We start from the raw sequence: 72,089 nt of genomic DNA, 5'->3' as shown, positions 1-72,089 counted from the left end.
TTTTTTTTTTTCTACTTCTTTTTCCTTGATCTTCCTCTAATTTGTCTTTATTAGTAAAATTAATGCAGGACTAAACCTTTAATTCTTTATGTACCTATTGCCTACAGTACTGCTGTCCATGGAGGAATTATGGCAGGGTTAGGATAGAGCCATGGAGCTCAGAAATGACTGACTAATGTAGCAGTGGAAGATAGCAGAGTTCATTTTGGCCTGCACTTTGTTGAAGAAGGGCCAAAGTATTTTGGCAGTAATATGCAATGGGATGTGGGATGGTCAGGAGGACCAGCCTCATGGAAGCTCTGTGATGTACTGATGGTCCCTGTACATTTATGTCAGGCTGTAAATACCATTTTCAGCCAAGGTTTTCTTGTGAATAGTTATAAGACTTGGAAAATCTTCTGTTCAGACTAAGACTGTCTTAGCCAATGACAAAATGCCCTGAAAATGCCTCCTGGCACTCTGCATAGTGCTGGTGGGATGTGGGATCTGGGGGATCCAGGCAGCGGGCACCTCACAGGGACAGTGCAGGTTGATAGTATTTTACCTCTTCCCCTCCTCCTGTCACTCCTGCCTGCCACCTCCCAGCACTAATGTCTGTGTGGCGTTGCAGTGCCATCGGTCTCACAGAAGACCAACCAGGGGAAGTATTTGTAAAGCTACAAAAGTTGAGTTAAGCAAAATTGCCCTGTTAAAACAATGTCTCCTTAAACATTATCTGCTGGTGGTGTCTAAAAAAGAAAAAAGATGAATCACTCTTTACAGTGGAAAGAAAGAAAGAAAGATTTGCTAAAATTTATGCTAGGCTTGCACATAAAATCTGTAGATTTTTCATGCTGGCAAACACCTAGACTGGGTATAGCAACAAAGCTGTTCAAAGTTGAGTTACTCAGCACCAAAAATAAAGGTCCCTGACTGTACAGCAGGGCTCAGCCCTTCCTGCATTAGCTTGAGACTCTACAGTTGCCTGTTTGCTACAAATGCTTGTCCAGGTTTCAAGTACCTTTGCTCTTCAAAAAAAGAAATTACCTCTGGGACTAGTGTTTTTACAAAGTTTGAAGTAGTGCCTTTGCGTTCACCCATGAGCTCGAAATAGCCATGGGCTTTCTGACCAATTTGCTTCATTTATTTGGATGCTGTTTTCTCCAAGTCCAGATTTACTGGAGTAAGGGCACTGCTTATTTGCACAAGGTGACGTACTTGGACCACAGTAAAGGTGGCCTCTCTCGTGGCCTTCAGTTACTAGTGTTTGGCAATGCTGGGCTGCCTTCTTGGAGTAAAGTGTGTACCTTCCCCCCCCACCCCCCCCCACCCCCCGTGTGTCCCCCGCCTCACCATCAAGGCTTAGGAATCCAGGGAGAAGCAACAAGTTTTCCCTCATGTTTAGAACAACCTGTAGCAAACCTATAGTTATCCTGCAGGTCTATGGACGCCGAGCCAGTAAAACTGCCATCTGGCTGGTCTATGCTACATTTTAGCCTCACTTTTTGCCATGTCTTCAATTATTGGTTCCCTCAGAATTTTACAGCTTTGTAAACAGATGAGGTTGGATTAATGAGCGTGTAAACAGCTTGGATCACTCCCTCCCTCCCATTTCTCACACTAGCTAGATTCCCATGTTACGGTATCTATCTCTGATTTGATAGATCAGAAATATTTACTATCAGGCCAGCAATTTCATGGGCCAGTTCCCTCAGCACTGGGGATGGAGATTATCTGATCTTTCTAGCTGGAATATAAGTTTAGCTTCAATCTGTAGTGGGGTAATTTCCATTTCTCTGAACATTTCCATTATTCATCTGGCTCTGACCCTGAAGTCTAGATAATTATTCTTACTGAGCTGCAGAGGCAAGCTAGCCTCTTATTTTTTGAGACCTAAATTAATTGTTACTCCTGTTAACCTGAGTAGGAAGCTGAATGTCAGGATCTCACAGATAATTTCATTTAGGAGGGTAAATCAACAGGAGAAATTGAGAGGCTCTGAAGCAGTTTTGTTTACTTGCTTGCAGGGATGTGCAAAGTCCAGAACAAAAGGCTCTGATGGGTTCCCAGCTACCTGGCCCACATCCACAGGTGGATGGTGCTGGAGCTGCCACATGCAGGCAAGGCTTCCCACAGAGCTGGGTGCTACTGTCACTGTGGGCACCCCACCAGCAGCCAACCAGCAGTGCCTCCAGCCCCAAGCATTCGAGCTCCCACAAAATGTTTTGTTTGTCTTTGAGAAATGTCACTTATTAGCATCTTCTTTCAAGCCCCTTAATTGAAATGTTAAGCTGCTGATTTCAACATGGGTTAATCTGATAACCTTCAGTTTTGTCTGATCCCTCCCTCGCTGCTAGAGTAGGGCACTTCCAGCTCCAGATGTAGGCAATATTTTCACATTATTAAACAATTTTAGGAGGATGTTTTGCTATCTTTCCATGAATTTAAACAAAATCTGCTCATGTCCACTTGGTTCAAGGTCATCTTCTACAATGAGTTCTTCTGTAGCCAGCTGTATGGCTAACAAAATAGGTTAAGGTGATGTAACCCTTGGCTGGCTCAATGACAAGTGAGCTGCTGCATCCAAGAATACCTGGGGCTGCTGAATATTAGTAGGACTATTTGTCAGTTAGTAACTGTGAACTTTGTGAAGTCTTTGCAATGATGTGATTCCCAAGAGCACCCATTCTGACGAAATGGCAAAGCTTTCTCCCACTTCTAAGTCGAGTACTAGGAGTATGTGGCACAGGACACCAATCCCTAGCTCCTTAATCATGTCTTGCAAAATTAGCAGGTAATACCACACTCCTTTTTTTTACTTTGATCTCTCTGTTTCTTCAACAGCTCACGGATTGGTCACTTGTTCTTTCCGTCTATCTGTCTGTCTGCCCACCCACCCATCCACCCACCCATCCATCCATCCATCCATCCATCCATCCATCCATCCATCCATCCATCCATCCATCCATCCATCCATCCATCCATCCATCCATCCATCCATTACCTTCTATCTACCTGTCATGGCTGTCACTGTTGCTCCTCTGTTGTCCTTACAACATCCACATGCTCTTCCCTCCATTCACTTGCTCACCAGCTCCCTAACAAGTGTGCACAATGCAGTTGTGTCTTCCTGATTTTGTCCACATTCTGACCTGTAGCAGGCCCAGTCCTTCACCCTATGCATTTCTGGCTGTGTGAAAGCTTTTTCCAACAGTAGGATTTTCCTTCTGTCCTTCCTTTTCTCATTCCTTTGTCCATTCATATGTCTGCTTTTAAATTACTTTGCTCAGTAGTAAAACCAAGCACATGGCTTCCCTCCTCCTCTGATTTTTTTCCCTCCTCACATCACCTCCTCCTCTGATTTATTTTGAAAACTTCTGTTCCTAGGCTTGCCAGCATTCATCCCACCAGACTGGTATCTTAGGCATTCAGGTGAAGTCCTTTTGCCAAGAGGAGTCCTGTTCCTGGAAATGTCTACTATTGCAGCAAGAATGTGATGATGTTCAGTTCATGCCCTGCTGCCATGAGGGTGACACATGAATTTTCTTTGTTCTGAATCCCTGAGAAAGTGTAACTACTCCTTTTCAACATTAAAATCAATAACTTGGAAGAATTTGCTGATTATTTGGTGTGAGTTAATCAAGTGGAAAAGTAGATAACCGCATTAATTCACTTTCATTTAGCTTTTATTGGAGTTTACTTCTTCAGCAGTTATTTGCTCAACTTGAAGACTGATTACTTCATCCTATAAGCAAACTGCTGTGTATTATCCACCGTTGTAGGTGCCCATGGCTCTCCTGGCTTAAGGCTATCAAGGCAGGTGTAGACGTACATGGGACAACATCTTAACTGATCTGCCCTGGCCCCTGCTGTGGCTGGAAGTGTTGAGATAACAGTGCCACTGACTCTTGTTGGGATCGCATGGACAGTTGCACTCTTGGGTTGGCCAGAAATAACCCTGGCAGGAAACAAATGATCCAAGGAGAGTAGGAGCAAACCTGGTTGGTGTGATGATGTGAAAAGAAGTCTTCAGGCCAAAATGTTTTTTTGCAGACATAGACTGAGCTGTTAGAGTAGTCATAGCCCCTGGTAGCTGACTGTTCCCCTCACTTGCTGGGGTTGTCACCATGACAGTGGGACCCCATCATGAGTCATGCGAACACTTGTCACATCAGCGTGACATCTCTTCATTATGCTAAAATCCCTGGGCATGTTACACTGAAACGGAGTGGGTGCGCTCACGCAATCCTTTATGAGGCTGCCTGTGTGGTTGCCCATCAAGGGGCAACAATGGACATCTGTGGTGAGATTTCCCCCTTGAAAGTGGTCACCTAAATATGCACGTCTAAATACAGGTGACTAAAGACAAACCAGGTGTCTACACCCCACTGTGGTTAACGGAGCCTGAAGAATGATTCAAATGACCAGATGTGGGTGTCCACTGGAAGGTAAGAAGAAAAAAATTAGGAGTCTGCCAACTGGAGCTGAATCTTGCATTTGACGACTGATAAACCCTTCATCATCTCCAAGGGGTTTCTAAATGACTGTGCCTACTGTAAGATGACTGTAAAACTAGGCACTTTATGAACAGGTGGAGCCTTTTCTGCAAGGTCAATCACAGACCCAGCCAAAGCTAACAGTTACCCCACCCACATGTGCTTTCTCCATCCTTCCTTGAAGCGCAGAAGCTACTGCTGCCCAGCCCCACCGCCCACCCCGCGCCTCTCATGCTGGAAGGAGACCAGCAACAGCTCCTCTCGTGCCCCACATACCGTGCCGCAGCTGGGGCAGGTCAGCACAGTGGCTGCGTGGCAGACACAGTGGCTGGGGAATATTCGCTATTTCCTTTCTATTACTTGTGCCCTTCAGCATCTGGGGAGAGAGCATGTGTTGGCTTGGGGATGGCACCTATGTAAACGTGTGGCCCTGTCCCTCCCTCTGTCAGCCAGGGAAGAATGACTTAGTGCTGCTTCTTTTGTCCAGCTAAGCCGCAAGGGAGATGCGTTTTCCTTGCCATTACTGCTGTCTCTGATTTCTGTTTCAAAACCAGCTTTCCGAAACTTGGGAGGAAGCACACTTCCCTCCCTTCTGAGCACAGGTAGGTTTTGCTTGTTGAGGCAGAGGGTTGCAGTGCCTGTCTTTCTGCACTGCAGCGCCCACAAATACATCTCATAGGAATATTTATCCCTGATACAGACATTCAGGCATTTATTTGCTCCAAGATACAAACACAGAGACCTTTATTTCCACAATTTAACCTGTTTAACCTTGTTCGTCTACTGACAAATCCCAGTTAAGTGCTGTTCTTTTTATTTTGGTTGCTGTTGCACAGGAAAAAAAAAGTTCATCAGGAGAGAAGGCTCTCTGCTTGTGCCAGGGCTTGCTGAAGAAAAAAAGTAGGCTTGGGGATGGGTTTAATTTTTTTCATTGCAAATAGGTCCAAACCAGTCACAGGTCTCCTCATTTCTGTCACTGAGCCTGCAGATGATGCCCTCTGGGTGATGTTGGCTGGGAGCATGGGGCTTCCCTGTCCATTTCCTGACCACCTGGCAGGGGTGCAGCAGCAGTGCTGAGGAGGGGTGGCAGTGGGGAGCAGGTTGGTGTCCCCGGGCACGTTCATTCATTTGGCAGGTTGTCCTGAGGCCACATGGGGACAAGGGTAGGCAGGAGTGGCCGTGCACCGGCCAGCTCAGGCTGCTGCACTGAGTGCCGACCAGGACCACGTGCCATGCATACTCTTGGGAGACATCCATCCTGAGGGGAAGTATGTGACTGGCACGTTACCATTTTCATGTGTACGTTAAACAGCACTGATTGCAAATTAACAATCTTTTAGCCTGCATTAGTGTATTGTCATTAAATAACTGTGCACAGCATGAAAATTGCCATTGATGTCAGGGCAATTTAAGGATGAAAGTAAGTGCCCTTTGAAGCGGGTTATGCACAGCTGCATCTACCGCAAGCTGATGGCTTTTCCAGAGTAGCCCAACCTGGGCAGATAACCACATTGAACAAACACAAGTCAAAATGGTTTCATCAGACTCTGAAGAAAACAAATGCATGCTCAGGACTGCTTAACCAAGCAGCAGACTCTTGGCAGCATGCTCCAAGCACTGACATGGCTGGGTCTGGAGCCGTGCTGCACCAAGATGAAGTGTCCCGATAGCAGAACCTGGGATTTGCCCCTGGGTGAGGGAGGCAGATGAATAAGTCATGGTGCTTTGGCCAGCTTTGTGCCATGAAACCAGCCCTAGCTGGTGCTTGTGCTTCTGGAGGGGTGTGATGGGCTGGGACCAAGAGCCGGTCTGTACCCCGCATGGGCACCAAGTATTACAGGAGGACCTGTGGTTCTGTGCAGAGCACCTTAGGCAAAGGGGTTTGGGTGCCGTACGTCCCTCAGACTGCACATTGTGCACATGCAAGGCAAAAAAAGGGGGTGGAGGGTGGAGGCAAGGGAGAAAGGAAACAGCTGCCTCATGTATGGAAAGATTTGCCAAGCTCCCATGGTTAGATTTAATAGCTGGGTGCTGCGAGCCCAGGAGAGCAATGTAATTTATGTCACTATTGCTAAAAGGCTGGTTTGATGGCAAGGGCTTCATTTGAGTTGCCTAAAACGTTTAACAAAGGCGAAAGTGAAAACAAACATGAACGTTATAATAAAAATGATGAGGATTTTGGGGAGACTGCCAGGCACATTTTTCCAGTGGTATAAAGTTCTCCCCTGAAAAGCAGCTCATATTGTCTATTTTCATTCTAAGACATGAAGCTGGAGTTAGAGGTAGAAGGAAATAATTAGGGTTTGCTTTAACTACTCAAGTTGCTGGAACAGTAGTTAAGCCACCCTGTTGTGCTTGAATAGCAAAAGCAATAGTGTGCTTTTTTTCATTCAGAATTAATTTCCTCTTCTTGAAAAATGACCTCTTAAGCATCTTTTTAAAGTATTTTGGGGATGGGAATAGAAGGAGACAGAATGGGTCCAAAGGGAGGAGGTCAGGGTGCTTGTGCTAAACCCAGCTTTTCTCCCAGTACATTGAATACGACAATCCTGTCCTTGCAGGAGCAAAAGCAACGTGTGCAGCTAACCCTGTTGTTTCGCCTGTTTCTGTACACGGTGCTATTTTTAATACATCATCTCGTCCAGCATTGAGTGGAATGTGGCGGGAGCTCAAGTTAAAAAAATGCAATCAGCAAAGCTGCTGCTTCACAAAGGCACCACCGCACCACTGCCTCTTTAATGCTGGCTGGTATGAGGCCATACGGTGCTGGGTACTGCTGGTCCTCTCCTTGCGCCTTGACAAATGCCACTGTATGCTGCAGGGAGAAGCACAGCACACAGGTGGTAAATTCACCACTTATTGCAGCCACCTGTTGAAGCTGAGTCAGGGTGCCTTCCTTGACTGCCTGCTCATCCTCTGCCAGCAAAACACACCGAAGGACTCATGTAGTCTCACGGTGAAAACGGAGGCAGCGTCAGCCTCTGATTTACTGTTTGGGCTGAAGCACTTCTCTGAGGCATTTTTTGCCCTGAGCAGCAGCTGGTTGGTGTCAGCTGCCATCCCCACCAGTGTCCTCCTGCAGCATCACTTAGGGTGGTAGTGCTTAAATTACTGGTATCAGGAATTCACTGCAAAGCTCCCCATCCTGCAAAGAGGGCTGCGCCTGTATTTGCCCACCTTTTGGCACTGGTAGGATGAGTGGGAACAGGCCAGGTGCTGCCAATCCCTTCCCCACAGGGACACCTACTCCTTACGCCACTTCCCACTCCCACCACAAAGCCCTTCTGCCTCCCACAGACAACTGCCCAGGGGAAATTTGAGATGACAGTCAGCCCACCTTCATCCAGCCAGGCTGATCTTTGCTTGCTGTTAATCGCAGCCAACTGGGTAGCAATGATTTTGCAATTGAATTGCTACCAGGCCATTCAGATTATCTGCTCCAGTGCTTTGAGGGACAGCTGGTAAAGCAAACAGTAACAATCTAGAGAAATTATCTTTATTTGCCTGTAACCACAGCATTGTAATGTGAGGCTCAAATGAACCTCTTTTTTTGGCACAGAAGGTCAGCATTGCCTTTTGCATATGGCATACATTAGAATATATCCCAGCCAGGGACAGCGTCTCTTTACCAAGAAGCTGCATTTAAAACTTAGATGCATTTTGCTGCTTTTGTCAGAGACCAGCTTACAGAATGGGCTGGCAGAGAGCTTTCCGGTTTCATGTCTGCAAATACTTGAACATTTTTAGATGAGTTTTAAGGATACATTATTTTACTGTTTCTTGGTCCTAGACTTGTTGTTACACACAGGAGATGGTCACCAATTTCCCGTCAGCTTTAATGGCACAAAACGAGGGATATTCACCCCACAGAATCCTATCTGGTTATCATGATACTGGACATGCCATTGTCTCTCCCTTCCCCTCTTATTCAGTTAATGTTACATGGCAGTTTCTTATAGTGAGAAATATGCCTTTTGTTGAGCAAGCCAGACCCACAGACTGAATAGGTCTGTAATTTGCACTGGTGTGTGCTTTGCTGTGCCATTCTCCTCTGACACCCAGAGAAACACTGCAGCCAGAGAAATGCTGCAGGCAGGACGTGTAGGCAGCAATGCAGCTGCTGGGGCATAAGCATCTCAGGCTTTTTGCAATGTGCCATTACACAAAGACCTCCACAGTGGTTGGACATTTGTGTCAGGGGCCCCCCAGGAAATCTCTGCCCTCTGCCTCAGCTGCCACTACCGATGGGCTCCCATGCGAGCGTTGCTGAGGGCACTGCCCAGCTGTGAGGGCTGTGTGAGAACAGGCATGGTGCAGGCAGCCAGCACTGCGCCAATCTGCTCACGAGAAACTTCTCTTTTAGTTAGTGGACCTGCAGTCTGTCCTCTGGCTGGCTCCTCTGTGGAGGTTTCCAACAAGGAGATGGCTTCAGTGCTGGAGCCAGCTTGGAGCGGGAGCTGCACGGAGATCTGACTCAGACATGCAGGTTGCCAGATACCCACCAGCTGGCAGAGTATTTCAATCATTAATAATTGCAGGATTAAATGGGAAGCATCAGTCACATTTCCAGAATGAGCCAGGGCTCTCAGCCTTACTGCCTCTGAAAACAAGTTGCTTTTCCTTAAAAGATCCAGATTCAGCACGTATAGTGCTCCTGGAAGGACCTTCACTCTCCTTCAGGTTCTGCTCATTATATTTGTACCATACCTGCGCTGTTGCTGCCACTGTCACTGGCTGAGGAGGTCACCAGAAAGGGTCAGGCTCTATTCCTGGCATCAACACGTGAAGTACATTTGACTGACTCCACTGGATCATCCCACCTGTGGCAGACCATTCCATGTACTTTCTCCTGTTTCCAGCAGTGGCTACTGAAATTTCAAGACATTGGTTTGGGCAGCTCTGGAGTTTTAGGACTGTCGCTCTGCTTTTATTCCTTCCCATCACTATGCATTTAAATGTTGTATCCATTTCAGCGTTATCAAATTTCTTGACTGTGGTTATCACATGCAATAAGCTCCACTGCCTTGTATTTATGCTGTCTTCAGACATTTTCCCTTCTGGGGTTGCTGTGAGAAGGTGCATGAGCTCTGCTGGATCTACATTCGCTGTATGGCTCACTGATCATCACATCTTCACCTCGCAGTGTCATCGTATTAGTCTCATCTCTTAACTTGAGCAGTTCTCATTTTCCTACTGCTGACTGCAGAAGTTTTGTGTATCGCTAATCCTTCTCGTTTTTGTCTCTGGCTTGTTTTGCCGTTTCTGATGCATGCTGTGAAATGGCACGCTAATAATGCTCTACAATATTTCAAGTGGGGGTACCACAGATTCATAAAAAGCTCAAAAGTTTGTCAATTTTCAGATTTGCTGTCTTTTTTGAGGCCAGGTTATTGAACACAATAAGGCGCAGTGATGCCTGGATCAAAGTGACTTGAATTAGTCTAGGACATACGGTCTGTATATGATGAAAACTTTCAAACCATTCCTTCCATGTGCCTCTCAAAAAGGATTTCCACCCACCGTTGTGCTATGCATCCAGTTTTCCCAGTTAGCAGCAAAGCCACCCAGCCTTCCCCAATATTGACGAAGCTAGCTGTATATTTTGCTAGCAGCCAGTTCTGCCCCCGCACTGCTGTTCCAGGTCATTAACAGCTCTATTAATCACTGTTGCCAGTTTGGAAGGAGAGTATACCCGCTTCCTCACCTCTCGCTGCATTAAAATGAATCATTTCGCCTCCTCCTTTGTCTCCTGCCTGTTTCAGTTGATAATCAGGAACATCTTTTGCCCACTCTTGCCATTTCAGAGCCTTGAGTACCTTTACTAAGTAAGTGGGAATGACAGGTTTGACAGTGCCTTCTGACACTGACAGCAAGCTCTTCTACTAGGTGGTTTTGCTGACCAAGTCCCAGCGTTGTCAGCGCTGAAGAGGGCCCTGGCAGAGCACGGCGCCTGGCTCCAAGCAGAGTGGGGAGCGGTGGGGAGATAAACTCTCTACCAGGTTTCTACTGTGTGGCGTTTCACTGAAGCACTTGAGTGTATTCCCCATGCAGCACTAACAGTGCTATTGCCTGCATTTGCAGCTGGGCAAACAGTCCAGCAGCCAGCCCTGAAGACTCAGCAATCACTTGATCCACGTTCACGAATGTCCAAGGTAGCTCCAGGTGGGAAACGCTCAATAACTCCTGCCCCATGGCCACAGAAGAGGCAGGCAGAGGGGAGGGCAGCCTGCGAAGTCAAACGGCATGTTTACTGCCCAGAGAGACAACCAGCAGGAGGGTTCACAAAACAGTGAATTTCAGATGACTGCAGAACAGGCACTGGAAGTGAATTTCCAATTCATCTCAAGCACCAGCAAGAGGAAGTTGTTTCCAAAAGCCACGCTCAGTCAGGGAATAGATACACCCTGTGACCTTGCATCCCATCAACACCGCCTCAGCGCTGTGCATCTCAATTAGCACCGGCAATGCTCACGGCAAACATTAAACGAGCATCTCCCAGGCTGGAATGACTCATTCGGAAGCCATTGAGTGGAGAAAGGGGAGAGCATGTTGTCACTAAAACTCGTCGCCTGTCTAAACAGGAGAGAGTGACAGAGTGAGTCTGTGAGGGCTTTGATGAAAGCTGCATTTCATTTGAAAGTATGAGGAGAACAGGAGCACCATGAAATACAAAGCCCAGCTCCTGTCACCCACCAGAGGACGTCCCTGCTGACTCCGTTTGAAGGGGGTCAGATGGGGAGGCCATGCTTTGCTGCTTCCAGTTGCTAATAATTATCACCTGTGTGATAATAGGTGTCAAGCACAGGTTTTGCATGCGGCCGAGAGGAGCTTGTGCCCACTCTCACCTGGAAAGCAAGCGAGAACATGCTGCCATGCTTTGCAAAACAACCAGGTAACTTGCTTGGGCCGCCGGTACAAGAGCCTCCCTGACCACAGCCTTCATTTAACAAGTTACAGACAAAACTGTACTTGGCGGACGAGGCTCCACCACAAGGCATGTGGGTGTGCGGCCCACGGAAGGGCTGAGCGTGGGTGCGGGTGGAGGGGCAGAGCCCCAATCGCCGGGCCTCTTCCGTGAGCAGGGAGAAGGGCCCCCGCCACTCCGGCTCAGCGGACAGGCTGTCATGGAGGAGGCCGGAGGCCTCCGTACGCTCACCGACTCCACCACAGTGCTTGCCTGCACCAGCCCACTGGGACCTCACAGCCCCTCTGGTGCCTCCTCCCCTTTACCTCTGTATCTCCCCCACTCAGGCTGGGGCCAAACCCTGCCTCAGGAGGGTCAGCTGCCTCGCGCCGGGTCAGCGCCAAAGCCTTTTGGTGGCTTCATCTGGGAAGATCCCTTTGCCTGCCTTCCTCCTCCCTGCCCAACTCAAAGGTGCACGGGTCTGAAAAAAGACTGAAATTCTCTCCCCCCCCCCCCCTCCCCCCCCCCGCCTTGGAGGCCATCTCAGGCAAACTGATGTTACTAGATGTCAGCTAGCCTCAGCCTGAACATGGTTTTTTTTGGAAAACTGTTTTTAGCAGCTCTAAGGAAGTGTTTCCCTATAGGTATGTGCCCGTGGAAGCTGCCTGCTTGAATCATTTCACAGGGACCCTTCAGAGCAGTTCTCAGACAGGAAATTTTGATGGTGAGAATAGGCGTTTTGGATATCGCTTTTGCTTTCCTCTTTAGAAAAGAAATAGCATTTAGAAGGTGTTTTTGGTGGATTTTGTTGGATTGCCAACATTCTGTGGGGGAAGTTCACACGCTGACTTCTCTCCTGGGGCCATTTTCTTACTGCTCCCTCTCCAGCTGCAAATTTCTCTATCAGTAAAAGCAGTTACTAGTATTGCAGACTTTTCTTCACATTTTTGGGGTTTTGCCTGACAACCATAGTCTGTTTGTGGAATCACTCTTTCCTTGGTTTGTTCAGGGCGTCCCATGCGCTCATAAGCCAGAGTGCACCACGCTTGTTGCTTACATAGTTGGCTGTAGGAAGATCTGCCTTCCTGGATAAGGGCTGGAGAATCCCCAGAGGGGCTCGCTATTCATCACCACGCTGCCAAACAGGCCGGTGAGCTTGCTTTTGTGTCTGTAGCCTCTGAGGTTCACAAAGCATTGCTCCATTTTTTCCTTCTCCCCCACCACTGGATGATCAGGAAAAGCATTCAGCGCCTAGAACAAGACATGTGCAAGAGACGAGTTCCCTCCTCACTTCCTTCTCTCCTATCCACTAAGGCAGAATGGAAAGACCCCCCTCAAAAGAGCATCGTGTATTCCCTCTCACCATTACAGTTGTGAGCAGAAACATACTGTCACACAAAAATGTACTCTTCTCAGTTTATAACAGCTCTTTTTAAATAATTTCTGCCAATTTACTAAGCCCGACCTCCTGTTCCCTGGCATCGCAAAGGCTGGTTCTATTCAGGCTACCCCTTTGCAGGAGATTCCTTATTTGAGTGCTTGAAAAGTTTTTTGTCTCTTTTGCCACATACATCACTAAAAGGGCTGGAGTAGAGTTTGTATTTACCCAGGCTATTTTTATAAGTTCAAGACCTACAGAGCTACTTCTGAGTTCATCAGTTTTATTAAACAAGGGAAGAAGAAAGATTGAAGTGTAATGTTTTTATAACAAGCAAAAATAATATAATTTCCTCCCTTGTTGCCTTACACTGTATATATGTTGTTGCACTTAGAAGCAGGGTGGTTCCAAAACCAATGTTTTTTTTCAAGTTCCTCTAGTTTCAGAGTTTAATTTTTATTTTCATTTATTGTTGCTACACAGTAGTAACTCTCAGAGACAGGAGTTCATGGATCTGCTGTGCCACGGAGCACTCCTTTGGGCAAATAACTGTCTCTACAATTTCCTTTCCATAAGCATGAAATGAAGTTATAATGCATCCATTTTACTCAAGAGTTTAAAGATCATTGCCTGAGATCATGACATAGACTATAGCAAACAGAAGACAAAAAATCATGTTTTTCTAAACAAGTTTCATGGCAAGAGACTGCTAGACCATTTAAAAAAAAAAGGTTGCTGATAAAGGTGATGTGTATGTAGATAAATTATCAGTAAAGGGTCTGCTAAGTATCACAGAGGAAAGGATTTCTTATTCCTAGACTTGAACATATCAGGTCTGCAAAGGCGTCTCCTTGCTGCAATAGGAAAAAGCTGGGAAGGACAGGTCATTTCAGATCCTCTGGCCCTGGGGTCCTGAGTTTAACTCACATTTGAAGCACTCAGTTGACAAAAAATCAAGTGCTCATCTTTTCCAATGTCTTATTTATGATAGTTGTGCAGAAGAAAGAAGTCGGAAAAATCAGTCTTAGCTGGAAATTAACTTTGCTTTAACTGACGATGAACTGTTACATTCTTCAGAACATTCAACAGACATTACTAGGTTATTTTATTTTTTACAGGCCCTTAAGATAGGCCTTCAAAAACCTGCTTTACCATCAGCACCTGAGCGGTCCTGGCAGAACTTTTTAAACGCTGTTGTATTGTAATCACTAGATGAGGAGCCTTGCCAGGTTTCACTCAATTTTGATTTGGCTCTTCTGTAGGAGCCTCAGAAACCCTCTCCATGATGGTTCGGTTAACTACAGGAAGAACTCCTGCCCCACACTCTCAGATGTTTATTTCAGTCACTGTTAGAATAGCCAATACTGAGTGTTTTGCCTTTGAGAAAGTTGTGTCAGTAGAGAGATGGGTAGGTAAGAAATACCCCATCCTTTGAAAAAACTCAGATGAGCTCGTAGAGAGACATTCAGAGAGAGGGAAAACATCTTACATGCTACCCCGACTCAAGGTGTCCTATCACCTCCCGTGCCTTCAGTGACTTGCAGGTGGCCATGTCCTCTTCTCACACCTGCAACATCTCTAAGAACTGACTTCTGCATCTTGCTTGATGTGTCTCTCTGGAGAGGGTCCCCCAGGACGGCCACATACCACTTCCAGCACCAAGACACTTCAGCTCTGGCTTGGACACGGGCAGGCCAAGGATAAGGGTCTGAGCCACCCTGAGAGGTAGCATGGTCTGCAGCTTAACCACAGGTAGCAGCACGCAGGTTTTGTCAAGGATGTTGTCAGAGTGGCGTGCAGGAGGCACATCCTGGAGAAAGCCAGCTAGAAATGTGCCTGCAGTGCAGCACTGCAGGCATTTCACAGTGCTAGAAACCCACACAGGCACGACATCGCACTCCAGGGCATCAAGCTGCTTTGCTGTTGGTGCAACTCAGCAAAATTAATGCATCCAAGCATCCTAACAAATCTGACAGCACGGATGCTGAATTACCCTGCTGATACACCTTTGGCAGCATGTTTATTGTGGCCAGTACACAGTTACTTCAGCGATCAGGCAATGGCCAGAGCTTTTATGGGGTCTGTCCACACAAGCTAGGGCAATAGGAGGTCTGCTCTAAGGGGATTAGAGGGGATCTCTGCTTAATTAGTCTAAGAGGGCTGATCTCAAAGATTATTTCTTACACAGAGCAGAAAAGCTACCAAGTGATCTTTGGGTCAGTCAGTTACTGCACATATTGGGCGGTACAACAGAAAACAGCACCAGTTGAGCCAGGAGAAATCCAGTAGCAGAGATATTTGGGACCACACCAACCTGCAGCCGGTCAGGAGGAAGCGCAGGCTATAGCCCTCTCACAGGGTGGCAGAGCAGCAACCTCTGAAACCACAGCAGCCAGTTTAGCCCAGCTTATCTGGAAGCATCCTCTGTGGCAGCTGCACAAGGCAGAGCAAGTATTCCGCATGCTCGAGTTGTGCAGTTCCTGACCAACAACTTGGAAAGAGGGATGACACCCCACCCTTCCTCTGTGAGGGACAGCACCTGAAGGTTGGTTTTTAAGGAAATCACAGGTTTAGGAGCAATTACATGACTTGTTAAAGTAGCTGTGTGTTTCTAAACACAGGAAGTCCCAGCTGTGGTCTGTAGGAAAGCTTTGCTAAAGGTGAATCTAGCAGCTGCTGCAATGCTAACCCAGCTTTCTCGGTGCTCACAGCACCATTGCCAGAGCATGCCGCGCATCTCCCAGTGCACGTAGAGATGCTGTTCATCTGAGCTCCCTTATAGGGGGACATGTATAGGTAGAGAACAGTGAACTTTCTTTTTTCTTGAACTTCTCTTGTCATTACTACCATCCAGCCCAGAGTCATCACCTGCTTCCAGCATCTTCTTTTTATACTTGATCAAAGATCCTTATGGATTATTTTGACATTGCCACCACCACCACTCCCCACCAGTCTTCCCTTTTTGCTTCTTTTTATTTGCATTTATAGATTTCTGAACACATAAAGGTGTCAAGTAGTAGCTGAAACATTTTTTGTTGGAGTTACCATGAGGAAACCTGAACTGAGCTTGTATTGTTTTCCACCTTGTTTGCTTGGGTTTTAGTGTTGTTTTTTATTTTTTTCCATTTTAACTTCAGACAAACATGCCGAAATTTTGAACAAATGAAAAATTTCAGTGTGGTCTTCATAATTTCCTGGAAAATCTGCCACTTATAAATAAGCAAACTAGGTTTATAGTTATAGTGATACACTGGCTCTGTACATTTCTGAGTAAGAATGTCTCCTGAGAGCAGGGGAAACAGGGCTTCTGCCATGAACTATTGATTCAAGAGCAGTGGCTCCTATGTGCAAAGCTGAGAAAGCTAAGACAAGATAAAAAAACAAAAAAAAAAGGAAAAAATAGGGAAGAATCTCTCTTGTACTACATGAAACAAGTTGTTTTCCACGTAGAAAAAAAGCTGAACATGAGAACATGACACTCACCCAATGGCAGAGGTGACTTGCCAAGGGTGAAGAGACTTGATAAGCAGTTAATCTTCACTGTCGCTATCCTTCTTCCCTACTGACAACCACAAAGTTTTTACTAATATATGTTTCTAGACAAACCAAAGAGCTCTGAAACTGGGGCTGCCTTCTCCCGATCAGGAGAAAACAATACTTACTACACTTTGAATTTCTTGTAACCACAAAAACTGACCCAGAAAAGGAGCATTTTGCTTTAGATCTGAAGCAGAGACGAGAGCCTCCTCTCCACTGTCATCTCATATAGCTTGTCTCCAGACATCCTGGATTAAAAATGTCCACTTGACAGGTTAACTGCCACTTTAAATGCAGAGAGTTGGGATTATCCCAATAAACTATCATGCATGTCACACATAGCATTCCCCAGCTGAAAAGGGGAACCAGCAGCCACACATTGTAAATGCACACCCACACTTCATGGCCTCTGACTGTGTGAATAAGCACATTCCCAAAATTAACCGCAAATACCACCTTCATCAATAAAAGGTGCTTCAGTTCACCTAATAAAGAGGTACCAGCTCTTACGAGAGCTTCTGGAAAGCCTTGAATCTTCACAGCCATACCCTTCCCTGAAAAATTAGGCAGAACCAGAAGTTTTGGTTATCACCCTCCATCTTAAAACACAAAGCTAAATATGAAATCAATACTGCATCTAACTCACTTTAAGGGTTGCCTTCCCCAGAACAAATTTACAATAGAGCCACTCGCCACTCAGGAAAAAATGTAAACTTTAACCAAAAAGCAGTTAGGGAACTACACGGGTCTGGAAAGAAAGCTATCCTGTTACAGCAGCACCAGACACAGCTCTTGAGGCTTCACAGAGAATTTGAGAAGTGTGTTAATTCACATTGCATTGAAAGTCTTAATTCATTTACTTTCTATCAACAGGACACATAAGAGTCATCTGTTTTGCTTTGCAGAATCTCATCTTCTCTGGATTAATCAATTACTTATGTTCCTGTAATTAAAATCTCACGCAGCAAATAGTGTAAAGGTTAACTTATTATTGCTTTACTTAAAGGGACAAAGACTTCAAAGTAAAATTATGCTAACACTTTTGGAAAGATTTTCTTGTGTCATTGCACCAGCCATGAGCCATCAGGTAGGTTACGATGTCCCTGCATTCAGGCCAGACCTCTGCCACTGGTGTTGGAAGTCTGCCTCTGAATCTGCTCCTAGAGGACTTCATCAGCAAAACCAATTCCTGTTTCTTGAACAAGATACATCAAGGGCTACAGCTGGAAATCCTCCCTGCTGAACAGTCTAATCCTGCTCTTTCCCACTTTTTTCTCAGCTGCTACCCAGTGTGCTTAGATATACACACATATATCTATATGACCATGGACTGTGCCTGGCATGCAGCAGTTACTATAGATGAACCACAAAGGCTTGAAAGCATATCCAGTGGCAGCTGAAGAGTTTGGATGCATATTTCCATCTCTCTTCATACCAGGTAAGCCATTTTTTCAGAGGCTTATAACTTGGCCAAGTTTAGACCCATGTCCTGAGACAGTGGTATTTTAGGGCAATATCCCAGTGGTTCAAAGCAGAAAGGTGCCAGGTCCTTAACAGAATGTTTTCAAGAATTTAGCATGTGCAGAATGATGCATCTTCCTTTATGTTATACTTAGAAATAGCTGAACCATTAAAAAAATGAAGAAAAAAAAAAAAAAAAAAAGAGAACAATCACCCGCCCCCAAATCTGGGACAGATAGATCACCCTGAGAGAACTGGAACTCTACTATGTATTTCAGGCAGCAATAAAAAAAACTGATCACATTGTCTCATACTGGAAAGTGCGAGGCAACCCTTAATCAGTTCGATTATCTATTCCATCTGCAAGATCAGAGGATGACTAGTAAAAAGAAGCCTATGTAATAACCAAAAGAGCTGTAATCTAAAGTATATTCTCAGCTGTAGGATGAAAGCATATTTTTCTAAACTGTTGTACAACTGGAAAGCTAAGGTGCCACACCTCAAGTATTTAGGGACAATGTCTTTTGGTTATTAAACTGTACAAAGACTTTAAAGAGAAGAAAAAACTCCAAGTATTCAGAATCTTTCCCTTCAACACCTCAAGAAGCAGCTTTATACTTTTTTTAATGAAAAGAAATGTCTTGTAGAAGGCTACTTTTAAGATCCAGTTCTCAGATTTACCTACATAAAAGTGCTTATTAGCTGAAGTTATGTAGGAATACCCTTAATCTTGGCCTGTATTTCTCAGTGAAAAAAATAAACACTGTATTTCTCCCATTCAATGTAACACCATCTGCCTACATATTTTTCTTAAACAATCTTTCAGTTTTATATTTTCACCTCTTTACCTAGATCCATCCCTGTTCCCCTCAACTCCTGCCAACTAACAACCTCACTGTTCCATTCTTTAGGGAGCTTACTGTGTGGCTGGCTGGCCTTGCAAACACTCCTAAGGAAGAGCAGGCAGGTATGTTTTCCAATAGCCTGCATATGTGGTCACTGCACCATGAAAAGTTTGAACTAAATTCTCAGCGCTCCCTGAACTGCTTCATATTCCAGTCAAACCAAAAGTGTGCACTTGAAAGTACACAGAAAAACCAGTTCCAGCAAAGTGGAATGAAGATTTGCTGTTAGCAATTCCAGTATTGCATAGCGCCTCGTTCACAGCAATATGGCTTTTCCTTCCACCCACTTGCAATCCAGCCTGCAAATTCAACCCACTGTCCGAACATCAGTGTGGGCTCTGCCTGGCCTGTGCCTCGGAGGCAGAGCTAGGGTAATTGCTGCTCCTGCTTCCAAGCTGGGTTGGTTTTGCTATGGAAATAGGCACAAAATTTAGTAAAGTGTGCACAGATACAATTCTGAACACAGTTAGGTACTCCAGCCATCGAGACAGTGCTTTTATAGTCACCTTTCAAGTAAAAGTGCCATTTAAAATTAAAGGACCACATGATGAGTATAATTGTAGGAGCTGAGGCAAAAAAATAAAGAAATTTTAAATGTTACACTAACTTTTTACCTCCAGTGTGAGAAGGTAAGAAAAACATGTTGTACCAACCATCAGTCAAAGTTAAAAAAGTAACAACTGGAGTCAAAATCCAGATGTATTCACAGGCATAAAGTGACCTCCCTATGAAGAGAGATGAGAAACTTGCAGCTCAAAAAGTCTGCAAATTCCATGACTGCAATTAGCACAGCAAAACAGAACAAGTCTTTCTGCAGGTTTTATGGTAAAACAGGAATTATGTGTAAGACAACTGACCAGGGTGCTAGTGCATCCAAACAGAGCCACTGCAAGCTGGAAATTTGTATTTATTACCAGAGAATGATCAGGTCGGTGCCTGCAAGAAGACGACATGACTGCATACCAAGTACACTTGTGTGAGGCAGACAGAGCAATAAAACCAGTTGTCAGCAATTCCAGAACAATTCTTCCAGCTCTCAGAAGAGGATGTTGTTTCGATGGAGCGGAAAGGACAAGGCAGCAGATGAACAACAAGGGAGAGAAAGCTACAGAGGGTAACCTAGGGTAGAAGATGTAGTCCAGTGACTCCCTGGTCAAGCAACAGAAGCGACCAAAGACTGATGATCCAGTAAGACTCACGGAGGAGTGATAATAAGATATTTATTTCCAATCAAAATATTTTAGAAAGCTTTCTCAGAGTTAATGAGTTTCCTGCAGTAACTAAAAAAGAAAAAAGGGGGGTGGGGTGGTGGTGGTCATGAGAAAGCATTTGTTAGGAGGACAATATTCAAAGTGTTCCAAGTTATTCAGTTATTTGAAAAGAGCACGTAGCACACTGGCATCTTTTTCGGACTGTACAGAACACCCCAATGAATTCCTGTTGCTCCTACATAGGTATCTTCTTGGCAAAACAAAAGGGTATTACTAAGTTAACGGGACTGCAAGAGCCCATTAGCAAAAGTTCCCCTGGAACTGGTTTACAGAATGAATGGGCAAATCAAACCCATAGAATTAGCAGTATGTGTCAGCCTTCTATATTATCCATAGAACTAGGAGCTTTTAAGATGTGCCAGCCTCAGGCTTCTTGTTCCTTATGGCACACATGACATGAAAACAAGACACTACCAAGCACCTATCATTACTGAAAACAGGGTATTTTAGTGATACTGGCATGACTGAAATGTAACTGCTGATCTGTGCCAATTAGCTAGAATAATCCTGTTAGCATTAGCTCAACTGTTCATTTATAAATCTCTGCAATGCTAATTGTATTTGAAGTTCTTTCTAACACTAACTCCTTTTGTATGGTGCTGAAAGCCTGCAAAACACTCATCAATTGAACAGCTGATATAACAAACAATCCTTTTTTAACCCTTTGCAACCTTGGTGTTATAGAAGTAGTTCTGCATATTAACTATATCATATATTGAGCAACTTCATACATCATTTTATTATATTTTAAAATAAGCCCTACTCCTCTCTTGTCATACCAAGAGCCATACCTTATCAAATACTATTTTACTGACTTTTGTCAGCATATATTCCTCTAAGTAACCACCTTCGCTATGGTTCTTTATCAAGCTTATAACTTAAATCACAACATCCATCCATCCATAAAAATTAAAAGTATATTTGCTTTTTATGTATTGCTATTTAATTTGTACCAGAAGAACATTTTGGCAAGAAATACTTAGCTGAACTGCAAATAGTTTACAGTGTTGTTTGAAATTACTGGCTAATGTCAGCGTTGGATGAACTTTTTGATCAAATCAAAGTGTATAATACAGGAAATGCAAGGAAGATTTCATTAAATAAATTTATTTGTTAAAATAATTTAACTCCAAATACAACTGCTGAGTTTGCATTGAGTTCTATGTACAATTCTTGTTTTATTTGAAACATCAAGGTTTAAACAACTGACATTGTTACAAAACAAACTGTTGCCCCATTTTAAGTTGCCAGTTGTATTAGAGCTCAACAATTAACTGTGAAATACATTAATTCACCCCTAGGAAACTCCAAATCAACAGCGTTAAGCCTGATTCCAGAACCCACTTCAGTCTTTCTTCAAACCCTGATCAAGAATTAACAGATGCACAACAATGCAGATAAAAGCCTCCTGCAGTTGTCAAACATTTGCTTTTGTTGCGGAGTTTCACAATTAAAGCCTAACCAGTGTTCTGATGGCACACTGGTAAAAAAAACCAAACAAAAATAAAAGCCAAACATGCACAAAACCCCCCAACCAAATGGCTGACATCTTTAGGCAACATTCTACACAGGAAAGCAAATACCAGTAGTTTTCCCACAGAAAAGTAATGCAACTGTAGCACTGGGGTTAGGGAGAGGCTAGAACCAGAACAGAAAATGTCACCAAAATTCTTTTGATGCTCTGAAGGGGCGGGCAGGGGGAAAAGATGCAACAGGGAAGAAAAAAACCAAACAAACCAAAAACAACCCAAAAGAAAACTCAATGCAATCATGTTTAATACTCGTGATCCAATTCTGGTTTGTTTGCTTTGACTAGTTTTTGTGTATATTTTTAAGGGAAAGAGGAAACAGTTGCTCTCACTATCACAGCTTAAAAGAATAAAAGTTGCAACATTTAAAAAAAACAAAAACAAACCAACCAAACAAACCAAAAACCAAAACTGGATAAATGCTGTCTTTGTAGAAAAGTACAAAGCTCTACAAGAACAGCCAAAAGAAAAGCGGGTCTTTGGAACAAATCATAATATTTTAAGGCATGTTATAAGAAACTTTCAAATACTAGAATTGGTAATCCTATCAGGGTACAAATGAAACAGTGATCCAAGACCGATGACTCCTGCAGGGTGGCCATGCAGCTGCTGCGTGGCTCACTTACCTCCCTTTCTGCTACCTCTGTAATCTGAAAAATCTGTCGAGTGCAACTGTCATTGATTCAAGCTCCACTATCTTCACGTTAGTGGAAATACAAATAGTGCATAACTACTTCCTCAAAACTATACGATGAAAGACATCACTTACGCTTTCCCCTCCCCCCGCCACATTGTGTGGTAGCTTACATACGGCTTATGTTTTTGAAAATACAAGAGTGTAATGAAGAAACAAGACTGGGAGATTTTTTCATTAATATTTTCTGTTAAAAATTTACTGTGAAATTTTTCCTATATTAAAAGCCCATCTGTTTTATATTAAGAACTTCATGTTAGGCTGTTCAGACTGTACTTCATGTCATTTTCTTGGTTGATGAACAATCTGTGAGGTAATATTTTGTCATCTCTGCAAATAACATTGCATAACATGCAACTCAGTTTCAAATTTGGGTTTGGTTGGGGTTTTTGAGGGCTTATGCAGTGGATCTCACACTGGCAAGCTGTTCTACAAGAGAGGTTGTAACGCTCAATAAATCATTTCCCAATCTAGACATTTTAAACTTTGAAATATCATTAATTCCACATCTGACATCTTGATTAAGCCTGGCGGCTGACACAACGGGCAGATGGGGAGTGGGGGTAAGAGAACATTCATACCATCTAGTTTAGGCATATAAGTTGTGTGACTCTGAGGACCAAAGTTTGCTATATGGTCAATGGAAAGAGGTAGGTGCCTCTAGGAGGGCGATTCAGAGCACCCAACATGGGCATTCAGATGCCAGAAATAAACAGTGTGCCTATCTCCCTAAGAGAACAAAGTACAGTAACGAAAGCTCTGCAAGGTAGATGGGAAACGGGCTACATTTACGTTCTAGTAAGGCTTAATGTTTTGTGACATCTAATGCCCTTTGATACACTGGCTGTGGAAAGGTCTTGAAAGATTAAGGGCAGAGATGGCCAGTTCTCTTCCATTAATATGATTTCCTTTAGTTATCATCCACTGAACTATAATTCAAAATGTTAAGGGCATTTATGTATGAAAATCTGCAAAGCGTTTTGTACTCAAGTTTCTTTTGTAGCAGATGAGAGCGTTTTTAGGAAGTTCTGCAGATGGAGGCAAAACTCTCGAACCTAACTCCAATTACAGCATTTCTAAGGGCCACATACACACACACACACTCAACGCGCACACACACACACCCCAGCACCCCTGTTTTCACTCATTTAAACACAAGGAACTACACTGTTACTGCACAAGATTGAAAAACTAATAAATGCATGGTGTTATTTAGACCACAGGCTCAGTGACTCTATTTTTATGGCCAATTTTACCTATTAAAAGATCCAGCTCAAGACAATCTCTCCAGCATTTAAAATCTAAACATTGTGATTGAAAACTTCTCTATACTTTGATTGTAAGACTTCAGAATAGGTATTTCTGTGCCATTAGTCATGCAAATGATAAATACTTCACTGCTATGAAACTAGCAAGTCAGAGCTCGAGCATCCTTTCAAAATAAAATATTTGCTCCCACCATTTAACACTACAATAATTGGGGCAACCTTTGAATAGTGTGTCAGGCAATTAAAAAGCCATTTCCACACTCACCTAAGGAATTACAACCGTAACTATTTCACCTCTGAAACAAATGATTTCACATGGTTATTCAATTTAAGTTTTCAACATTAAAGCTATCAAATAGCAAACTTGATTTTCAAAGGTTAGTTAGGGATCACACCAGAGAACGTAGCCCTTAAAGGCAAGAAAAACTGTTGTCTTTAACAAACTTAAAAATGCAGGATGTTCATACTGTCCCACGAGGTTTCTGCAGAAGGGAACATATGGATGCAACATGGCTTAATTTTCCTTACAAGATGGTACTAGTTAATCTATTAAAGTGTTCCTTGTTAGTAAGGCTCAGCAATTTTTTTTCATCACAGTTGCTTCCTCCTGGTTCAGTAAAGTGATAAATAAAGATGCTTCCTGCTTTGTAAACAGAGGGTTTGTTTGGCTTTTTGCAGACCAAAAACCTGAAGCGATCCTCCATTTTTGAGCAGCAAAATGAAAGATTTTAAACATTCCAATGCCAGACTGTTTCTTCACCCGTCTTTTGTTTTCAGATCTTGCCTCTCATTTCACACACTGATTCAATGTTTTCTATTTCAAGATGTGGGATAAAGTGTAGAAATAATAGCATCAATTTTGAAAAAAATCCAAACTATATAGGTCTCTGGTAGCCTCTTCCTCTAACACTGTCAGAAGTTCTGGTGAAATCAATGTATTTGACTGAACAAACTTGGCCACAAGTGATAGCGCACATCCTGAAGCACGGTAATTAGACACTGAAAGACTTGGCTCTCCTTTCGCACTTTTGCTAGTTGTGAATGGTCTTCAGAGATATTATCTCCACTGCTTTTGTTTCCCATTTCCAAAAGTTTTCCAACTTCTTCAGAAATAGTTGCCGTTGTTGCTGTCTGACTTGACAACACACAGACGCTCAACCGGAACGACCCTGTAGATCAACTGGCTGTGCCATAACATTGCAGGTGCTCAAAGGGAAACATGGGTGAGATGTGGTCATTTAACCCAATTATATTCAGAGTCAGTGATTGACTTTCAATGCTCAGCTCTGAGTTCATGTTGCTACTTCACTACAGATGTATTTCAAGTGACCCACAAACCAGGAAGTGAAGTAGACAGTTTTACCACCTTACAAAATTTCTGCAAATTAAGTCCAGGTTAGGTCATTTTTAATGCTATTGTATATTACATGCAGAACAGCATGGGTCATCTTTGTCTGGCTGTGCTGCATAGTTCATTTGTCTAACAATTTCCGCAAAGAGCTCATCCACCATTGTTTTACTTTTAGCAGAGGTCTCCATAAAGGGGCAGCCCCATTCTTCAGCTAAGGCTCTGCCTTCGCTCAACGATACTTCTCTCTCACTTTCCAGGTCCACTTTATTACCAACCAGAATTACTGGCACCTTCTCATACCTACAGTTTGAAACAAACAAACAAAACAAACAAACACAAAGAACAACAGCAATAATTATATTTTTAAAATGGAAACATTCTAAATGTAAACATCTATCAGCAATCAGTACAGACCCAACAGGAAAAGAAACATTTGGATGACCTTAAAATTTTACGTTGAAAAAATGCTTTGCATATTTCACATTCTAGCAATTTGTTACACATCTCTTTCCCCCTAGAGCCTTCTTTGAGTTCTAGGGAATGCTTCCTCCACTGAATTTTCCTTCCCGCCAGGCAATCTGCCAGGAACACTTCCACAGCACAGAAACCAGGAATATAATATTTTTAATTTTTTTTATGATGGCGATCTCAGGGTCTAAGAACAGGATGGACGTCCAACCCTCCCTTCAACATTACGTCCTCCTTCTCCCTGAACTGGTATCATATTTTATTTTCTGCTTGTGATAAGGATGCATCACTCTCCCTTCCAAGAGTACATTTATCTTTGGTTAATATACACAGAACTCTCAGGTTAGCAATAAAAGGGAGAAAACCAAAGGGCCAGTAAATTCATTTGCAATTTCAGGAAACATAGCCCACTTCAAGTACCGTACGCACACAGAAGTACTGTTATATAAAAACATGTATTAGTCAATACAGAATATGTAAACTCTCCCTTGCAGCATTCACACCATTATGCCAGTTAAACAAAAGGGGGAAAAAAAAAGTGTTCCTGGCAATACTATCACAGTTCTGCTTCATAATCAACTTGGACAGCACAATAGATCATATAAGCCATGAAGGAATTTATTACTTTGCACCTCCTTGTGAGGGGATCTTTGCCAATTTTTTTAAAAAAATTCAAATTCTTGTCCTCCTTTTTTCCATCCTCACATGCATAAACTCTTCTTCAGATATGGAACTAAGTAAGTGTTGTCAGGTTTTAAATTTACATATTTGCCATAGCAGAGAAGAAAACACTGGGCTTATTTCCAAAATACTCTTACACAGGTTTTCTCATGAAAGCAACAAGGACTGAGAGAAAAACTGATTACAGCTTTTAGCACTTAAACTAAACAAAGATTCAAGAGAAACAAGATGGTTCCCTCTTAATTTAAACCTGATTTTCTATGTTGTATTAGCTTAGTATTACTGCTTTGAGTCAAATCACTTGAGTAAGACAGCTGCAGACAGACAACAGTCACAGCTGACACCTGCAGCAGTTGGAGATGCCATTGTCCTGAAGGCACCTATAACCCCTTCTCCATCCATCCCACCCACCCTCCCTGCATCCCAGGCAGGGCAGCAGAGCAGATCCGGTGCACGTGTCTCAGCTGGTTGAGGGAAACATCCAGCAGCTTGGTCTAACCTAACAGTCATGATGAAACTCAGCACTGGAACAAGGAACCTATGTGCTCCTGGTGGGCTCTACTGCAGGGACAGTGGGCTCCCAGAGAGTCAGGAAAGGACAAAAGGGCAGTGACTTCTCAAACCACCTCAGCAACTCTTACACCACTGCAGCAGTATCAAAAATTGGTCCAACTAGGCCACAAGATGCAGTTGAAATTCTAAACTTAGTTATGCATCTTTGCTAACTATGGGAATGTCATTTAATCCACAGTCTGGGGCTGCGGTCAACAATTGTAGAGAATTCCCCTTTCACCATTTATCCTATCCTCGTTTACCATCTGAAGAGGCACAAGCCATTGCTTACTCTGTGGATATACAGTATTTAGCACAACGATACCTCTGGAACTCTAGCAAGAGCTAAGCTGCCATTAATTAAGTACCAAAATACACACAAGCATCTTGAAATCTGTCCTCCCGCATTTAAACACATGATAGCATAGTCTTTAATTACATAAGATGGATGGCATTCAACAGATAAAGAGAGTAATTCAACATTTCTTTTTATCTTTATTGTTCAGATGCATGCGTCCGATTGTATTTGCTGTACAGCATTAAAACCCCTTCAATGAAAGTGGAATAGGGTACACTTTCACATTTCTTGGTATCTGAGGACCCCAAACTTCCCTTGCCCCCCACCAGCTCCTCCAGGTATTCCTTTATCTTCTGAATTTTACCAGTGGGAAAAATTGAGAAATTCAGAGCAGCCACTTGACAACCATTCAGCAAAGAATTAGATGAGCCAGAATTAAAACACAAGATTACTTCTCGTTCTGCAAGATCACTCCAATTCACTGAGAAACATATATGAGGGGGAAAAACCCAACCCTCACTTGTTGCAGATTTATAGCCAGTTCCACTGAAATATTCAAGTACTTTAAAAGGTTTAGGAACCCTAGAAAAGCTGGGCAACTAAATATCTGAGGATCTATTTAATACTGAGTACTTAGCACCTGGGAAACGGAGTGGTGGAAATAATGCAGTTTTGTACTACCAAACAAAAAGAAGAACTGACAAGCTGACAGGATAGATGTGAAAAGTCTAATTTAATTTATTTGCACAGGACCATCTAGGAACTATTAGGTGGAACAGACAGAAGCACTTATATGTATTGCTTTTTCCTGCTTTTGCCTCCTGTATTTACATTATTCATTACCAACCTTCACCACCAAAAATAAGATGGGAATTCTACAGTCAATAGCCTTATTCACCTTATAATTCAGATTTGTCCAATAACCACTTTGCAACATTAAATTGTGTAAGAAAATGTTTCTGCAAAACTCTCACGATGTCATCTTATTAAACTCATCTTCACAGGACAAAAAAAAAGTTACTCTTGCAAAATATATCCTTGTACTACCTAAATTTTGAGTAGTCAACATTACAGAGAAAATACTGATTATGTATGTATATTCTGCGTGACTTAAGATATTTTGGTTTTATATATATGTATGTATTCTTATGCCTGCCTATAATATATATAGAAACTGTTTGTAATATGTATGCACACAGAGTCATGCAATTTGTCTTTCTATATAGAAAAGTCAGTATTCATTATCTAGAATAACAGAGGTTGGAATATGGCAAGTAATGGCAGAACAGCCCATGGATACTGAGTGGAAGACTGGCTCCAGTATGGGCTTATGAGCTCCAGTTCAGTACCAGTCCTGCCAGAGCCAAGCTGAGCATGGGAAAGCCAGACCGGACATCTATGTATTGTTTTCCCCAAATACCGAGATGATGACGAATTGACTGTGTGTTGGTCAGTGCCATACATCAACCAAAAGGTCTTTACAGAAACTATGTGGTTCCACATAGTGGTTCCAGCCCCTGCTCATCTTCATTCAGAGTCCCTGGAGGTCTCCACACAGTACTTCCCAGCTTTTGAGTTCTGGTAACACACCATGGAAACCCTAGCTCTCAACTAAATCAAGCCCTACAAGCTCCGAAGTTCAGGCTGGCTCTCCACCCTTTATCTCACAACAGTGCCAGAATTTCCTGCCTCACTTTGTATTCCGAGCAAATTTATTTCTGATAGGTACGGGGGAGACTCCTCCCTCAGTGCTCTCCTCACCATGGCTGCCGATCTTGCTGGAGGTGACTTTTGCCTGCTCCTGGAGGCTTCACTCACCATTTGCAGAGCTTGGACTGGCCAGGCATTGGTAGACCCACCACTGAGGTGCTGTGCAGCAGCACAGGCCCGCAACGGGGAAGGGTGATTTCTCAGACATAGTGGAATTACACAATTCCAATGAAATTTGAGGGCAAGAACATCACCTCTTCCTCACACGCTTTTCACCCTGCTGGATTTCAGTAAGCCAAGATCTGCCCTGCAACACCCAAGCAACAATGCAAGACCCTTCCATACAACACCTGAAAAAATATATAAAATTGCCAAACTTAGGAATTCACGAATGCTTCCAAAAGCTTCAAGTAGGACCTAACCTACTCACAAATACTTATAGCAGAGCTAAAGAGGCTAACCTCCCACTCCTCATCTATACCAGAGCCCTGACAAGCCGGACTGCTGCTGCCATTGCAGGATGTCCGAGGGGGCAGCTCAGCCCACTGCAGGAGCTGGGCAGGGGTCTCTCCTCTCAGTGCTGCCCATCTCCAGCACTAAGGTATGGGCAGGGGGAGAAGTGGCACAGTTCTGCTCCTTGTTCCTGGAGCAGGAAAATCCAATTTCCTCAATACTGCTGAAAAGCTTCAAGCGGCACTGATCGCTCCTAATGAAAAGCATGAAGGCCACCTGAAAATGAGAATGCCTGCTGGTTTCATCTCTGTCGGTGCAGCACAGTATATATTCTAGGGCAAACATCATAGCAGAGCCTGTAAGAAATATACTCAAATGCAGCACAGGAAGGCTTGACTTTTCAAGACCTCTTCAGGCGCAAGTTTTTGCAAGACCAATTACACGTGTTTGCAGAACATGTTTAAAGAACAAGGTACCTCACCCTGTTTAAATGATCTCACGATCTTAAGCTCCAGCGTGACAAGATACTGAGCAGTGGCAACTCCTGAAGAGGTAATACAATTGCAGCCATTTACAGCCCCATGAAAGACACCGGTGCAGAGTCAAATACCATCATATCCAGGATATCGCTACTGTCACGGCACAGTCATTACTGCATAAAAGACAACCAGCATGTAATTCCCAGTCCCAGATAACTACTCAATGCTAAAACCCATGTTTCTATCCATCTTTAATGAGTTTCTGGGACCAACAGGCTGCAGTAAATCCCTCAGTTTTCCCGAGGATGGACACCATAGCCACGTAGAATCAATAAATACACAGACTTTAAATGTTTTATGTGGCCCAGCCATGCACCACTGACCACACAGCCTTACACTTCACACAATGATAAACAGTTTCTATATTTGATCTTACCTCACATGGCACATGTATCATCCACATTTCTGTTTAGGTTAGTATGTATACTTTGAATTAACAGCTTATAACAGTCAGAAAGCCTCAAGATGAATGCTATGGAAATGATCCTCAGAGATTTTTACCTCCTGTTTTCTCTACCTCTCATTTTACTCAGGGAGAAAAAAACCATGGGCAGTGCTTGACATTGCATCTGAATCTCTTTTACAAGGTACTTACCAGATTTCTGGTTACAACTGTCATTGGATAAAGATAAAAACCAAAGATGATGTGCAGTGAAAATATAATAAAAGCAAAGAATAAATGAGTAAGAATTACAAAGCAAACAAACCACCGAACAAACCCCCAACAAATACCTCACACCAAGACTAATAAACTGTGCCAGAGATTACCCAGTACTCCTAAACAGGGGGCAGGAAAAGCAAGCTGGACCAGTACAGGAGAAGTTACTAAAAAGTTCAGATGGGTTCCTGCTTTGTAATTTCATATTCTTGAAGTGTTGCATCTTTTCCAGAATTTTTGCCTGAGCTTCGTATCAGAGCCAAGTATGTTCAACTAAAATGCAGAAACTTTCTGTAGAGTAAAAAAAAAATAATCAAAAAACCAAAGAACAAAAACGTGTATTCTTGAAGACTATTTCTTATAACTAGCTTCAATTCTGTTGAAGTTTGTGGAAAGATGTAAGATTTCTAGCTTTACATGTTAAATACTAGGACCACTAAATATAAAAGGCATCTATACATGATAACTATTCCTAATCATCAAAAGAAGTCTTCAGTACTAAGCCACTTTAATCACCTTCTACATGCAGAGTGTCTCATCTCCCCCCTATTTTACTAATATATTTCTGACACTTCTAATTGTCTTTCAAAAAAGAAAGTAATTTAAAGGACAAAGATATTATTTACATCATTGTTGTCCCTAATATCAGAAAGTCAGTAAAAATACTCTTCATTTCAGACTTAACAGAAAATTTGTGGTAACAATCCTGCCAAAATACACAGTAAAAGAATTCTGGGCAATATGAACTAAAGTATCAGAAATTACAGTTAAACCTATTAGATTGTTTACAAATTCATGCATAAATACCACTAAGCATTATTTCATAATGTAACTTGCAAACTTTGATTGCCTGCAGTAAAATCTGTCACAACTTAAACTAGAAGTTTCCTCATCTAGAGAAAGAACATATTCCCAGTGTGACTATCAAGACTTTTCTTATCCCTTTCACACAATTACTTGGACATTTAATACAGGATCCTCAATAGTTAAAAACTCGCATCAGCTTCAGAAGATGAGAGTGGTGTCCGGGGGGGGGGGGGGGGGGGGGGGGGGGTGTTGGTGTTGGAACTAGATGATCTTTAAGGTCCTTTCCAACCCAAACCATTCTATGGTTCTACAAATAGACAGTGTTCCCTAGCCTGTTTCTGAGCCTCTCATACACCAGGATGAGAAGCAGCAAGACCACAGAATTGTCAAGGGGAAACCAAACAATCTTAATCTTTTGCTGAAAGCTTCCAGTTCTTAAACCAAAACAGCAAGAAAAACATATATACTTCTAAAATAATTACTACCTTGGCTTAAGAAATTCAGCCAGAGAAGACTTTTCACTTTTTCTAAACCTTGATTCTTTGTATTTTGGTAGCTTTACAGCTTCTAACATTATGAGTTAAATCAACAGCAGGGGCTCGGTCTGCAGAGCCTGCAAATACACACCAATGAACATGTGTGTATTTACAAATATATTTATTACATCTATAGAATTTATATTTTTATATCTTATTATAATTTTTATATTATGAATATATCTATATAATATATTATATATTTATAATATATAAATAAATGTGTAGATTTATGGAATGTGCCAGGAGATAGATAGGTATATCTAAAAGTAGGCAAGCTTCTGCAAAGTTTGAGTACCTTGCTCTCTAATGGAAATTATTACAGCTTCATAGGTAAATCCATACAGAACACCTATAATACCCCCACCATTCTGATGCAAACAAGTCACTCCAGTTTACCAATTAATTGCATTTAATATTTGCTTTTGTAAGCTATATTGTGCAAGGCTTTAATTACTTAAGCAACAACTCCAAACAACAACAAAAAAAAGCGTCTTAAAATCATTTGTATAAATGAGTAGATGTTCAAGACCTTATTGGAAGTCCCACTGCAATTAGGTGGCTGAGTCATGAATTAGTTTGCTATAAAGAACAGCCTATGGCCTAATTGCAGGACGGGGGATTTAACATTTTATTCTAGGCTTTGACATGAACTCCTTATATAGCCTTTGGGAAAAAAACTCTTCAGATGGATCAACTGAGGTATATAAAGTCAGAATAATTTTACTTACTCATAGGGGAGCAAATTAAATAATTATTGTAAAACAACTTGAAGAACAATATTAGAATAATGAATAAGCACCACATCACATCACTTTTGAGCTGCAGAAACTACGTTTATTCTTGCACACAAAACTTTCTGGAAATAATCACCTCAACTTAAATAAAATACTTTTAACAGTTCAGTTCTGTGGTTGTTATAGTCAGCTCATGCTTTCCAGTTTGATTTCAAGGTCCAGGAAAAGTCTCAACCAATGCCAATTTTGCTTAAATTGTTTGGCAGGGTCACCCTTGGTACTGTGCTTGTAAGAAATTAGAGGAAATAATTCTCTTCCAAGCAAAAGCCCAACAAACCCCAATGTAATGAAGCACCGTATATATTTGCTTCCCAACTGTTACCATAAGCAGTTTCAGCCAAAGCACCTGAACACATTATTTCTAGGCAGCTTACAGCTGAGACCTTCAAAGTGACAAGAACCATGGATGGTACTATCCAATATGCATACTGAAAGGCCATCTAGTAAACCTACATCCCTTTGCTGCAACAGAGGCAACAGGATTATGCATATCATTTTTATATGAAGGACACTAAAGAACTTTCCAGGCCATTTCTGATCACTTCAGAGAAAAACTCTTAACTGTAGAGGAGATTATATATATATATATGTAAATATAAAATGTATATACCAGGTTGGATCGATCTCTGAGCAACGTGGCCTAGTGGAAGGCATCCTTTCCCATGGCAGGGGGGTTGGAACTAGATGGTTCCTTCCAACCCAACCCATTCCATGATTCTATGATTTTCCACATCTAAGATCTTATGGGGGAGCTAGAGTAACTATAAACTCCTTAGATGTGTTCAGCCTGCTTCTGCAAGTCACTGCAGACGCAGCCTATTTTCAGCTGTTACCTGCTTAAATGGTAAACCAGCAGGAATACCTGAAAATCCAATGCCCTGCCAACATGCCCAATGAGAGAGGAGTTCACTATTCACTAAAGGGAAGTCCTAAAGAAAAAAAACTTGATTGTCAAGACCTTAGGGAGACCTTTGCTCATTAAGTTTGCAGAACTCCATGAATTTTTAAATCATGTCCCATGACATTATTAGTTCCCCTTAAAGTAAGGCTCTGGCATAAGAACTGACAAACAGCACTGAGGGCTGGGGATGACAACAAGAAGCCCAAGACAGGAGTCACAGCGGTTCACACCTAATGGCATTTCAGATGCTCAAAAGCCTTTGTAAACAAGAAATTAGCTTTCACCTTAAACAGGGCACCTCTCCCTATTATCTATCATTAAAATTCATATCTCATCTAATACTGAAGTCTATTATCCAGTGATATATAACAACCACCTGCTTAGCAGCAGGTCTACTGTGAGCATATCCAAACAGTATTTTAATGCTTGAGTTCCCTCTCTACGCCAATCAAAATTCTTGTCTTATGCAATTGAGAATCAACATCACTTTGTTGAAATCCTGAAGTGCTTGCCACATTTAGCAACTCAGAAACACTGGAATTTTCAAATAAGAATTTTCTATTTCTTGGTATAATTTAAGAACTTTAAGAAACCACAAGTTTCAATTCTATATAAGATGCAAGGCAAGTGTTTCACCTGACATTTTGTTTCTAAAAGCAACAGGAAAATCGTAATGTCCTACAAATCTGAGATTCTCACAGGTGCACAAATTTCACTTATTTTCCATCTCTATACTCAGTTTGCATTGAAAGAAGTCTAGTTGCCAAGAAAACAATGAACAGATTACAAGGCACGGTATGGCTGCTTAAGTACAGTTCTTGCTCAAAGTTTCCAGACACTAAAGCTGAGCATTTAATTTTTTTTTAAAACTGCTGCTACTAGCTGTAGGAATGACTCAACATCTCCAAAATTAGGTCTCATTTAAGTATTGAAACTTCTGTGTCCATAACTGAAAGTTATTCTTAGTGATCATATTAGTTTTCTGATCTTAAATATTTTTAAGCTGTATGCCATGCTAATACATTAATGTTTGTTCCAATATAACGAGCATGACTGGGTATGTCAAGGTTTTTGGTACCTACCAAATGTACAACATATGCAAGATACTAAAATTAAAGAGGCTACTATCTACCTTTTATTTGTATTTTGAAGTCTTAAAGACAATTATTTAAAATGACCTTTTTTTCAGACATAACCACTTAAAATTAAATTTTATCCTCTGATACCTTGCAGAAAACACATTAAATGTCAAGTAAGATGAGTGCTGACACATGATTTAAGAGATGCAGGTTCAGTTCCATCCCCCGTTACAGGCTTCCTATGCAGTTTTTAGCAAGTCCCTTTAACTCTGTACCTCCAATTTCCAGCTGAAGAAAGCAGCAGTTGCCAGCTTTAAACTCTGAACACCTATGGCACATAAACACTTCTGAAGTCTTCCACCCGTCATGATGGAGGCACCTGAACATCCTGAAGGATGCATTAGCAGTTTTGCTTGGTCTTCAAGAGAAAAACATCCTGCATCCGAGCTATTCTCAGCAGTAGGCTATGTAGCACCACAAACCTTCAGGCTTTCTTTACAAGTACATTTACAGGTACATTAGGGCAGAATCTGCACCAACATCAAGCTTGCCAGAAGAAAGAAAAAAGCTATCGGATTAGGTGTGCGTCAGACTCAGAGCAAGAACACCAGCCTGGGGGACAAAGCCAAGGTTGTTACCTCACTTCAACACCACTGGCTTGAGCAGAAACTGCAAGGGCTCACAGTATCTTAAAAGATATGCTGACATTGAGGATTCCTCCTCCTCCCTGCTTCTCTGTACACAACTTCTACAAGGTCAGAAAGCCTGCCTATTCTGACAACATGGGATGGAATGGGTCCCTTTGCAAAGGCAATAAAAAATGCAGATACCTATTAAAAGCAATATAAGCTTCTTGCACATCATACAGCAAATCTATGGATTTTAACTTTCATATTTTTAATGTTTTATATTGCTGTGTTCAAAGAAGTTAACAGTGACTAACAAACACTACCATTTTTCTATTAGTACATGCTTTGTCACAAGAAATTTCTCTCAGAAGCGTACCACTTGACTTGCAAACCTTTAGATGAATTACTGTATTATTTTAAAATGCACTGTAAACTTACTGCACAACGAAGTACTGAAAAAGGTGAAGGAGGAGAAAAAGTAACGAAAAGGATTTGTGCCAATTCAGATATACCAAAGTTTACACCTGCAGCTGGGTTAAAGAAAAATCTGTCTCAAATATATTGTTAATATTCCATTTGGAAAAGCTGAAGCAGCATTTGGCCCTTCTATAAAGCACAGAATCTGGGAAGTAACTTATGAGGACAATGGTGGGTCTAGTTTCTTATAGATTTGGTCAATGCTGGTATCTGAAATTCTAGTTTTTCCTTCTGTCTACAACTTTTCCCCTCACCATTCCCCAGTTCATAATTAGAGCTGAGCACATGCCACAGTTTCTTCCACAACTAAGAGCACTGACAGGGTGTCTTTCCAACCAATAGTTCAGATAGAACTTAATCATTATTTAGATTTCTAATTTGTTCCAGACATTGAGCCACAGAACCACTGGGCCAGCAAGGAACCTCAGGAGGTCTTTAGTCCAACCCCCTGCTCAGAGCAAGGTCAGTCAGATCTCAAGCAGCTTGCTCAGGGCCAGCTGCAGTTCAGTCTTGAAAAACCCCAAGGCCAGGCCTCCCATTACCTCTTTGGGAACTTGTCCTAGTGTTCAGTTTAGTTTAACTTTGCCACAGAATTCAAAACTTACTGGAAGGTAATGGAGGAAGACAAGACAAGTAGACAGCTGAGTTGCGTAAGGCTTGTTTCCATATAAAATGGACTGAGAAACAACTGCCAAAGCTATATAAATATTTATAGCTATTAGTTTATGTACAGGAACTGATAATCATACTTACAGGATTCAACATAGACATATATCCTAGAATTATGAAAGCAAAGTGAATTAAGCAGATTTTACAGAATTAACGAAAGCTCATGCATAAGTTAACAACTTCAATCCCTTTATCCTTGTTTATTTAAACTAAAGAAAGCAAAAATTTTTAGTGGATAAACAAAGAAAAACTTTGGCTAGCAAAAACAATCAAACGCATATGCATTTTAAAAGGGCCAGAAGACTATAGCCCTGTAAGGTATTATTTCACTGTTCAAAGTGAACACACACTTATATTCCTTTAACCAATTTATAATCACTGATAAAAATCCTACTGCAAAACTATTGTAATAGGATTTTCTCTAGCTCATTAAAATTACACTTTTACAGTCTTCAAGAATAGGCCTAACAATTAATTCAAAACCTTCTTAGTAGCATCACTTGCTTCCATAGGATTAGAGTTCAGGAACTATCGTGTCATGTCATCCAGTCAGAACCACACAGAAAGCAACAGTTTCTCCTCCATGTCGAGGTAAGAACCTTCTTAGTCCAAGAAGTCAGAGCTCCTGACTTTCAGCCTACCCAGACCTAGCCTCTGAAAATATATGCAAGCCTGGATCATAAAGTTCGATTGCCACCATCTGGTCTGTAGATTAGAGCATTACATATGGATATGAACTGTATCTCCACAGCGGCTTTTATTTATTTAATTTTAAAATAATTTGACCTTTTACAATGAAACTAGCTTCAGGTCACTACAACTTGAAAAAAGTGAAATAAAAATAATGGGATTAAGAGGCAAACAATTTGGCATCAATGTCTGCTCTCTCATCAATCCCTGCTAAGGCAGGTAGATACCAGAGTTTATATGATATTGCATAGCCTGAAGAGAATTTGTGTGTCTAGTACGAAGCAGAGATGACTTTGTTGCCCTAGTAACCAAAGAGGAATACAGCTTAATGTCCTTCAAGCTAATAAAAATATCCTACAATGCATGTAAGACAACTCTGCAAAAATATGCCCTGTTGAGACAGATTTCCTGCACAACGGTACAATTAGGTTACAACTCTGGGTATTTTTCAGAAGATAGACTATTTCACAAAAACTCTAAGCAAGCGGCCACACTGGTATACTGAACCAATTTAGGAGAAAATAGTACAAGTTCTATCATTTTCTTTTACTTCAGCAGTAGTATTATGACTTCATTCATATCCTTTTGACTGTAGTCAAGCTCTCTTTCTCCAAAATAAAATTTGTCTCCAAAGAAAAGAAACAGATAAGAATCCAAAGGCCTTGACTAGTTTCATTAGCAGATGCTCTTCACTCCTGTTGAGTTTCTATGAAAACATTTGACTTTCAACTTGGGAAAGAAAAACATTCTGCCATAACTTCAAAAAGTTGGTGGCCCTTATCTTACGGAATAATTTCTACCATAAGCCTGGTTTAAATAACTTTTAACAGTGAGTGAACAGAGCACCAAGAAAGTTTTCTTTCCACAGTTTTCAGAAGTGACCTCCACCTTGAACAACTCAACTTTGCAGCTCTAGAAATTTGATTCAGAAAAAGCACATCACCTAGTTAAGTGAAACTGTTGCCGTATCTAAAGATGAATATACAAAAATAAGAGCCTCCTAAGTCACGTGGGGTTTTTTTGGGTTTTTTGTTTTAAAAGAAGTTTTTGTTTATCTTCAAGTATGAAATACTGCCTTCCACAATACCACCTCTATGTGGCAAATAGAAAATATGATTTACTGATAACCTCTCTTCTATGCTGAGGATAAACTTCAGAAATAATTTTCTTAGGGGCTTTTTTCATTCTTCCTACAATAAGACAGATACCAATTAAAGAAAAACAAAACCAGACTGCTTCATTCTACATCAGCATCCTGAATGTATTGGAAGACTTGAAACTAAAGTTTAGCAATTCTAGTGTCCAGAACTTTCCTGGGAAGAACTTCTTTATAAAATGACATCAAATATAGGGTATCTAGTACATAAAACAGTAAAAGCTAAACATATTATTCCTCCTTACCTGTGTGTATGTGTATCTCAAATCTAGTACTTGAGTAAGTATGAAAATGAAGCCAGCTAATATGAGGAGCTCAGATATACTCAGATGTTGAGCTATTTATATTTTAAATACTGCATAAATGTTAATTTCTTTGGGTCTAGTCTAGGTTAAAAAAAGCTCCCTTTTTCCCCAGGAGAGTTTTATTAACCTGTCTGACAGCCATTTTATCGTCTCTGGAGATACTCTGTGGCACTGTCACCTTGAAGACCGTTTTCTCTTGCACACGTTAACCCGACCAGCTATGAGGCCATACCTGCACCAAGGTTAGCCTCTGGGCCTCCATCACCATGCAGTGCCCACACCACTGCCCCTCCAGGGCTGCAGCACCTGGCTGCTTTAGCCGGTGCCAAAGCTGTGTCGGCAGCGGAGCGGGTACACCAGGGTCCAAGCCCAAGGCTCCTGGCTGCCAGCATCCCTAGGGCACCGCTGGCTGATAGCCTATGTCACCCAAAGAGACAGCAGCTGAACGGATGGACAGGATGGACTTTGCTAGCTGATAGAAAAAGCAATGTGTGCATGCGTGTGTGAGAGAGAAAAAGAATGAAAACATTCACAACAACAGGCTATAGCTCTTTGCAACATTTTTTTTTCCCCAGAGGGAGAAAAAAACCCCAATAAGCCAGGCCAAACTAAGTAATTTATTTGAAGTGGTGTAAATTCCCACACGGACACGAATTTTAATGTTGCTTAAATTAGACAGGAAACAACAATGTGGCTTTACATTGAACAAAACTTTCATATGTGGGAAATGCCTATTTTAAACAGAATATGAGTGCAGAACCTGGTGAAATGCACATTTTGTTTTTTGTCTTGGGTCCTGACCCCACAGGCTGGAAGACTGAAAAAAACCCTGCACATATATGCATATATTTGTGTATATATGTACATTTCAGCTGTCTCTCTAGAGAAAACTTACTTTTGAAGTGGTAGCATTTAGGTAGGTCACAGTTTGTGATAGATTCGCTAAACCATAAGGTACTTTGTTTTATTCTGAGTAACAAAATGTTACCCCAATATTTAAGTGCCTGTTTGTCAGGCTCTGAGTACAGAGAGGATGGTAATTTGTATACTTAACCCTCAACAGCAACAGTAAGGACAGTAAGAAAACATTTGAGAAAGTTGGATTTCTTTTAAGAAAGAGCCTATATTTAAAAGGTACCACACACCCTAGTGTCCATTACACTTTCTTCATTGACTCACTAATTGGTAACTAGAATTTCCTGAAAATTGTCCACTAATTATTTTTCCACATTAAATTGTCCTATGCAGAAAGGCCATTCAAATTAATAAGAGAGTGTGTGGGGGTGGGAAGCCCAGACTGTTCCCAGTCCTTTTAATCTAACCACATTTCTTGCTGACAGACAGAAAGTCTTTCAAAAGGAAGGCGTTTTGATCATCTCTGGGAGAAGAATGTAGACTTCAATTACCAGTCCAATTATCCCAGCTAGAAAAGCAATACAATTGCTTAATTTTAGAGTAATAAGGGAGCACCTTCTCAGCTTTCATCCAACATGGAGCATTTCATTGTCCCTCTCTGGCAGATGAGGCTACCATGACGGCAGTCACTATTTCTGACTAAAAACCATCTGGAGGAGAATTCAACATACGCTAACTTCAGTGATTTCACACCTTCAGGTTATTTGTTTTCTTTCTGGAATACACTCATCTCACCTTAAAAAAAGGATGCTTTTTTGTATATTTTAGTCAAATACAGTTTATGAGGGTTAGAACAAGATAGAGAAATTAAAAAAAAAAAAAAAAGAAAAGAAAGCAATAGCCTGCAATAAACAGCAAATCACATTGAATGACCAGGTTCTTGAGAATTCATGGAAAGAATACAGGGTAAACTTTACCCCGCACACACCAAAATCCTGTTTTCTTTCCTATGTTGAGTCTACAAAGTAGCAATTCTTCCCAGAGGTGAAAACTTTGAAACTCACAGGGTTTTTTCCTCAGTGTGTCCATTTCAAGCCTAGAGATACACCAGGGATAAACCCTGCAGTACATGGTATGCCTCTCACTCTCCTTCCCTCTTTCCTTATGTTTCACATCAATCTGGACCTTTTAAGTTCAAATATCCTGATCTTAGCTTTCCATATATTTTCTTTCCTTTTCAGAACACAGTTACATTGTAAATGTTGGTAGGTCAAAACTGAATTATGTGGATTTAATCAAAGAGTTACAAAAGTAGTAAGAGGAAATAGTCAGGAAACACCACCTTTCCATCATCAGATTAGACTACCATGATTCTCATCTTGAGCTTCTTATGATACCGTTTTTAGACAGATAATGGTGTTTTCAACATGTCCACTACAGTTCAGTAGCATTCGTACTGTCTGCAACTGCCAGTCATTTCCTTCCCCCGAGACAGGGCCCTGCTTTTAGTTAAATGTTCACATCATGTGTCCTGTCTCTAAACCATTACTGCCTCTTGGAAATCACAAATGTAACCAACAGAGTAAATGAAAAAGATGAGAAGAAAAGATGGTCTACCAGGAGGCTGTCCAAGGACTGCATTTGCTCACCAAGGTTCCTGAAAACCACCCTTGCACAGATGTGGATCAAGTCCAGCAACCCTCCAATTGCATGGTCAGTGCAGAATCTGAGAAACAAGGCCTGGTGGCAGAAGGATTATTTCCATAATCGAGCCATCCTTTTAAGTAAAAAAACTAGTACTTGAAACAGTAATAGGAAAAGCATTCCTTGCCAGCAGTTGCCGACAGACTCATCTGACGGGTAACAAGCATCTGACATTGCTTGCTATGACACCTGGTTACAGAGAGTGCTAGAAATGAAAGGGTTACAAGAAGTTTGACTAAAAACTGCTCGATGGTAAACAGGCTCAGCAGAAATCTGCAACAGCTACATAGTAAGACAGTGATACTCCAGTAAGTAACAGAGGTTACACAATCCCAGAAAGAACAACTATAATGTATATATTCCTGACTAGAGGCAAGACCATTGGATACCCATTCAGTCCAGGCAGAATTATCACCTGATCCATAATGTTATCGTTAAAGGCAGCAGAGGATTCTTAAGCCTAATCCCATCAAAACACAGCCACTCATTCACCACATAAACGGGTAGCCTAGCTTCTCCACAATTTGAATCGAACTTGGGAGTATTTGGATTAAGTGAAATTCCAGAACATGCCATCATGCCTAAATTTCCTGGATCATCATCAAGGATCAAGGAGCAGAAGGCTCAGATTTGCTCATGTGGCCAACCTATAACAAGTACTGGAGAAGCAGATGATAAGATTAAAAGCTGTGGATGCTCAGTGAGCTATGTTCTTAAGTGAGGCTGCAGACATCCAAACTAGGGAAAACACAGAAGAGATGCCTTTGAAGACTGATTAATCAAGCTCCTCATGTTTGAGATTTAACACTAGAACTCTAAGGACTTTTGGCAGGCTATCTTGCTATCATCTGTTTCTCCAATTTCTTCCCAGGAAAGAGTCTATCATCCCTCAGACAACTGTTTGTATGAGGATAGCCACCTAAGCAGATTCTACTCCAAATATAGTGCTATAATCAGCAATATAACCTGTGCATAGAACTTTTAAGAGAAGGAAGACATCTGAAGTACAAGAATTGTCAAGCCTATGATGTGGATATGATCATCAAGCCTGTGGTCTACTCAGTATTCTGTGCTAACAAGATCATACAAAGGCATTCAGAAATTCACTGCTCAAAACATAAGGAACGGAACTGATGTAAGAAAGCAGGAAGTAAAGAAAGGAAAACATTCTGATGGCAAGTATTTCTAGGCCCAAATACAAAACCAAGGTAGGCAAATGTACCGGGACTCCAGAAGAATTTAGGGAGCCATGTCCAAGAGGCTGCTCCACAAATTTTCTGCCTACCCACTTAATTTCTTGGCAGACGGCATCCATCTAAAGATTTTGTTAAAACAAGGTGGCCGTCTGAAGGCCTACAGCTGTGCAAGCCCAGCTGAGCCATGTACTGGAACCACAACAGGGTCACACACCCAAGCTCCCTTGGGATTTATAGAGGCATGCAAGCAGCCAAGTCCCTCGGGAGGCCTAATTCACTAAACACTCCTCTGTGAATCTAGCAACACACCAATAGTAAGATACTCAACAAAACCCACAGCAGATACCACTTCCACAGAAATCCATGGGAATAAAAGCAAGTAGCTGCAACCCTGTTTCTCACATGTAAGGCAGCAGTACATACAGCAACCACAGCACCGATCACAGAGGCAAAAGACGTGCACCGTACCCCTTTCTTCAGTCGTAGAGTTTCACATTTGTTTTTCCCAGACGACTGCTCTAAGCACTAAGCTACAAGTGAGGTTGAGAAAATACTCTTCAGTTTTTCTGCTGAAGATGAGCCCCTATGAAGGCAAATTCAAAAATCCTGAGGGAACAACAACAAGAAAACATCAGGTGCCCAAGCTGAAGAAAGATACTAGGGACTGAAACCCAGGGATTTCTCAGGACTACTTATTCACTTTAGATTAAGAAGTCGCTGCCAAAATGGAAAATCAATATCCCATACAGAGAATGGTCACTAGAAGACTCCCCTAGTCCAGGTGAATACAGCATTCCAGGAAAGGTCAGCTATTGCTCCATGATGACATAACTGCTTCCATTTTTCTCCCATTCTTTTAGAATTTAAGTGTTTTGATCAGCGACAGGGCCTGCCTTTCAAGAGGAGAGATTGTACATAACAAGGAGATAGTTCAAACGCTTTGCTGCAACAGGACCAGCCACCCCAGAGCAAAGCATATTCCTAAAGAACTGACACAGAAGAGAAACACTAAGCTATGTTGCAAGACCCATTTTTTTCTCAATGAAATGCAAGAAAAGTGAAGGCTGACACTGGGGCATGCAGGGGTGAAATTCCACACATCTCCTCCGGTGCATTGCAAGTTCAGAAGCTCACCGCCAGGTGACTGCCTGCTTTAGACAGCATCCTGCATGCTTGGCAGAAAAACAAAACCAGCCTCTCCTACCCCCAAAACCCCCACTGTATACCAAGGAGGTTCTCTCTTAAAGAATCCATGCAGATCAAACAGATTTAAGTGGTTCTATGCTGACACTCCCCACCACTCTCCTCCCCAGATCTGACACCACACCCAAGTGGACGAAAGCAATGGGAGAATTCGTTCCAAATTACTGCTTGGATTTTGATTGTGGACCGCAACGTTAACCCAGCAGAAGGTGACTCATGCTTCTTTCTTCCAGGCATTGTAGGGAGTAACCTGCATGTCAGCTACCAAGAATCTAACTGCTCCTGAGACTAGCAGAGCAGATGCCTTCTTTAAGCAGCAAGATAGAGAGCCTGGATTTGATCGGAGACTGAGAAGCACTCAGGCCAGTTAAGATTTTTTTAAAGTTTATTTTTTTGGGGGTGGGGGTGAAAGGCATCTGATAAAATGCTCTAGAAGGAACAGTTCAAGGTGACCAACTTCTGCTCTCCAAATTCTTTTGAAAATAATTGAATTTCTAAAGTTAAAAGACTCCACAACCTAAACCACAAACACAAAACGCACCACCAGTTGACTGGTTTTCAGCAGAATTACTACAGCAGAAGAGGGGCAAATTTTGAACCTGGAGGTTGAAGACTACTACTAGGAAAGCCCTTTACAATGTCAAGTCCTTTTGGCAGTAGAAAGCGATCCACAAGCTGAAAAACCTTCTTAAGAACAGTATACAAATAAGGACAGCTGTCATGTAGTTCAAAAAAACCCACACATGTCCAGGATTCTGCATCACGACCAAATGCAATTAAAAAATACAGAGGTGGGTAGAAAACCAAAACCACTATTTTTTTTCCACGCTTGTTCATAACTTTTGGGGGAAATTGTATAACCCCCAGATATTTCATATCCATTGTTCTGTTCTGACAAAACCTATCTTCTAAAATTTAAAAAAGAAATTGAAAACATGGAAAGAAAGTTTCAAAAGAAAAATAAATTCTAGAGGAAAGAATTTATGCATTTCTAGATAGGTCTTATAAAGTTCATGGCTTTTTCAGAAGAAAAAAGCATTCCAATTATTTGCACATTTAGGAAACATTTCAAGTAAGATTTTGTATAGCAGTTAAAAAAGACGTTACAGCAGCGTGGGAAACTACAACCAGATCTAATCAGATGAAGTAGGTTGATCAGTCCTGGCTTATCCTCTACACTGTAAAATATATTAGGAGTAAGAGGGCAAACAGTACAAACATTCTCCTACCAAACCTTGCTCATCACAGCAAGCACACATATAGCCCAGAGCCTATTTCCTGAAAGCATCTTTTCTTGCAATTAATCAAAAATCCAGGACCAAAGCTCTTCTTCACAACATTCAGAGTACTTAAGTTCAGCACCCTCATCCAATTCATTTCCAGTTCAAATTAAACTGTAGTTGAGTGGATACTTACATGGAAATCTCAAACACTATTAATCTTTTAGTTAAGGTGACTACCTGCTAAACAAAACAATAATGGGAAGTCACCAAACCATTCTATAAAGTAAGAGTTGTATTTTATTTTACCCCAAACCAGTATTATAAGCTCTTATATTCTAGTATCTTTAAATGCTTTAATGTCTGCCTCATTATCCTAACTTTTTACAGAACAACAATATTTTAAAAGTCATTAAAGCTCTATCTACATGACACAAGTGATATTTCAAAAATAGCTAATCAACTCTAAAAACACTTACTCTTCTTTTTTTTTTTGTCCTTTACCTGATCTTTCACCTAGTCTAGGCCTAATCAAGGCAAGAATTAAAATTCTGTCACCATTGCATTTTTAAAGCGTACAGCACCAACTAATTGAGCTAGCCCCATGACATTAATGTTGGGAAAGGATAACATGCTCATATCACACCTTTAATTCTCTTGTCTAGACTAGGATTTAAGACAACACAGCTGCTAAAATGCAACCCATGGACAAAGAAAGCATTCAAGTTGCATTGTAAACTGTATCTAGACTATACTGTTTGCCTTAGTGCAGCAAAAATGGAATAGTAGTGCTGTATTGGAAACCTCTGGAAAAACAAAACAAAAAAACGACCAAAGAAACACCCCAACAGACCAGCAGGAAGCTAATGAATAAGAGAACATGAAGAAGCAGATAGCTATAGTTCTTGTTACCTTAACAATCACATAAATCTTTGTACAAGTCACTACGTGCCAGGATAATTTAGCACTGCAGTCCCAATTGCTTCCCTATTCTCTCTCAAAACGTTATCATCGCACACCACCTACACAATTTACAAGGAGGAAAAAAAAAAAAAAGAAAAGAGGGCGGATATTGGAACAACATTTGCAATATTTCTGAAATGAAATAACCAGTAAACCCCAGGTTTGTTCTTAGGTGCAAAAATAAATAATCTGACACTAAATTATTAAGGGAAAAACTGGGAAAGGAATGGATTTAACAATTTTTGGGAGAGCCATCCACTCAGATGTTTCAAATTTTCACCCCAAAAACTTCCAATCGCCAAAGAAAGTCTATTTCTGAAATTTCAGTCCAAATAGCATGCCTGCTAACATAAGAATTTTAACTAAACATACTGTTACCCAGATTGTTTTACATATGACCAAACAACAAAATTTGTTTCTATCTACATACTATCCAACGGAAGAGTAGAGAATTGTGGTTATTTTGAAAGAAAAGATGAAAGTTACTGTCAACTGTGTTGGCTATAAAAAACAGTATTTAAAGAATTATTGTCCTCTAGGCAAAACAGAAATTCAAAGGCAAAACAGAAATTCTAATGAGCAGTGATTTTTTTTTAATAAAGTTTTCCAAATATTCATTGCAAAAAAATCTGTGTCAAAACAGCTTAATGAAGAGCAAGATAGAAAACATTCAATCCCAAGCGTTAATGCTATATTATTGTACTGAACTACGAAAGCCATTGAAGTCACTGGTATATTTGTTCTTTAACACATTAAATGGCATTTTTAAAAACACAGACACAATCAAGCAACACTGCACAACTGAAAACAAATTTAAAAGTATTGCTACATACTGTTCTACTATTTGATAACTGTCACTATCCAAATTTATTCACACACCTCTATGATAACGTGAACTACAGTAGCAATTAAGATCCAAAAAGAAAAATGATGCTAAGCGATACAGGCATCATAAAAAATATACGCTATACTCTAAACTAGCACAATCTAAACACACATGCAAAAGGAGCTTGCCTACCTGGCTTTTTCAATACAAGCCCAAAGGACACCTAAAAAGGAGGAGAGGATAAAAAGATCTATTTTCAGTGCCCACATATGGAAACTATCATGTCACTTTACCTTACAAAGACAAATAAATACATCTTCAAAAATAATACCTACACAATTAGTTGGGGGGGGGGGGGGGGGGGGGGGGAAGGAGGAGGAACAAAAAAGAAAACCCCAATACATTTAAGACTCTGGTTATATACATTTTCTCAAATTTTCATGGTTTCAACCAAAAGTAACTCAAAGCAGCACGAGTATTTCAGATTATCAAGAAAGCGGAGGGTAGAGGGGAATGAAGAGAACTCTGCAAGTATGGAATTTAATTCAAAAGCTTCTACAGGAAAACATTCAAGGTAATATGTTCCAAAGATGCATGAGCAACTTGAAATAGCCAAGTTCAAGACTACGCCAGGCAACGTTTAAATAATCTTCTATAGCTTAAAATTGCACACTGACAGAGACACTTTTCAGAGGATTGTCTATTTATGACTACCCAGTCAAATCAAGAAACCTACATTTTTGGTCTGATAGAATTAGTTCATTAATTTTTGAATTAAAACAAAGGCAGATTCACAAAAAAAATTACATAAACTCTACAGAACCAGAAAGAAGTATTGCAAAGTTATTTTTAAAAAATCAGAGCACAAAAAGAAACTAAAGATTTTAGTTTTAAACTCTGATTTTATAGTAATGTCCTATATTCTACAAACCTGTACTCTACAGAGTCAATTAGCCTCTGTTTAGTTACACTTTCTAGGGGACAGTCTATGTATCAGTTCCCCAATAAGACACAAGAGATGGCCATATAGCTGAAGGTTCTGATGTTATATACTGGGTCAATTAGATACAACTGACTACTTGTGCCTTCCACATCTTTGTATCTCTACAGATGCTTAAAATATTTGCCATTCCTTCTTGTGAATTGATAAGGTTCTCCTATGAGAAACAGCTATCCATAGGTGTCCCTTAAAGGAAAATAACAAACAAAAAAAAAAGGCAACAAAAACCCCACCAACCAACCAACCAACAAAAATAAGAGTCTGGTATAGCTCTTCTACTGTATTGAAATATTTTAACACAATGGCTGATGTCTGCACCATTTCAGAATTTCATCCAGGTGCCTACATTTTCTCAGAAAAATGTAGAAGTATTTGACAGGATTTAAAATCTATTAATCTGTTATTCCAATAAAGTGCTAAATTTCATCTGATGAGTGCACAGGAGCAGCTGGCAGCTTGGCCAGACATTCTATAGAGAATGCGGGCCACGCTTATTACCTGCGCTGCCTTCTTCATGTAAAGATGAGTACTCTAATCAATCCACTGCATTGAGATTAGTGCAAGAAAAGGAACTCTTTCTAAAAAAAAAAAGACTTCAGAATTTCAGTCTGTTCTTATTTCTACCATCTCTACACAGCTAGCATCTGTGAAAAGCCCCTAGACATTTGTCAAGCTTTTACATACAGTACTTCAGAAGGAATAGGGTTTTCCAAGTTTTACTTCTAACGAACAATTAGGTATTTCTTCCTGGAAGGTTGGAGCCACCTTTGTGGTTGAATGTGTTTATGTGGTTGCAGCAGTGTTTATGAAGAATTCTCTAAATAGTTGTCAAAAGATGAAAAGTATTTTCTCAAAGATGACAAACACTTGGAATTTCAGAAAATTGGTAAATTCAACCTTGCTTTAAAAAAGCATACTTAGTTTTCATAGTACCTGGAAAGCAACATTTTCAAACTAGACATCTGAGCAATTTGTAATTTCAAGTATTGTTTTCCAGACTTAACCACCATTAAGTCACTAAATACAGTTATCATTGACTCACGATGCTGAGTTCACAATAAGTTTCAATAACTACATCTCTTGTATGTTTTAAATTGCCACACAGAGTCCCTGGACTGGGGGCAGTCTTTCATCCTGATGACAAACACCACCACAAAGAACATTCTTAACTCTGAGACATAGTTCTGTGATATTTCATAACAATATACCTGCATCATTTAGTCTGCATTTTCAGCCAATCTAAGTTTTCTGGTCTTTGCCTTCTAGAGAAAAAGCAACAGATTAATGAAAAGGGTTTTTTTCACTACTTGAAATAAAATGGTATTTTGAAAAATGCTTTTAAGTAGAATCTGTTAAGACTCTCCAAAATATGAACACAACAGTTCTATCTTTAAAGCACTGGTCAGACATCTAGAGAAACCATTGCAAGTGAAGAACTCTAAATTAGCTTCCTTTTTTATTTCTGTGCTTTAGTTTTCTGCTTGAATAGAAATAATAATACCTCTCTGTTTCATGGGAATCTGTAGGACAGATTGAGAAATTACACTATCAAAGGCTACATAAACACCTAGAATACATACCCAACGAGGTTTAAATACACCTTCATGGGATAAAAAGATTGGCAGAGTCATATCCAAAACTAAAATGCAGTATATAGTAAATACCAGCACACACTCTTCAGAGAGCTTTCTAATCATACAAGAGACAAACATGAATGCATTAGAAGTTATCTTCTTTTTTTTGACGCACAAAAAAAATTATACTGCTTAATCTGCATATTCACAACTTATTTCTAAACCTTGATATCTAATTGGTGTGTACCACTTCCACTGTTTAATTTGACAGCTTCTGTTCTTTCTCTGCAGACCTTTGCTGGCATAGGCCCACTCATCCATTTTAGCTTTGCTCTCACAAATAAAAGGTTTCTCCAGAAAACAGCTCATTCTGAAACTACAGTGAGTTCTGTCTGCAACATAAACAACAGACAGTTCTTTGCTGCCAAGCCTGCAAATCCATTTCGGAGGGAAAGAAGGTCCAAGAGTTGCAGCACCTACAAATGCACAGGTAACATACTTTAATACCTCACAGGGAGGCAGTAAAGCAACAGTTGATTCCTTCTATCCTTTTACACAGAAAGTAAGAAATACTCTTCAAAGCTACTACATAAAAAAATCATACTTATGCATGATCCATCTTCCCAACAGTTCAAACCCTCAGCATTTACAAGAATCAGAAGAAACAAGGCTTAATGGACATATTTGGCACATATTTGGGATCCAGACACTGGTACTAGGTACCCAAGATGCTAAGATTATAGAGTTGGAACAATACATTTCAGACAAGCAGTCAATTGTACAGGGAATAGGATCTCCCAAACCATTTACTTAGCTGTCATCATCCATGATAACAGCTTCAAACAAGCTGGGAGGCACTCTTAAGTTCCTAAACCTAGAGATCAACCCTATACCTTTGGCCTCGCTCTGTACAACCCACCACCCTATGTTAGGGCACGACCCCTCTGTCCCTCCTACCTTCCGATTGCACTCCTTATCCAGCAAAACAAGGCATCAACAGCATCACTCGCCTAGGGCACATTCCCTTGTATCAGTTTTCTGCCCCCCATGCACCGATACTAAAGCACAAGTTCCAGCAGCAGGGCTAGTTGCCGGCACTGCAAGGACAGCTGACTGCAGAAGCAATTGCTTTGTATAACACAAGCTGTAGCCAAGCCACTCCTTGGGTAAAAACTATTGTAAGACACAGCACCCAGAGAGGGAAAAATGGCAGCTGTAATTTGGTACCACCACTATCCTTCATTCAAATCCAGCAGCATTCTGTGCAGCGGGAAACTGCAGCCAAGAGTACAGGCAGCACTTCTGAAACCTCTTTCTCCTCATCCTGTGTCTGGGCAAAGCTGCTGGGGATACACCCATCAACTCAGAACTGACAGGGCTCTCTTACTGAAGGTAAAAGCACCTTGACTCATTCTTAGGAAGACCCAGACAAAAATGTTTTATTTACTTTGAAAAAGATAATTATGATTTACACTTAAACAAATTCCCAGGAAAGACCTTTAATTACCTGTTTAAAAGCTACAGAGGCATCCTCCACTCTCGATAAAACTGTGCGCAATGACTGAAAGGGATGCAAGACTCCCACACTACAAAAGAAAGCTTGACTTTATCATTTTTAGATTAGGAGACTTCTCTGCAAACCGGGAGACCTGGATTTCAGTCCTGTTTCTAAGTCTATTTGTGCATTCTTTAATATTAAACAGCCATTTAATGAGAACAGAAACTATACTGGCAAGAGTGATCTCAACCTCTTCTAACCACTAAGCTTCAGAGTTAAGTAAAGGTCCACTTGTTCCCTCTCTTTCATTCACGAACACATCATTCATTCCTATAAAATAACTTCATCAGGTGGAGTGAAGGACTCCCTTAGCTTAGTTTGGCCTGGTATGTGGCGGTTAAGAGACCAGGGAAGCAGAAGTCTCAAATGTGCTTCTCAACCTGAAGAAGGAATTTCACCTGGCTTTTCTACTTCTGGGGAGAGCAATTAAAATTACTCTCCAATTATGTAGTAACAGAGGGATTCTTTCATCCAAAAAAAGGCAAGGACAACATGTAAAATGCAGAGATACCTACCAGTTAGAGACCTGGCCTGTTGGTTTTCAGGTACAATGGAAATTTCAGAGATTTTTAGATCATAGTTTTGTATCAATATAAGCATACAGTTGCCATTTTCAGGTACATCTCACCCAAAATCCCTAAGTACACAGGACTGTGATCATTTGTCTCTCAACATGAATTAAATGTATTTGTGCAACTGTAAATTATAAATTTAGAAGTCCTTGTACAGATACATATTACCTCTGTAAATATGCACTCTTCCAGTTTGACTGGTAAAAAGGATGCAAGCTTAAGTCAAAAGCACATTAGGTCCCACACTGCCTGCAAACTTAAGTTCTAAAACATTAACACCGCCACCCACAAATACCAGAGGGGGTAAGTTGACAAGGAAAGATCTGCTGCACTTGCTGAAACTACATTTTTAATACTTCATGTCAACAGCACATCCCTTTTAACAACTCAAAATTTTCAGGATTTCGGCTGCTTTTAGATTACTTCGCGTAAGTGAAATTTAGGATTAAAACATTGCTCATGTCTCTCTCACCAAATACCTAACCAAAAGCTGAAGTCTTGCAGTAAAAGAGATGATAGAAGAAACAGAAGAGCAGCATTTAGACCCACTCTCAGCAGTGCCGAGTCAACGTAACCATGGGAGTACAAGTTGCTTTCTATTCTGCTTCACCTACCTACAGCTTGCCAGCTGGGGTCTCAATACAGATGCTCCACTGCAAGGCACAATGCATGCTGCAAAAGCCACAGCTAGGCAGTCAGCGACTACATTAATTTATATTAGTGATTAAATACAGGAAAACCAAAAGCATTTATTAATGAATAAAGTCTACTCTAACAACTTAAAAGAAAAAAAAATGTTCTGCTATAAGGTATGTGTGAGTGAGAAGGATCACGAGGATATAGAAAACGCATTCCCTGTAATAAATGCAAAATAACTTCATTACATTAGTCTTTAGAAATCGTCAGTGAAAAAGTTAGGACATACATTAAGAAATGCCTACTATGAGAAGGTTGCAAGTCTCCAAAAATATCAGGGCTTTGTCTCCTCCCTCCCCTTTCCCCTACTCATCCTCCTCCCCAGTTTCAACACACATCTTCCCCAGGCCCTGGTCTGGAATGGTAGTTTCTGCAAACAGCCCATACCCGACCATGCGATTAGCCATTATCACCCATTATCACCTCTTATGCTCCACTCCACATTATGATGCAAACCCAACAGCTGTGGTCCAACTAAGTTATTTACAAGGGTTTCCCTTTCAGATGTCCAAGTCAAAGCTACAACCAGTTCTGCGACATAATTACCACCTCTCTCTCTCCACAGGCAATAACAGATCTCTGTCTGCGACGATCTGGCCAGCGGCATTTTCTCATCCACACTATCGAACCATACGGTTGCTATGATTTCAGATGGTGCATCTTACCCTTATTTTTGCGTGACTGGCTGCATTTCAGCTGCTGACATCTAACTGATTGACGCATTATCTAAACAACGCAGCGATTATAAAAACAAACTGGCAGTATGCACCGGTGTTTCGCCACTGTGCATTTGCTCCGCGCAGAGTGGCTGGCAATGCGACCGTGGGAAATTTAAGAGAAACACGGGCATACGTAAGGCCTAAGGCTCACAGCCCGCATCTCCTTCCCAAGGAAGGGGCTCGCCTTCTGCACTTTTCAGAGAAGCGGGAAGTTGACGGGAATACCTATGCAGGTATCCCGAAAAGGCAGATCTCCGTCTGCCTCCGAAGACACCCGTGCTGCACGAAAACACCCGGGTGCTGCCCTCGCACATCTGCCACGGCGCGGCCGCTAAGGAAGTGCACGGGGGGGGTGGGGGTCCCGGCCCGGCCCTCGGGGGGGTCCCGGCCCGGCCCCCGGTTACAGCCGGGGCACAGGCTGCCGCCCGCCCGCCTGCTGTATTTCAGGAAGGAGCACCCCCAAACTTACCGCATCGCCAACGCGAACCGGGACGGCGGGGGGGGGGGGGGGGGGGGGGGGGGGCGCGGGCAGGGAGGCAGCGGAAGCCGCCGGAGCCCCCTGCCCCCGCTCGCCGCCCCTGCGGCTGGCAGCCGGCACCCGCCCACGGGGAGCCCGGGGCGGCGGGCGAGGCACCGGCGGGGGCGAGGGGGGCGTCCCGCCGGCCCGGGGAGGCGGGAGGGCGGCGGGCGAGGGAAGGAAGCGGCGGGGCAGGCACCTGAGCGGCCAGCGGGCCGGGGCGTGGGCAGCCCCCGGGCCGGAGATCCGGGCACTGCGGGGCGGCCCGGCGCGGGGGAGGAGGGGACGGACGGGAGGGGCGGGCGGCCCGCAGGCCCCGGCGGGCCGGGCCGCAGGTGGGCGTCGGGCGCGGCCGTCGGAGGAGCGGCCGCCGGGCAAGTCACCTCTTGACGCGGATGATCTGGTCGCGCATGGGTCGGATGTCCTGGAAGCTCTGCTGGTTGACCAGGCTGTAGACGAGGATGAAGCCCTGCCCGTTCTTGATGTAGAGGTCCCGCATGGAGGCGAACTGCTCGGTGCCGGCCGTGTCCAGGATCTCCAGAACGGAGGGGGAGGCGTCCACCTCGATCTCCTTGCGGTAGAAGTCCTCGATGGTGGGGTCGTACTTCTCGATGAAGGTACCGGTCACGAACTGCACCGTGAGCGCCGACTTCCCCACCCCGCCCGAGCCCAGCACCACCACCTTGTACTCGCGCATCCTCCCGCCGCCGCCAGCGCGGACCCCCCGCCCGACCCGCACCTGCCGACGGCCCCTCCTCACCCCCCCGCCATGGGCCACCCCGCCCCGGCCGCCGCCGCCCCCGCTCCGCTCGCCCGCCCGGCGGATGCTGCCGGCCGCGGCGGCTGCTGGGCGGTGCTGCCGGCGGCGGGGCCGCGCTCACGGGCTGCGGCGCGGCTGAGGTGGGGCGCCGGCCCCGCCCCCTCCTTCCCCTGTCGCCACGGCAACAGCCAACCGGCCGCGCGCGGAGGGGCGGGGGGCGCTGGGGAGGAAGAAAGAGCGGGGAGGCGGGCGGGCGGTGCCTCGTCACGTGGCGCCTCCCCCGCCTCCCCCGCCAGACGGCGTCGGCCAACCGGCGGGCGCGGCAGCCGCACGTGACGCCGACGGCAGCAGCCACTGGGCGGGCGGCGGCCGCCCGTCCCCGCCCGCCCGTCCCTCGCTCGGCGCTGTCGCCGTGGCGACAGCGGCCCGCCCCCGCCCCGGGCCCGCTCCTCGGGCCGGCTCCGCGGCACGCGCTTCCCGGAGGGCCAACCGGCGGCCGCGCAGCGGTCACGCGCTGAGCGGGACGAGCCAATGGGAGCGGGAGCGGGGGCTGGGGGCGAGCGGGGTTGGGCGGGCGCTCGGCGGCCCCGCGGCCGGAAGTGCCCGTCGGGGGCCGGCGGCGGCGGCGGGGCTCGGTGCCGGGGCAGCGGCGGGGGGCGGGGGCCGCACGCTCGGCCTGGGCCCCGGGAGCGGCCCATGGCCCGGGGGGGTGCAGGGCGGTTGGGTGAGGCGGCTGCGGCGGCCCCTGCGCTGCCCTCTGTCCCGGTAGTTGGGCGGGAGGGGGGACAGGCCTTCCCGAGCCGCCCGAGGGGAAATCACGTGCAGGCTTCCCGGTTCCGCTGCCCGGTGTGCTGGGGAGGGGGCTCTGGCGTGGTAAGTCCTTGCTGTTTTAAACCCGGAAGTTCTCCGGAGGCTGGAGGTGCCTGCGGAGGGCCCGAGGCTGCTCTGTTAATCCCAGCGTAAATGGGATTCGCAGAAGCCAACGCACGGACCCTGTGAGCGTTCCCTTGGAGCGCACTGGCCGTCACCCCGGCCTGTGCTTGCAAGGGATGCCGTGAGGTGATCGGTGCTGATGAGTGCCTCTCCCCTCATCCCCTTCTGATACAGGCAGAGGGCCGGGAAAGATGGTGGTCCAGTTTGAGGAAAAAGGCTCCATCTAAACAGTGATGAAAATGAAGCTGAGATGACATTAACAGTTTCTCATGGGAGCCAGCAGTGCTTTGGAAGGATGCTCACATTTGTATGCTTGTCTTTCTACTAAGAAAAAGGCTCCTCAACCTATTTTTCTTTTTCCCCCTCAAACATTGCTGGTTGGAATGATTTGATAGAGGGAGAAGAGACTTCCATTAGAGAAGGTTCAGCCACAGCCATTTAGTCTGCTGTTCAGGTGCTTTCCAAAAGCTGTCAGAAAAGGAGCTCACTTCTGGGGTTGCATTTCTTACTGTGCTGTTCTTCCCTTGCGCTGTCATGTCTTCATCTTAGGTAAGACCTAAGATGTCAGCCTGATTTCTGGGCAAGTCCAGTTCTGCTTCCCGGTTGACTTGTTCTCGTGTTTGCAAACCAATCTGGGAATTTTTGAATAGCAGATAGATTTCTGGCTTTTTTTGAGCACTTGTCCTCTGTTCTGAGTCTTTTGGTTAAATACTTGCCACGTGCAGTGTTCCAAGCTTTACAGTGTTTTGCTTGGGCATTCTGTTTGGCTTTTCCTTTGTGTGTGTTTGGGGTTTTTTTTGAACTGCAAAACTTCAAAACAAATTTATCTTAGTAGGATGCCCATAACTTTGGGCTGTCTAGAAGAAAAAAGATTATTCGCTGGCCCATGTAGTCAAAAAACACCAAAGCAAAACAGAAACCCCACGCATCTGTGTGGTGTAAATATATTCAGTACCAAAGAAATACATGGAAGTTTTCAGAGGAGTGCCAGGATCCATTTGTAAATGTAAATGCAGAGCCTGGTCAGTTTTGTCAGAAATGAGTAATAATTTCAATGAATAATCTCATTTCTGTTGGTGACTTGAGACCTTCAAGTAATAGAAATGAGCCTACAAGAACATGTCAACACACAAAATGCAAGGCACTGCATGTATGTATTAGTAAGTATTTGTTGTATAAATCCAGGAACTCTCCAGCAGAGTAATGGGAAAATACCTGGGTCTATTAGTCAGCAATGAAAGGAAGCTGCCGATTTAATGCGGCTGTGAAAAAACAAATGTGACTGTGCTGTGCACACAGTCAAGCTTCTGGGTGACTGGTGAGGCATTACTGTGCCCGCTTCTGATAAACCATGTCCAGCAAAGAAAACCTTGTACTGAAATACACCTGGGAGGGTTACTGGAAAAGAACAAAGCTTGCCTACAAAAGTACACTGGGAATATTTGTCTGATTAATCTAGGAAAAGCAAATGCGGAGGAGCGTTATGAGTAACCAATAGGGCAGGGTGGAGTCAAGCTCAAGCAAGAAGGCATTTAAGCTAGTGAACAATATTGGTAGAAGAGTGTGGATCTAAACTGGTTTGAATCTACGTAGAAAACTAAGACCTACGTCAGAGGACTGAAGGTTTTGCCATCCGTTAAGAACAGTGAAAGATGAGCATGTCTAACAGGCTTTAAAATGTACTGCACTTCAGAACAGGAGGATGATGCACAATCATACAAAATACATTAAAATAGATTTAAGTGATCTGTGTTAAAGGTAGAAGATTTGGGCCTCCCTTCTTACTCATCCTGAGACTGTAACAATCTCCTGATGTACGGTACTTCTCGGAAGGAAGCTGTTGACTGCTGGCTCATGTTGAGGGTGATCATTAGGGTGAGAAGGCAAGGGTTAAGAAAGAGGTTACAGGAATGCTCCCACTGTGAAGATTTACACCAGGCATTTGGTCTCATACATTACTGAGTTTGATGGACAGCAAAGTGGGGTTTTTTCGCTTAATAATGATGGTGGAGCGATGTGTGCAGGGACTAAAGAAACATGAACAAACCCAAAATATAGAGGGACAGTGTATATATAGCATGGAGGATGGAAAAGAAAAAGAGGCAGGATGGTCAGCTGAAGAGGGTGCTGGATGCCTTGAATGGACTCTTCCCAGGGATCTTAGCCACTTCACTTGTGAGGCTGAACACCTTGCCATGGCCCTGTTTTTCTAGCCTTCACCCTTGGCTGATTTTGATTCATCTGGGGACAACAACAACTTTGAAAATTGAGCTAATAAGGGCTGGAGGCTCAGCCCTGAAAACAAAGACAATAACAGTTACATGGCATTATTTGTAATGAGGTGGAGAACATGGGGCCATTTAGGTATGGCCAGTCTTTTTTATGCACGTTGCTTATGTTTTGGCTGTTCTTTACCAAAGAGAGAGTGTGTGTGGGAAATAAGTAAATTTCGGGGGAAGAGAAACTTCCTGCCCCAAAAGATTGAACTGGACAAGGCTTGCCAGGCAAATACTTGGCCCGCAGTGTGCTTTCCCAGTGTGACTTCCTTTGCAGCTTCTTACAGGAGACTCAGGAGGCATCTGGTCCCTCTGCGCTGCACAGCTGGGGTTTTGCTGGCTTTGTAGGATTTAGAAACTTCAGTTTTATTGCTCGCTTCTCAAGTCTTTTATGTCTTCTATCGAACTATCTTATTTCAAACTAAAGCAGCCTGCGGCTAACCGTGCTGTTTTATGGTAGGCTGGAGTTTCTCAATAAATATTGAATTTTTATCTTATACAGAAACCAACATACCGTTTCATAAGGGGTTTTTGCTAGCTGTTGTAGCCTCTGACTACATGTTAGGGTATGTGTACGAAAGAGGAACAAAGCCTCTAACATCTATTTTCATTCCAAAGCCAGGGTTTTCTAATTCTTCACTAGTAATGGTATCAGTGGCAAGATGTAAGCTGGAACAATATGAAAAAGTGGGAAATCCGTAGCCCCACCCTCTGAGAGCTGATGATGGTCTCCTGACACTGAAGCACAAGAGGATGTGTGAAATAGAACCTGTCTACTGTACAAACTGTTCTTGTGTATATTTGTTTTCCATGGTCAAGAGCTCTTTGAAGTGCATGTTAAAAGAACAACAGTGGTTTCCTGGCCTTACTGTCATATTTTTACATTCAGGCTGTCAATGCAGTTCTGCCTTCATGTGGATTGCTCCTAACCATGTGTCATTACAGTATTTTAGGAAGTGTAGCCGGTGTTAAGGGTTGAAATTATGTTTAGTCTTCAGTATTTCTGGCTAAATTAATTATCTTACTAGAACTGTCCATAAAGTTGTTATCAAATTCAGGATGCAACTAGCTGGAGTGAAAGGTGGCTGGCTTTTCTTACTCTATCCTTCACATTTTCAGGTGATCACAGTGTTAATTTCCCTTTCATCCCAGCAGTAATATTGTCCCATTTTTTAACTGACTGCAAAACCGTAGGTGTTTGACATCTTTATTCATGAAAACAGCAGGTTTCTAGAGGAGAGCATTAACCACCTGAGTGCTTTTGTAAAGGGAAAGGAGATCGGACATCCTCCATCCTGTTTGGCAGTGGTTGGGTGGCAGCTCTGATCGCCCAAGAGCCTGACGGGTGACAGCAAGTCTCCAGCCTGGTGGAGGGTGTGGAGTAGGTTTTAATTTACTGCACTGGAAGAGCGTGTTATGGGAGCTAGGTTTCATTAACTTCACTGCTTGCAGGCCAGTTTGCTGGGGGCTTTTGTCTTCTTGTTAAGGAAATCTAAGCACTTGGTTTTGAAGGCATTACTACGGCATGTTCTGTGGTGACGAAGCCTAGTGTGAGCTCTGACTTTTGTGTCTGTGTTAAGCCTTACTGAAGTCAGGGGTGCTCTGTGCAAAGATGAGATAGCAGCTCTCCATAGACCTCATTTTAAGATCAGAGTCAAAATTTACAGTGATGAATTGCAGTCATCAGTGTCTGCATTGGTTTGGGTTTATAGTTCTCTAAGCGGAGGGAGTTGCCCGTGTGCCATCCTGGGCTTAGCACCCTACTCTGGTAAACTAGGGTGCACAGGAGCTGAAGCTCAGCTGATTCACTGAGTGTGTTAAGAGTGATGGTGATCAGCATTGCCATGCTTTAGTTCTGGTACCAGGTTTTGGGAAGACAGCTCACAAAGCTGAGGTGAGCGCTAGGAAACTCTTGGCAAAACTGAGGCTTTAGCACTTGGGATTCTCAGCAGTCAAGCATGCGAGTGGGGAGATCTTAAACCACCTGATTGGAAATGTGGTGCGAGCATCTCTTTTCTCCTCAGATTAAATTACTTACAGCCTTCGTTTAAGCATATTTAGAGTCAGGGAGCCCAAATCTGAAATGGTCTCTTGCACTTTCTGTGGCTCTTTAGTGGTGCCTGCTTTCTGTGCCAGCTTCCCCACTCTGCCCAGACCCACACTGCCTTTCTCCCTCTTACGCCTGTGCTGGGCCATTTCAACTCACTGGATTTGTAGAAAGTGAATCCAGACTAGAAATGCAAATTGTTTTATAATTGCTAGCTGCCAGGGACTCAACCATGAAAGGGGAACACAGGTAACGCTGTCCTCAGCTTGAAACAGTTTAGACCCCCACCTGTTGCTTCCCAGGAGACTGTTTTGTGTCATGAAGGAAAACAAACTAGATTACATTCCAGCAGAATGAGATTCAATTAATGCGTTTTACTTTACAACTAGAGAGGACAACAAGTGTGAACACAATTACTGTGGCTCCACCAATAGATACTCATTAAATTGCCATACCTGCCGCTTTCAATTGTGTGCTCCAGTCTCCAGGGTTTGGGTTTGTTTTTTACAGTTTGAAAGAGATGGAGACAATAGGAGTAGGCATACCAAAGTCTTCTCTCAATCATAATTTAATTTTCTAACCAGAAAGGAGCACTAAATCTTCAGTCCCATGGGTTTATTTCAGAGGATGACCAGTTTGATAGCTCTGCAAATCAGGACAGCTTTCTGTTGTTATCATGTCATTAATGCTCTTTCCTGACATTGCAGATCAACCATTCAAAGGAAGGGGATCACTTGTCGAGGCGTAGGGCTGATGATTTTTGTAACTACTTCATGCATCAGATAGCCATGCCTGTCATGTAATAAGGTCGTCGTGTTTAATTTAAGATGGTGGTTAAATTTAAAAAGAGTAATTGCTCCTGGCCCCTCTTTTTATTAAGAATGAAAATCTGATCTAACCATTCCCCAAAGCACCAAGAAATCTAAGTGAAAATACTACAGTTTAGCTTGTGACCTGATTTTTACTGTTCTTAGTGGAGTTTTGTTGGACATCTGCTGATGTATTATGGCATGTCACAACAAAGTTTTTGCTTCCTATGAAAGCAAATGGGAAACCTTGGTGGTGTTATTAATTTTAATGAAAAGCTTCCATTGCATATCTAAGTTTTGTGAGAAATACTCATCTGCCAATAAGGTTAAGTCAAATAGCTGTTATTCACATGTAGGTTCAAAACAGGGGAAGTCAGTTTCAGGATATAAAAAAACCACAGTAAACTAAACTAAAACCAGCTAATTTATTATTCCATTTGACTCTTTCTTTCTCCTTATGATGTTCAAAAATCAATTCAATTGCAAGACTTAAGAGAAAGTGAAGATAATGATAGTCTTTTTATTAAGGTACAAATCTTGCAATGTCTGTCACAAGTCACATAGCCATGTTTATTTCTGAGTCAGACTTGAAATAAGTTTAATTCTTCCTTTTTAATAACCAGAGTATAAGCATCAGGGACTTGTATTTCACAAACATTAGATATTGGAGGCATCCATAAAAATTTAATATTACAGTTAATATTTTTTTTACATGGTTACTTTGAGCAAAATATTCAGAACTTAATTAAATCGTAAGATCCCTTAATTGCTGTTACACTGTAAATTAAAACAAGATTTCCGATACTCTTTTCACGTTTATTTCTTATATATACATTTTCTTAAAAGGGGCAGCATTTAATCTTGATCTTGTGTAATCAAATCATAACTTAGATCAGTATGTGTCCTAAAACTGGGTAGGTCATTTTGGTGCATGTCCAAATAGACATATTTGCTCTGAATGTTTGGATTTACATCATCTGCTCTAGGCAGTGAAGCTGGTTGCTCCACAGAGTATCCAGGTCGAACAGCAAAAGACCCCTGAAAGGTTCCTGTAGAGGGGTAGGTTTTAAGGGCAGACCACAGAGAGGCAGGTTTTAAGGGGGCTGGCCGCTGCCTGGGGGATGGGACATCCCCCGGAAAAGACTCAGCAGCCAGTTTGCCAGCTACGTTGACCCTGTCTCCACACACAAACAGCTGGACGAGTGTGCCCAGCTCCGGCATGGGCCCACACTCCCTCCCTCAGAGAATGCGCAGGTGTAGGTAGGAGCCAGTCTGGGGATATGGATGTGGGGAGGCAGGTCTCACCTGCAGAGTGACTTGTCTCTTTCTACCTGAAGGTCTTCTGGAGTTCCTACTTCTGGGAGCTTGTTAAGCCCAACCTCTAATTAGTGGAACAGGAAGTTTTAACCAAATGCTTCAGAACTGTGAGTTTTATAGAAGATCTTTATCAACGTAGGAGTTGCTAACCACTGGCCTTCAAAGATAAACATTAAAGGCTTGAAAATTATGAGGATTTGTGTCCCAGTGCTGACTATTGGATTTGCCTTTAGTCTTTAGGTATTGTTGTTTCTTTTTGCTGCTTCCTTATACATTAAACATTTGGGATTTTTTTTAACAGAAGCCAGGAGTCTCATGTTCTTGATTCCAGTAGCTGGTCCTTTAAGAAGACTGAATATCATAAATTTGTGCCAAAACGTAGGATTTTGTCAACAGTGATTTATGGGTGGAGTAAAAATAAGTCAGTAATCATTCTGAGACCAGAGAAAAGATTCATGCAAGGGAAAACCGAAAAGGAACTGAGTTTGTGAGGTCTACAAAGCTGTCATACTCTTCTTTAGGTCTTCAGTGCTGTACACAAATGCAACCCTGTGACTACTGCTTTCAAGCAAACTTTCAGAGCAGTGTTACAGTGGGAGGCCTATCCTACAAGCGCAGGAGATGCATATGCTACTTTAAAGAAGAACCACAGCTCATTTGCTTGAGGAAAACAACACAAAGAATTAGCTCCAGCCTCTCTTTGCATTTCCCCTTAGGATTTCAGTGAGGGCTGATACAATTGCAAGTAGATTCTTGCAAAATAATTCGTGAGCAACTTGGAACACACCAAACAAATCCATAGTATTAGATTTTCCAGAATTATTCAGGAGCTTTCTTATAGATCTAGTCCCACTGCACAGAGCTGAACTTTATCAGGATAGCTTTTCTGGGACAGATTCCAACAAGATTTCCTCATGGGTTTGGAGTGAATGTATGGCCATATTAAATGACTGAGGAATCGGTCAGAACTGGTCCGTGACAATCTTCTGAAGGCAGTCAGTGTCTGGTAGTTTCTCTCTTCTTTCTGGTTCTCCTGTCATCTTCCAAGTCAATGTTTTTCTCACACTTGGATCTCTTTTTCCAGTTACTCAGCAGTGGGGGGACAAAATATACAACATTTTGTATTTACTTAAGGAAGGAGTTTGATGCAGCAAGGGGGTTATCTCTTGGGTGGTTTTTTTTCGTGCTGTCATAATTCTTGGTTCTATACTTGCTTCAGACTTCTCTTCCTCATGGGGTTTCTTCTTGGCTTCCTTCTCTTTTTAATGTAGTGTCCTCACAACTCCTCATTCCCAAGGCCATGCTTTTGTGGTATGTTAGCTCTGACAGGGAAACTAGCTAACCTAATTCCTACTCTCCCCACTAGCTACTCACCATATCATCCCCCAATGGTCTCTCATCCAGTTAGCACAGGGCCTTTGGGCTCCAACACACCATTGCTCCTCCTTTTTCAGTTGCTGCCTGCGGGGCTATTACTGCAGTTTGAGGAGTTGTAGGAAGGAAATCAGCACTATTTTGGTTTTTAATTGTGATTGCATTTATGTGATTGGTATTTTCTATCTCTTGGTACAAAAACTCTACCAGTGCTTTGATTAGAAGTTTAGTATTTGCAAATTATTTGGCTGTATCACATCCTGATATCCCAGCCCTATAAACAATCACTGATTAGTACAGCTCTCAGTTTCTGAAATTACCCGTGAAGGGGGTTACTTCCACCCCTACAGAGCAACAGCACTCAAGCATCTTACTCGGAAATGTCAGGATCACTGCCATGAGCAGCTACAACTGAAAAGTTCTGGAATTTCTTTAGAGCCACATAAAAAATAGGCTGATGAGTGGATTTCAAGAGATCACATAGGTCATACTGTCCTGTGAGGCAGTTTGAGTGAATCAGGGTCAGTCCTGATGGACATCTGCACACCCACTTCCTAAAGACCTCGTGCAATGGAAGTGCCACAACAGCCCTAAGCAACATATTCCTGTGTGTTGCTGTGTGCACTGTGTTAGTTTGATGTTCAACTCGAACCTCCCTTTCTGTAGTTTAACCCTGTTATAACTTGTCCAGTTCATTCAGGTTATGAGGCTACATGCCACCTTGTCAGCAGACTTTTAGGAACCTTAATAAAATCAGATTTTCCCGTTGGTCTCCAGGATAAAAGTGCCATAGGCAATAATGTCTAGACATCTGGTTGAATTTGCATCTTCACTGGAGTTTTTCTGACTAGACATCCTTTTCTTGAAGCAGAGCATCCCAGACTGGACACAGTACCTGTGGGAAAATCACCTTGAGGGGGAAATTAGAGAAAAATCGGGTCCTAATAGAAGCATAGTATTACAGAAAGCTTTTTAGGGTAAAATACAGCTATTGCCTTCAGGATGGTTGGCATACACAGAATCGACATCACCACAGTTCCCTACGCCACACAACCTGCTATCCTAGAGGAGCAGTGGAGGGCGGAGTGGAGTGGAGACCCTGCGGCCAGGCTCTGCTGTGCTCGCTGCAGGACTGGGAACATGATGGTACCATACAGCCGATAAGCTGCATAGTGGCTGTGAAATACATGAGATGATGTCTGTTGCTGGGACAACAACCGTGGCAGAGACCAAGCAAGAACCTCATTATCTGTGAGAGAAGGTCAGGAACTAGGCCCGCTCAGCACTTCAGAGCCTTCTGATGAGGACCTGCTAACTGCTAAAAGAAAACAAACTGCTGAAGAGATACTCAAGGATGTTTGAGTAAAATAATTGTGGTAGTGGAGCTCGTGACACCCCCACCCCCCCCACCCCCCCCCAAGAGAGTGAATCCCCTGCTCGGGGAGCATGCTTAGTAAATTTAAAATTAACTGTATCTTTAAATGAAAGCGAGAGAACTTTACACCAATCGTAATAAAGGAATGTATGACTAGAGTCACTCAAGCTCCACCCGAGAGTGAAGAGAAATATAAAAAGTGAATGAATGAGGGGACAAGTGGGGAAGATGCCACCGAGACTGACTCCTGGGATCGGTGGACGGGCTGAGCCTTGCTTCTCTCCCCACCTTGGGACACCTTGGGTGAGACTTAAACTAAGTGCTTCTTCGGGAAACGTAGAAATTTCTCTAGAGAGTTACTTTTTAATAGCCAGGGTGTATTGTTTGTAACTTTTCTGCGCATTTTATACTTTATAACATTTTATTTGCATGTGCCTTTTTGCAAACAGTCACTATCACCGGCAAAGAAACCTATATATCTGTTGCACAAATAAAACTGCACCGTTAGGTAGCTGGTTGTCACAGTTTCTCACTGAATGTGACCGAACCCTAGAGTGTGGCCATGCTAGTTCATGAGCACGACTGGACTGGCAGTGCAGACAGCTCTCAGTGCATCCAGACCTGTGGTAGTTTAATATACATATTAAATGCGACTGGACTGGTAGTGGTAAATTGGACGTCACCTAGGATTTAAACCTAGCCACACCTAACCTCCCACGTTGGTGAGGAGAGTTGGAAGGCGGGGTGGTGGTGTGGTGGGTATTTTCTGTTAAATTACTCCATCCCCTTTAACGCAACAGTACCTCAGCTGGGGCCTCCCCAGAGCTGAGTAGGTAGGACTCGCTCACCTTCCTCGGCAGGGTAGGCTTCTGCTTGTACCTACTGGTATAACCTGGAATTTCACCACAAAACCATGGCAGTGTTAATTTGTGTTAAGCTTGTGATCTGTAATTAACCTTTCCCACCCAGCTCATTCATGAAGAACTTTTGCTTAGCTAGTTGCGTCTTATCCTGATTTTTGTGAAACTGATTATTCTTACCTAAATGGTAGTACCTTGCATTTTTCTTCACTGAATTACATCATGGCCTTCATACTCTTTTCTCCCAGTTTGCCAAGACAATTTTTAATTCCAGTTTTGACCTCCAATGTACTAGCAGGTCCTTCTCAGCTTTGTATCATCTTCAGATCTAATAAATGTCATCTATTCCAACAGATGTAATACCCCAGTAAGTGACCGGTTGCTGAATTGTTCCCTAATGCAATAAGTATTTATCATCTTTACTGTTATTACATAAGAAAATAGAATTTAGCAAGTTCAGCAGCCGCATGTATCAGATACAGCGTAGAGGTATCTGCTCTGTGACCACAAAAGTGATGTCAGTGCAGAGTACAGAAGCCTTAGCCAGCTAGCATACATAGCACATAAATACTCACTAAACTTGAAATAGTAATTAGTAGTGTAATTTGCACTGCTCCTAGCTAATTCTCTAGATAGTGGTTGGTTTGGTTTCTTTCCCTGAGAAGCTCATATCTGCAAAAACTTGGTGCCTGTTTAGATATGATCGCACCATTGATCATGCCCCCACTGAAAAAAAATAATCGTTTAGGCAAAAGTTGTGATGGCTCAGCTTTTTCATGGCTTGGATCATAATTCACCTCAACAGCCACATCCCATCCAGGCAGCTGTTAGTAAAATCTAATTGTTTAATAAAACAGCCTCATTAATAATACGTATTACCATGTAACTTTCTTCTGTTTATTTTTGCTTCCTAAAATTTGCATCGCTTGTGTACTCTTGCATCACAGCTACTGATTGCTTACAAATCGAGTTCCTGATTTGCATCCACGCAAAGGAAACAAGATTCTGAAAGAAGTTCAGTATTGTGTTTCCTGCTGTCTTTGGAATAATGACTCCAGAGTCCAGTGTAAATACACAGAGACCGATGGGAGCCCTCTGGGAGACCCACCCAGAGTCTGAAGACCTGGGACCACGGTACTCAGACCCCTACGCTCCCTTCAAATCTGCTGTAGAGCCTTGTGCCGTGCTGAGGGAGTGTGCAGGTTTGTGGAGGTCTGGTGCCACACAGGCATGGTGCTCTTTGGTCTGGCTTCCTGCTGGTCCAGGCGCCTGTCAGCGCTCCTCACCTCGGTGGCATGCAGGGACACCTGAAGGCAGGGGCAAGTCTGCAGGCAGTATCTGCTGGAGGCATCTCAGCGGATCGGTTGCTTTATGTCAGTCATTCCTTTAAGTTAAAAAAAAATGTAATGGGCTGTTTTCCATAGTTTCAGCTGGGAAAGCATTAGATAGTATGCAGGTGGCAGATAACCTGGAGAGCACACAAGTATCCAGGGAGGAATCGTGGGAAATGGTGGTCCAGAGAGACATCGTCCCGTGCGTAGCTCGCAGCAAATGAGATCTGCCTGTTAGTTGAGAGTTGGCAGTACATCAATGCACATTTGAGCTGGGAGAGCACAGGGTAAGGGACATTTCTCTCCACACAGCCCAGGAGGGGTCTCCTGCGGCACCACCCTGTGGCTCCTGGCCTTCAGTCCCTAAATCACCTCTGAAGGTGGTTCCAGAGCCCCTAAGTCATTCAGGTGAAAGACATTACTCTGTATAGCTTTTTGGCCAGTCTTTAACGGGATACAGTAGAGAATTTGTGTCCCTGATGTAATTTAAAAGATGTTTAGAACAAAACCCAGAAAACAACCATTTAGGTTTCCGAAATAATTCTTTACAAGAAGAAACAGCTGCAGTTTAATGTGGGAGAAAGAGAAACCAAGCCAGCAATAGCTCCAGATCAGCCAGGAGCAAACTTGCTGCGTGTTAGAGGGCGATATATCCAGAACAGCACCGTACCTGTGTATCTGCACTGCGGTGTAGGTATGGCTGCAGCTCATACTGGGGCTAACCGCACATGGGGGGACTGGCAGTGCAGCCTGGGCATGTGTCCGGGGATGGGGGGTAAACGTGTGTGTCCCTGCTCCCCACAGGAGCAGGATGCTCAGGCGATACTGCAGCTCCATCTCGTTTGAAGGCGAGGTGGGTGTGTATGTGTGTTAGCTGTGGTTATATGTGTAACCACTGTGCTGGCGTGCCCCACACCCATTGTAGAGAAAATATATTTCTATCAGATAACCTTATAATTTTCTTTATACAGAGGGAAATACAAGCAGCAAAAGTTACTGGTCACTGTGGCCCTGAAATGTTCTCTTAACCATACAAATCAGCCAGACTATCTTTTCATAAAATACTCTTACAAGCAAAGTTTTGAAATTATTAAAAGCATGCTGGGAAAAAAACACAACAGTGTTGTATTTTAAAAAGTGGTAATTCAATTTGCATATATTATCAAAGTACCTGTGTGTATACATGTAAGTGTAGTCTCTCCCTGTGTGTATGTGTGTGCATGTAAACCAGCTCAAACCCCGCTAACTTTTATTTAAACTCAGTCATGATCAGGGTTTTTTGTAGAAAGTGGTTGATTCTTGTCTGTTTGAGCAGTAAATGGTATTTTCTTGTGTTCTAAATCAGACAGCTGTCCAGATAAAAATGATGATAATATAGTTAACACACACACACACAAAATTCCTATTTACAAAGAAAAGACAAAGAAGCATGTTTTGGTTAAACAGACTATTTACAACTCTCTTTGCACTTTTTTATTTCCTTTATTTTGGTATTTTAGCTAGTACCGAAGAAATTGATTGTCTCTCATGCTGATATATTGTTACATGAAGCCATTTGACTAGAGGAAGAAACATCTATTTAGCAGCACGTAAAGGGAATTAAAGAGTAAGATTAGTCTTAGCTGCAGTATTTTCCATAGCCTTGAAAACCTTCAGCCAGAGTCTCAGCTGCTAGAAACTGGCATAAACTCCAATATCTTAAAGGTCCATTAGTTTATGTGACCTGAGGAGATGACCTCTGGGATTTGTGGGACCACTGTATAAATACATCTGCAATGGGTGGGTAGATGAACACACAGGGACAAAAGTGGGTGAGCTAGATTGTTAGGAATGTAAATGAGGAATTGGATTTTTTAATTACTTTATTTTTTCCCCGGGGATAAAAGAGGCAGTGATGAACTCAAACCTTGGGGAGCTGAGGATTGACAGATGCCAATCCGAGCTTTATCCAGAGGAAGAAGGCAGCAGCCTGTGAGGTGCCAGGGGTGCTCCCAGCAGTGGCACAGGAGCTCAGGGCAATCCCTCCCCATGGCAGGTGCAGCAGGTTTGCTGTACCAGCAGGCATAGCTGCAGGCTGCGTCATCGTCTCATCATCAACCTCCAGCTATTTTTGTTTCATCAAAACAAATGCAAAGTTCCCCCCTGAATGGGTACAAAATGCTCTCAAAGGGTCCTGTGTCTTGTGCCAGCACAGGGAGGGCATGTGGAGGGATGCTGGGAAGGGCTGAGGAGCTTTTGCTGGGGTCTTGGTTGAAGCTGGGTGAACAGTTGAAGACGTGAGCCTGCATCACTCTCATTAAGTTAGCGGAACCGTTGCAGGGTTGAAGGCCAAAGGCACGCAGATCCAGCCAGGTCTCTCTTCTGAGGGGGCAGGAGCTTTGGCAGCACCTTGGCTGCCAGAGACAGTAGTGGAGCAGATGCCATCAACAGTCAAGAGAAGTTCAAGGCAGAAACAAGCAGGCATGTTGCAGGCAAGCCTCTTCTCACCTCACCTGCCTTCAGGGTCTGTAAGTGTCCCATGGGAGCTAATCAACTTCCCTGGCCTTCTTAATTTTACTGATTTAAAAATAACCTCGGGCTCCTTGAGGGACTACAGCTGAACTCAGCTGGCTGAACAGGGTCTGTAAAACTCACCTGCTCCCCTGGGTGCTCCAGAAGGGTGTTTTCCAAGTGTGGTAGAAGTAGACTCTGTACATTTATGTCCTTGCTGTATGTTTCTGTCTTTGCATGCGCTTCAGTTCCCCTCTCTGTGTTTTGCACCAAGGAAACATGGCAGAAGGGGGTGGCTCCAGGGTAGCTAATGCTGGCACCCACCAGGAATTTGGCAGAAGAAATCCCAACAAGGAGGAGCCAACAGGACTTGCTGCAGAGGCCACAGACTTTCCTTCTTCATACTTACTAGCTTCTCAGTGGGGTCCTGCTACTGCAGGTGCCAAAGGTTAGGGGACTTTGGGGTTTATAGTGATATTATTTTGCATGTGCAGGAATAGGATAGCTGGTGAGGCTGTTAGGATTCTGCCATGGGAATGTGCCAGACTGCTCAGGATGAAGATGCAACCCCTGGGCTGTGCCTCTGGGTCCTTTCCTCTGGGCCCTCCCGTTGCCTCCAGCTCTGCAAGGTTGTAGGACATTCCTATAGTAAGTCTAGTAAGCTGGCTGGTGGACAAAGCTGCTCACTTTTACCCGGGCACCTGGGGAGACCTTCTATGGCTTGTTCACAGCCAGCCTGGTTATCCATGTGCTGATTGCCACAGCCAGACACCTTGGGACCCTGAAAAAAATAATTCTGCTTAAAAAGATGAGATGCTTGCTCCCATTTCCAACAGCTAGGGCACATTTCACTGCACAGCAGCTACCCACAGCTCCTGCAGAGTGCAAGCACACGGGCAGTCCCCATAAATCAGGGGTCCTCAAACTATGGCACGCGGGCTGGATACGTCCCCCCAGGGTCCTCAATCCGGCCCCCGGTATTTACAGACACCCCACCCACCCCCCACCCCCACACACACATACACACCGCCGGGGACTGGGGTGGAACCAAGCAGCCGCAGATGACTGCCTGCCACTGCATCCGCGCGCTGGCCCCCTGGTTAAAAAGTTTGAGGACCCCTGCCATAAATCCACACACTAGCTTATCCTAATACCCTGCTCAAGTAACCCAGCCCAAGTTTACTTCTTTCAGCTGGGCATCCAGCTCCAGTAATAAGTTTGTAATCCCAGCAAAGCCCAGCTGCTGCAGATCTCGCTGCTGAGGAGCCCCACCACAAACCCCGGCTGGTTCAGTGGGCATCAACCCCATTATCGGGGGCTTCTCACACCGTGATGTGATTTCTAGGTAAAATTCACTTTGAGACATGTTTCCATCACTGAGCAAACTAAATCCAGGTTCTACAAATATACCAGATCTTATCAGGGCCATTTTCTTTATCATTCTGTTACAAACTGGCTCAAGTGTATGGACTTCTGGAGCATGAGGCCACATCCAACTACATCTTAGAAAGAAGCTAAAAAATAAAGGAGAGGCAGCTGTTTCTGCAGTATTCATGAGGTAATAATAGTAACAATAAGGGGAAGCAAAATAGAGCAGTTTCATTGTGATACTTTTGAAAAAGTAAGGATTCAATTGAATATAAGACGATCATTGATTTTAGGCACTTTGACGGACTAACGTTTGATTCTAACAGTCATTTTCTGAGAAGAGCAGAAAGACAACTGTGTCAAGAGGAAAAAACCCTCAGTTTGTATAGAGAGGTGCTGCTGAGTAGCACTGCCGGAGTCCTTTATTTAAATAAGAATAATTATATTGCACAGGAAACTTGGATTTGAAAGCAGTTCCTCTGACAGTTACTCCTGAAAAGGAATGTACCTGCTGCGTTCACCAAAGTGTGAAGGCTGGTCTGGTATCACAGGATCATCTGCATTACGGCTAAAATTAAAGCAAAGGGAGAGGAAACAAACAAGAAAGAACATAAAACTCCCAAATGCCAAGTCCAAAAAAAGAGTTCTTTCCACCAAGAAGTGGTGAAACATCTTTTGGAGTGACTATCTGATGTGGATGGCGGTGAGAGGCAAGTAAGACAATAGTTATGCTGCACTTGGTTTCCACTTGAAAAGGAATCCCTGCTGGCTCCCGGCGGTACAGTGTCCCCTCGCTGCTCTGCGCCTTCTGCTCTCCACTGGGTTTCCACTGTACCCGGCGAGCTCTTAGGAAAACTTTTCCTGTGGACAGCATTCACTGCGAAAGGCTGGAAAACTTCTCTGGCCAAGTAATTGTAGGCAGAGAGCTGCTTCTGCTGCTGAAATGGGGCCTGTCAGCAGCCAGCCTGGAATGCAGCCTGCCTTCTCCAGCGCCTCCTTGACCTTAAAACGTTGGATGAAGCAGGTGAAACCCTGCCTGCATGAAAGCTGGATCCTTTCCAGGAAGTTTTAGGCCACTCTACCTTCCACACAAAGCAAATCCATAATTAATTAAATGATGCTTAAAATGCTCAGACTGTTGTGGTTTCCTGATTTCGTTATGAAAACGAAGATCATCTGGTCAGTCGCGCCGGCAGTGACTCTCACACAGGCTTTCGTAAGGTTGCAAGGAGCTTCTCTGTGTGGTCAAGAGCAGCGTGGCTCTTAACTTGGACTCCTCCTAAGGAAGGCCAGCAGAATCGAGCGGGTGAAGCCAAAAGCCTCTGCACACAGATTAAAACAGGATTGGCTAATACTTCTCATAAGTAGCCAGAGGACATCTTCCCCCTAAAGCTTCTCTAAGCAGTAGAGGATTCGTATTAATGTGCAGGTGTAGCAGTGGGGAAAGGTGTTTGATTACTGCAGAACAGGTCACTACTTACAAATCATATCCTTGCCTTTTGGGCAGCACGCTCAATCTGTATCGGCAAGAGGCATCAATTAATTGCAACTAATAGGCCTAAATGATCTGTTAAAGCGCTGCGATGGTGCAAGGACTGAAATGTGCTCCTCAGTCACATGACGGTAGAAAAACACAGGTCATTGCTAAAATGAAAGGATGAAAAGAGGGACAAGATGCTTTCAAAAACCAGCCACCCTCAGACAAAGGCGTGGAAGCTGGCAGGGGGCATGGGGTTCCCACGGTGCACATATGCTTAGAAGAGAAGCTCAGGTGAAAGGCAGAGCAAGAAGGATCTGGCTGCCTGAGGGCAGGAATAGAGATGTACAGCACCTCACCGTGTGCCCCGGCTTGAAGGAGGAGGAGGTCATCCTGGGCATCTCCACAGGCAGCTGGGCTGGGAAGGCCCCACAAGAGGCAGTCCTGCCTAGAAGATGGATGTTGTTGCCCTCTGGCAAAGCCTTGATTGCTCTTTTTCCATTTGCTTATACAAGAAGCCTGGGGCTGAATGCAAAAGGCCTGAATGCTGTGTGGTAAAAGCGTGCTTCCATTCTGCCTGCATGGGGAAAAGGACATTCAGAAGAAAACTCTGGCCACTGTTTAGGCAGCCCATGTAGATACTGTGCTACATCTGGCCAACAGAGTGGCTACAGGCAAGAAACCGCAGAGTTGGCTGACAATTTGATGTAATTGGGTTTCATTTACCTTATAGGCTCTCTGTATAGAATAAATCATAGAATAGTTTGGGTTGGAGAGGACCTTTAAGGCCATCTAGTCCAACCGCCCTACAATGAGCAGGGACATCTTGAACTAGGTTGTGTTGCCCAGAGCCCCGTCTAACCTGACCTTGAATGTTTCCAGGGATGGGGC

At 43.0% G+C, this 72,089-nt stretch overlaps 1 protein-coding gene across 1 annotated transcript; it reads right to left on the bottom strand.

Annotated features, from left to right (window-relative positions):
- Nucleotides 1-21,022: 21,022 nt before the first annotated feature.
- Nucleotides 21,023-53,505, bottom strand: RAP2A (RAP2A, member of RAS oncogene family). The gene is made up of 2 exons (XM_037377273.1): nt 53,165-53,505; nt 21,023-25,073 (listed from the first exon to the last, which is right to left on the bottom strand). Exons 1-2 carry the CDS (start codon nt 53,476-53,478, stop codon nt 24,836-24,838), a joined length of 552 nt encoding a protein of 183 aa, XP_037233170.1. The 5' UTR covers nt 53,479-53,505; the 3' UTR covers nt 21,023-24,835.
- Between the last annotated feature and the right edge of the window lie 18,584 nt (nt 53,506-72,089).

This window comes from Falco rusticolus, chromosome 2 (assembly GCF_015220075.1).
Source record: "Falco rusticolus isolate bFalRus1 chromosome 2, bFalRus1.pri, whole genome shotgun sequence".
In the NCBI taxonomy this organism is placed as follows: domain Eukaryota; kingdom Metazoa; phylum Chordata; class Aves; order Falconiformes; family Falconidae; genus Falco; species Falco rusticolus.
The sequence above is the reverse complement of the archived record's forward strand: the minus strand, read 5'-3'. Positions and strand labels throughout refer to the sequence as shown.

Coding starts and splice junctions, on each gene's coding strand:
- RAP2A (XM_037377273.1), bottom strand. CDS start 53,478: ATGCGCGAGTACAAGGTGGTGGTGCTGGGCTCGGGCGGGGTGGGGAAG. Junction 25,074..53,164: donor CAGATCATCCGCGTCAAGAG/GTGACTTGCCCG, acceptor TTCAAACTGTAG/GTATGAGAAGGTGCCAGTAA.